Source organism: Arachis ipaensis, chromosome B10 (assembly GCF_059453495.1).
Source record: "Arachis ipaensis isolate K30076 ecotype BB chromosome B10, ASM5945349v1, whole genome shotgun sequence".
Taxonomy (NCBI): Eukaryota; Viridiplantae; Streptophyta; class Magnoliopsida; order Fabales; family Fabaceae; genus Arachis; species Arachis ipaensis.
The window spans coordinates 8390774-8462862 of record NC_142435.1 but is presented as its reverse complement, the minus strand read 5'-3'; the positions used below and the strand labels follow the sequence as shown (position 1 = coordinate 8462862).

At 37.0% G+C, this 72089-nt stretch overlaps 2 protein-coding genes and 1 pseudogene across 2 annotated transcripts; 2 read left to right on the top strand and 1 right to left on the bottom strand.

Annotated features, from left to right (window-relative positions):
- The first annotated feature begins 2299 nt into the window (after positions 1 to 2299).
- Positions 2300 to 3702, top strand: LOC148579097 (uncharacterized). The gene is made up of 2 exons (XM_088503602.1): positions 2300 to 3341; positions 3668 to 3702. Exons 1-2 carry the CDS (start codon positions 2861 to 2863, stop codon positions 3700 to 3702), a joined length of 516 nt encoding a protein of 171 aa, XP_088359728.1. The 5' UTR covers positions 2300 to 2860.
- Positions 2474 to 2791, top strand: LOC148579098 (uncharacterized). Its single transcript, XM_088488537.1, has one exon. The coding sequence runs from the start codon at positions 2474 to 2476 to the stop codon at positions 2789 to 2791; it is 318 nt and encodes a 105-aa protein (XP_088344663.1).
- Positions 3703 to 44901: 41199 nt separating the features above from the next.
- On the bottom strand, positions 44902 to 47578 carry LOC107620058 (uncharacterized; annotated as a pseudogene).
- Between the last annotated feature and the right edge of the window lie 24511 nt (positions 47579 to 72089).

The window sequence follows — 72089 nt, the reverse complement described above, 5'->3', positions numbered from 1 at the left end:
TCAGTCATCACAGACGAATTGGATGCAAATAATTTTATCCCATGGCACCATTCAGTCACCATTACAGTTGAATCTCAAAATCTTGAAGATCATTTTCACAAGGATAAAGTTCCTCAACAATTCACTGATCCTACTGATGTCTCTAACCAGGAAAGATTGAATCTGAAGATTATAAAGAATGGAAGTTGCAAGATATTTCTCTACAAACATGGCTTCTTGCTTCTATCAATACCAATTTCAAAAACAAAGTGGTAAAATGCAAAATCTTCTATGATATGTGGGAGAAGCTTCAAGAAGTCTTTACAACATCATCAAGGGCACGAATTCACAGTGTAAAATCTCAATTGAGATCTGTCAAATATGAAAAATCAGCAAAAGATTACATTGGTAAAATTCAGACTCTTGTTGATTCATTAATTGCAATTGATAGTCATTATCCAGATGATGATCATATTCAAGCAATCCTTGATGGATTAACTGAGGAGTACCAAGGATTCATCTCATCTGTCGTGTCTAAGATGGGACAAGTCACTGTCATAGAGACAGAATCATTTCTTATTGCTTATTAAGAAATGCTCCAAAGATTCAAGAAACTGCAACACTTGATTCCATTAGCTAATCTGTCACAAGCATCAAGTTCTTTTGCTTCTAATTTCCAAAGAGGCATGAATACAAGAAGAGGAGGAAGGTTCTCTCAGAGAGGAGGAAGATTCAATTCCAATAATACAAGGCTCTTTTGTCAAATCTGCAATAGACCAGGTCATGCTGCTTGGAATTGTTATTTCAGATTTGACCAAAATTATGAATCTCCAAATGTTATCTCTTCCATCCAATCTACGAATCATCCTCCACCTGCACCTCCACCCTTATTCCATCAACCTAGACCTTATCTTGATGCACCAACTTTGTTGAATGAATCACCATGGTATGCTGATTCAGGAGCTTCTCATCATATCACTGCTGATCCCTCAAATCTTTTACAACCTTCAAAAACTCAAACAGGTTCAGACCAACTTTATATAGGTAATGGACAAGGTATAGCCATCTCTAAGTCAGGTTCATCTCTGTTACATGACTCTAAAACTAATCTCACATATAAATTGAATAATCTTTTGATAGTTTCTCAAATTTCACAGAATATTCTCAGTGTTTCTAAATTTGCAGTTGACAATTCAATTTTCTTTGAGTTTTGGCCTAATCACTACCTTGTTCATGATCAAGTTACCAAGAATTTTCTTCTACAAGGAATAACTAAAAATGGCATATATTTGTTTCCCCATTTGTTTTGTTCTATGGCCAAAATGCACAAATTGCCATTTGATGACTCTAACTCTGTTTACTTAACACCTTTAGAATTGGTTTATATAGATAATCAGGGACCAGCCCCATCTATTTCCAGAAATGGATACAAGTTTTACATATGTTTTGACAGTTTTGTTGATACTTGCACTAAGTATACATGTATTTCCTTATTTATTAATAAATCTGAGAGTCTTGTTACATTTCAAAATTACAAAAAACTACTTGAAAATCAAACTGGATGTACAACAAAATCTATACAAATTGATCATAGTTGAGTTTTTATTAAATGCTTTTAGATCTTTTCTCTTGGATTGTGGCATTTCACATAGACTAGCTTGTCCTTACACATACTAACAGCAGGGTAGTGTTAAAAGAAAACACAAGCATATCACATAAATTGAATTATCTCTTTTGGCCATAGCTGGTTTAACTTTAAAGTTTTGGGAAGATGCATTTATTACTACTGTACATCTTATTAATAGATTACCAACTCCTCTCTTGAACAATTCTTCACCATTTGAGGTTTTGCATCATAAAGAACCAGATTATACTACTCTCAAGGTATTTGGTTGTGCTTGTTATCCATGCCTCCAACCATATAACAAGCATAAATTGGATTATAGATCTCAGTTATGTTTATTTTTGGGTATGATAGTCAACATAGAGGGTATAAGTGTTTATCTTCAAATGGTAGATTATATAGGTGTTAACTAGATCAAATCAATATCAGATCCTTAATTTATTTCATGAATCTTTTCTGTAAATAGAATTAATTATAATATCCTTTCCAGTTTTAGTTTAGCTTATTTTTAGGGATTTTATGATTAGAAATCTTTCCTTATTTTAGGCTAGTATATTTCCCATTTTCTAGTTATTTCTATTTCTGTAAATCCTCTATAAAGAGATGATTTCCTGTACATTTGAATATACATAATATTCAGACACTTCAAGTGGGTATCAGAGCAGAATCTCTGCACTGTGCCTCTGATTTGTAGATATGGCTGATAGTTTCTCAGTCATTAATCATGAACAAAAGGAGAACACCACTCCTACTCCATCAGATTTAAAATCTGAGTAGTGGGTACTAGTTAGTGGTGACTCCCATTCATTTCAGATCACCACATTTCAACTCAATGGGTCAAACTACCTTAGGTGGTCTCAATCAGTTTAGATGTACATTCGTGGAAGAGGAAAAATTGGATATCTCACCGGTGAGCGAAGCCAGCCTAACGTCACTGACACACAATATAATGTGTGGGATACCGAAAATTCCATGGTGATGACATGGCTGGTGAACTCAATGGAGGAGGATATCAGTAGTAACTATATGTACTATACCACTGCCAAAGAATTGTGGGATAGTGTCAAGGAGATGTACTCTGATCTTGGGAATAAATCCCAGATTTATGAACTTACTCTAAAAGCTAGAGAAATTCAACAAGGGAGTGACAACGTCACCAAATATTTCCACACATTGAAGCAGGTGTGACAGGACCTTGACCACTTCAATAACTACAAGTGGATTTCAGCCGCTGATGCCAAACACCACCAACAAACAATGGAAGAAGGGAGGATATTTCAATTTCTTGCAGGCCTCAATGTGGAGCTAGATGAAGTTCGTGGCAGAATTATTAGAAGAGCAATCCTACCCTCAATTGGAGAAGTTTTTGCTGACGTTAGAAGAGAGGAAACTCGTAGAGCTGTGATGATGGGAAAAGGCAAGACTGAACAGACTTTGGAGTCTAATGCACTCTTAGTGGCACCTGCTACACTTAAAAGTTCATCAAATCAGAAGCATCCCTCCAATCTTTGGTGTGACCACTGCAATAAACCTCGTCACACCCGAGAAACCTGCTGGAAGATTCATGGGAAACCAGCACATCTTAAAGGCAGCAAATTTGGTCCCAAAATACGTGCTACCCCAAGTGCTCATGAGGCTGAAAAATCATCCTTGAGTAAGGAACAGGTTGAGCAGCTCATAAGGCTGTTAAATTCCAGTTCTTTATCTAGTACTCCTAGTGGTTCTTTGGCTCAAACAGGTAATTTTAATATTCCTATGTCCCTTAACTGCACCTCAAACTTGAATGCACCATGGATTGTCGATTCAGGTACATCTGACCATATGACCAGTCTCTCTCCTTTATTTAAAACTTATTCTCCTTCTTTTGAAAATGAGAAAATTAGAGTTGCTGATGGTAGTTTTTCATCCATTGCTGGAAAAGGTACCATTAAGTTGTCCAAAAACATTGACCTAAGAAATGTCCTACATGTACCAAAGCTTTCCTGTAATCTTCTCTCTATTAGTAAAATCTGCAAGGATTTCAATTGTGCTGTGACATTCTTTGACACTCATGGTATTTTTCAGGACCGGACCTCGGGGAAGATGATTGGCAGTGCTAAGATGATGGACGGGCTCTATCATTTTGAGGATATTTCGGAAGATAAAGTAGGTCAAGGATTTAGTGGTATTAGTTCTATGCCTATAAAGGACCAAATAATGCTCTGGCACAATAGACTAGGACACCCTAATTTTCCATATCTCAAACATTTGTTTCCAAGTTTGTTTAAGAATATTGCTTCTTCCTTACTTAAATGTGAAAGTTGTATTCGTGCAAAGAGTCATAGAGTTCCTTTTTACTCTCAACCTTATCATGCATCTAAACCTTTCCAATTGATTCATAGTGATGTATGGGGTCCATCGAAAATAACAACTCAATTTGGTAAGAAATGGTTTGTGACTTTTATCGATGACCACACACGACTATGTTGGATCTATCTCATGCATGAAAAATCTGAGGTTTCTAAAATTTTTCAGTATTTTTCAAAAATGGTAGAAACTCAATTTGACACAAAAATTTCAATATTAAGAAGTGATAATGGTACTGAATTCTTTAACAAAAATCTTGATGAATTTTTTCAAAAAAAAAAGGTATTCAACATCAATCTACATGCCCCAATACACCCCAACAAAATGGCATTGCTGAAAGGAAGAATAAATATCTTCTTGAAGTAGCACGTGCCATTATGTTTGAGGGTAATGTTCCAAAGTATTTATGGGGAGATGCTGTCCTAACAGCAGCCTATCTCATAAATCGAATGCCTACGCGTGTGTTAAATTACTGCACACCGTTGGATATTTTCAAAAAGAATTTTCCAGCATGTAGGTTGCATTCTGATTTACCTTTAAAAGTATTTGGTTGTACTGTTTTTTTGTATACACCTTTCTCCCAAAGTAAACTTGATCCAAGGGCAGAAAAATGTATTTTTATTGGCTATTCTCCAAGTCAAAAGGGTTATAAATGTTTCAATCCACACACAAAGAAATGTCATGTAAGCATGGATGTTACTTTTTTGGAACATGAAACATTTTTTCAGAAAAAATTTCTTCAGGGGGAGAGTTTAAGTGAAGGAAATTTTTTGCATGAACCTTTACCCACTCCTATCTTACATATTGAGGATACAACTTTCACTGATCAAACAAATTCTAAAATAATTACCAAAAAAGATGTGGAAATCAATTCTGAAATTGTGCCAAAATTAGTTGGAACACAAACAGAAAAAGAAATACCACAATCAGAAAAGGAGCTTCGATGTTATATTCGGAAATATCCCAAGAAGAATAGAGACCAGCCCATCATCTCTGCACCAACCCAATCTGAAAACCCGGAAGACGGCCCAACTATAGTACTTGAGGATCTTCCAGGTAAATCTGATATTGCTACTTCTAATAATAATTTGCCAATAGCCCTTAGGAAAGAAACCAGAACCTGCACCAAAAAGGTACTCAAAACCAGCACCAACCATCCTATTTCCAATTATGACTCTTACCAAAATCTCTCTCAAAAACATCGAGCTTTTACTTCTAAAATTACAAATCTGTTTGAGCCTAGGAATATGGAGGAAGTACTAGATGATCCTAATTGGAAATTAGCAGTGATGGAAGAGTGGCATGCACTCAAGAAGAATGAAACTTGGGAGATTGTAGATCTTCCACAGAATACAAAATTGGTTGGCTGCAGGTGGGTTTTCAACATCAAGTGCAATGCTGATGGAAGCATAGAGAGGTATAAGGCTAGGTTAGTAGCTAGGGGATTTACACAAACCTATGGAGTAGATTATCGAGAGACATTTGCTCCAGTTTCTAAACTCAACTCTGTGCGGATTCTCTTATCTCTTGCTGCGAATTACAATTGGCCTTTACATTAATTGGATGTAAAGAATGCTTTCTTGAATGGAGAGCTAGAGGAAGAGGTGTTCATGAAACTTCCACCTGGATTTGAGACTGAACTAGGGAGGAATAAAGTGTGCAAACTAAAGAAATCTCTCTATGGATTGAAACAATCCCCAAGAGCTTGGTTTGAACGACTTGGAATAGTGGTGAAGGGACTTGGTTATACTCAAAGCCAAGCTGACCATACACTTTTCTATAAAAATTCAGCAGTTAATAAAATTGCCATCTTAATTGTATATGTGGATGACATTATTCTGACAGGTGATGGTAGCTTGGAGCTAAAAGACTTAAAAGAAAAGCTTGCCAAAGCTTTTGAAATCAAAGAACTTGGCTCATTAAAATACTTCCTTGGAATTGAATTTGCAAGGTCTAAGGAAGGCATTTTTATGAACTAACGAAAGTACATCCTAGATCTTTTAAAAGAGACAGGATTACTTGGTTGTAAAGCTGCTGAAACACCTATAGAGCCTAACTTAAAATTGAAGCCAGCTGAACCAGAAAATGTAATGGACAAAGAGAGATATCAGCGCTTAGTGGAGAGGCTAATCTATTTATCCCATACACGCCTGGATATAGCCTTTGCTGTGAGCATGGTAAGCCAGTTTATGCATTCATCTGGCTGAGAACACATGGATGCTGTCTTTAGAATCCTAAGGTACTTGAAGGGGTCGCCTGGGAAAGGGTTACTCTACAAAAACTATGGACATCTTCAAGTAGAAACCTATACAGATATAGATTGGGCTGGGAATGTCATGGATAGAAGGTTAACATCTGGGTATTGCACCTTTGTTGGAGGAAACCTGGTTAGTTGGAGGAGTAAAAAGTAGAGTGTTGTGGCACGAAGTAGTGCAGAAGCTGAGTTTAGAGCAGTGGCTCATGGAATATGTGAAACACTATGGGTAGAGAAAATCCTATAAGAACTAAAGGTTCCCATTTCTCCACTAATAAGGTTGTATTGTGACAACAAATCTGCAATTTCTATTGCCCATAATCCAGTTCTGCATGATAGAACTAAACATGTTGAAGTTGACAAGCATTTTATAAAGGAAAAGATTGAGAGAGGACAGATTTGTATCCCATATATTCCGACCACGGAACAATTGGCAGATGTTCTAACTAAAGGATTACCCAAGAAGACCTTTGATAGCATAATAAGCAAGCTGTCAATGAAGGATATCTTCAAGCCAGCTTGAGGGGGAGTGTTAACTAGATCAAATCAATATCAGATCCCTAATTTATTTCATGAATCTTTTCTATAAATAGAATTAATTATAATATCCTTTCCAGTTTTAGTTTAGCTTATTTTAGGGATTTTATGATTAGAAATCTTTCCTTATTTTAGGCTAGTATATTTCCCATTTTCTAGTTATTTCTATTTCTGTAAATCCTCTATAAAGAGATGATTTCCTTTACATTTGAATATACATAATATTCAGACACTTCAAGTATAGGTGTTAGGCATGTTCTCTTTGATGAAAGGAAATTTTCATATTCTATCATGTTCCCTACTAATCAAAATACTTCTCAAACAAAGGCTACTAACAATGATTTTGTGCAGGTCATAAATATTCCTTTTTAACACTAATTCTATTGATCACCTCCATATTACACAACCTCAACTCCCATCTTCTGACTCTCATATATTGTCCTCATCCACACACATGACACAAGCCTCATCCTTAACATTAACACCTATAGTACACACTACATCAGAAACAATACCTATCAATTCTTCAAAATAGCAGCATATTACTCAAAATCTCCCTCATGGCCATATTCCTATTTCCAAATTATACCAACTCAACCTTCCAGTGTCACTACCTTCCCAAATTATACCAACTCAACTTCTCCCACTCCCACCCCTACCCCCTTCTCCAACTAATACACATAAAATAATTATTAGATCTAAATCAATTAAACCTATAAAATCTACACTAACTGTGATTATTAATGTTGATGATGATACTGAATTTCTATATCATATACCTAAGAATGCTACTGAAGCTCTCAAGCATCCCCACTGGGCTCATGCTATAGAACAAGAATACAAGGCTCTTTAAAGATATCAAATTTGGACTCTCACAACTCCACCACCTAATTTTACTATAATAGAAAGTAACTGGGTGTTTGCACTCAAAAAGAACCCTCAAGGACAAATAATTGGATATAAGGCCAGATTTGTGGCAAAGAAACTTCACCAAAGAGAAGATTTTGATTTTGATCAAATTTATTTAGTCCTGTAGTTGAGCCATAAACTATTCATATTGTTATCACTTTAGCTCTTAATAAAGGTTGGCAAGTGAGACAATTTGATTTTGATAATGCATTTCTTAATGGTATTTTACATGAAATAGTTTTTATGAAGTAGCCACAGGGGTTTATTCAACAAGATTCCACACATGTTTACAAGCTTAACAAGGCTATATATGGTCTTAAACAGACACCCAAGGCCTGGTTCCTAACTCTAGCTTTTACTCTCTCTCATTTTGGATTTAAAAATACTAAATCAGATCCATCTCTTTTCATTAGAAAAACTGCAACTTCTATTACTCTTCTTCTAGCATATGTAGATGATATTTTATTCACAGGAGATAATTCACATGAATTGAAGACTTTGATTCAATAGCTCAATACAATTTTTTCTCATAAAGATTTAGGAAAATTTAACTATTTTCTTGGACTGGAAGCTACATACCAAGGTGACAATTAGATTTTCTTCATCAAATGAAGTATATCAAGGATTTGTTAGATAAAACAAAGATGTCAACATCGAAAACTGTACCACTTCGATGGTTACATCTACAAAATTACATATTAATGATTCAGAACAGTTTGATGACCCAAAATTGTATCGGTCTATTGCGGCTCTGACCAAACCAGATATCGCCTATTCAGTACACAAAATTTGTCAATTTATGCATTCTCCAACTGTCAATCAATAGAAAGTAATCAAGAGAATTCTGAGATACATTATTATTTTCTAAAAACACTGGCTTGAGGTTACTTTCCTTTTCAGATGCAGATTGGGGAGCTAATGTTGATGATAGAAAGTCTATCACAGGGTGTTGTGTCTATTTTGGATCAAATCTTATAGCTTGAAAAAGTAATAAACAACAAGCAGCCTCAAAGTCTAGCACAGAAGCAGAATATAAAACCCTGACAGCAGCTCAAGTTGAATTAGTATGGGTGCAGAATTTACTTTTTGAGCTAAATGTGACATTGAAGACCTGACTAGTCATCTACCCAATTCTGCACAGCAAGTCTAGGTATTTTGAACTTGATCTATACTTCGTGAAGGATCATGTCAGCAGAGGCAAATTGTTTGTAACTAATATTTCAACTCAAGAACAAGTTGCTGATATACTTACGAAACCTCTTACATTGCCTCTCTTTGTGAAGTTTAAGCACAAACTTCGGATTTACTCAAGTTTTCCCTTCAATTTGAGGGGGAATGTAAAGAGAGAATGTCAAGAAAATAAACAAGAGAATAAAAAATCAGTAAAAATTATGGAACGTACAACAAGCAAATAGGAGAGAGTTTCATTAGTTAGTGTTCTGTTTCAATAACAAAAAGTAGTTAGTCTTATAGCTATATATATAGAAGGTCTATGGTGCTATCAATTTTAGTCATAAAACATTACTCAATCACTTCTTACTTCTCTGCCCTTATATCTCAGCAAGCCTAACATCTTGTTGCAGAATTCATCTTAATTTTTTGTCGCATCAATCTGTTAAGTATCTAAGAAAAGTGAAAAACCACACCTTAAAAGTAGCTGATAAGCAACCATGCTCTGATACCAAAAAAATTGGGAAACTACACCTTAAAAGCTAACTGAAAAAAGGAAAGAATCACTCTCCTTATATACAACATCAAGCATCCCATACTACTCGATGTGGGACTTTGAGCACTACCCCATAATACCAAGTCCCTAACATAATCTAATCAACTCATTAGGTAAACTTCACAGGGATAATATTTTTAGTGAAAAATAGAGTTAATTTGTGTCAAATGCAAAGATTTGGTCACCTACAAATTTTCAACTAATTTCTATATGTTTATAGAATATATTTAATGAATAGTTTATAAATATTTATAATTAATTTTTTATTTTTTAAATAATTTTTAAGCATTAAATGAAAATGAATATAATGAATATATAAATTAGAATTAGCTAATAAGTATCTTAAAGGAACTCGTTAATTAGATAAAATTAGTAATTTTTAAATCTTAAATGCATTTAACATATAAAAATGTATTTAAAAATTTAAATTTTTAATATGCTTTTATCACAAATATTACAACCTAAACATTTTTTCTTACATTTGTTTTATATTTGAATCAAATCAGTCAAATGTTTTTTTTCCCTCTAACTTCTAACATTGTCTTATTATAGCATTTGTTAACCAAACCATTTCAATAATTAAAGAGGAGTACTAGGAGTGAGTATTTTTGTTAAATTTTGGCCAACACTTAACCATAAAAAAAAATTGAATGATTCTACACCATTAAATGCAATCTCACACCATTAAAAATATTATTGATGACTAATTAATGGCTAAAAACCACAAAATATGCTGTCCTCCTAGACTTTCTCATAATTAAACTAGTACGATGCATGTAAGTAGTTCTAAATATGGGAACTTCAAACAAAATTATTTTCTAACTATTAAAAATAAATAAAATAAGTTGGCTAAATGATTGAATTGAATTACGGTTTAGTTACTCTGTTGGTCCTATAATTTCGCAAAATTTTTAGTTAGATCCCTATTCTTCTTTTTTCTTTTAATTGAGTTCTTGTACCAATTTTTTTTAATTGAGTCCCTACACTTTTTTTTCTTTTATTTGAGTCTCTGCACTAATTTTTTTTTTAGTTGGGTTCCTATACAATTAAGCCAATTACTACCAAGAAAGATCTAATTGAAAAAAACAAAAATTGGTGCAGGGACCCAATTAAAAGGAAAAAAAAGTATAAGGACCTAATTGAAAATTTTGCAAAACTATAAGGACTAACAGAGTAATTAAACCTTGCATTACTAATAATCTAACAATGTAAGACAATAATTTCTATTTTCTCTTTCTTTTTCATTTCCAAACTAACTGTTTCCTTTTAGTTTTTAATTCATTAAAAATTTAGCATATATATATCGACAAAGTGTGTTTGGATATATCAATTCTTTTTAAACGTGAAAAAAAAAATAATTTGATAAAAAAAAAGGTGATATAATTCATATATATACATAAATAGATTACAGTTTTGATTGGTGACTTTAGGTCAGCAGGTATGTATATATTAACCTCCTCGATCTTTCGATAACCGATAAGTTGGACCTTTGAGTCTTGGAAGCCCTTCTATCTTATATCCATCCCTACGATGATTCCAAAAGCCTAAACATTCGGTGCCACACAAGAAAGATCTAAAAGCAAAAAAAAAAAAAAAAAAGTAGTGTTTTCCCGGAGAAAAATAAATAATTTATTTAAATTGTTAATTTCTTTTATTTGGTAATAAATAACAAGGAGCATCCAACAAATAAAAAAGAGGACATTGTTGTAAGGTTGGCTTTTGTATCATTCACATCTTGATGGCAATATCGAATAGTTATGTATGATGTTAAGTAATTAAAGTATATGAGTATGCTTATTCTTCTTACTACTCTATAGATGAAGTTGTAAGCAAAAGTTTTCGAAAAAAGAAAAAGCGTGGAAGCAAGGATAATTACCTACATGCGTTCATTGTTAGCTATTAAATTCCAACACTACTATACATATGCTTTAACAAACGATCAAAGTAATAATGTTAATGATAAAGATTCCATGCTACTTGATATACAAGCCAAACATTATTAATTACATTAAGTGCCAATGCAAATCTAGTAGTATTATACATATCTAATAACTAAGCTTACACTTTCACTTTTAAGTGGCCCAACCTTGCAGTGTTGGCACGCTCCAACAACATTAACAACCTGGCTTCTGTGTGTCCCAATCAAACGTGTATGCTGAGTTGTATGAATTGGTGTACGTGGACGCAGAAACCAAGCAGCATGCAGCATTGGAATTAGGGAGATGCTCAGGTCCGAACCCTAAATCCACATGCCTGGCTCGTGGCTAGCTAGTGGCCAAAATGATTGAGTCCTTCCACTTTCTATCTCCTTTATATAGAGAATAGAGTGGTCTCTCTTCCCACCAATTCACGCTAACCTCTTACAGAGAGATATAATAGTAACACTTTCTTGTTCATCAACTACTTACTCTAGAAATGTGTTCCACTTGCAAGGTTAATGTTGCCCCTTGCTGCAACAAGCCTGATTAAGTATATGCATATGTATGTTAATCACCGATTAATGTACTAGCTAGTTGATTAATTGATATCATCCAATTTGACTTTTTCCCTCTTATTGGGAACAGTGACGTAACTGCTTCACTTTGTATTAAAATGCAACTAATTAACATGATGTCACAAACTATTTTACTTGATGAGCCTTTGCTTGTTTCTCCTGAATTAAATACAACCATAGATGTTTTCGTCCTAACTAATAATGCAAGATGTTGATTTTGGACAACCTCAAACTTCTGCACATTTTTTTAAAAGTAACGCTGCATAACTACTAGTAAATATTATTATTTTTTATTAATATTTAATTATTATTAATAATTTGTATTTATATTTATAGAATTTTATATATAAAAAATATATAATTTGTATTTATATTTATTAAAATTTATATATATAAATTAATATAGTTTATATTCATATTTTTTAAAATTTACACACATAAATCAATAAAATTTATTTATTAAAAATAATTTAGTATTTATATTAGTTAAATAATGATCAAAACTACTAAAAATTACTGCCTTAAAAAATTTCTCTTTTTTTATTTAAAAGCCTACAAATAAGAGAACTCAACACAATGCAAATACACATCTATAGAAAGTTTTAGAGATTTCATTATTTTATTTGATAAAACTAAATATTTAAATATTATGATAAAGAAATTTAAAAAAAATAAACTAACAATATCTAGTAAAACAATATCTAAAAGTATCTAAGACAATATTTAAGAAGTATTATCTAAAAATTAATTAAATAATAATGATCTATCTAGTTATTTTAAGTTGGTTGTATTGCACCAATTCGTAAAACTTATATATAAGCCACTATAGAGTTTATTATATCAAGCTAAGAGAGATACATCAAGTTTTAAAATGCAAACTTTCATAAAGATATAGTAAAAATGTATTTGTAATTTTTACTTAATCTATAAATAATATAATTATTAATTTTTTCTATCATTTATTTAAATTATTTTTTCATTAAAACTATCTCTTTTACTTTACTTGTTATAAAATTCAAGTTCAAACTATACTAAACTAACTGCAAACTACTATTTCATAAAACTAACAGCGATACCATAAATATATTTGATCTATTGGGTTTGAAATTTTTTTTTTTAACCTATCAACTATACATGTATATGTGCACTACATTATAATTCACTCAAACAAATTCATAATTATATGGCTATCTAAATTATAAAATATTTTGGTTCTATATTATTGTCTAAAAGACAATTATACGAATTGGCATTGATAGTTGAAAATTTTTCTATACAAGTACAAGATTAGCTAATGGGAGCTTGTCCACGAATGATTCACCATTTCAGATAATCAAGCAATCTTTTTCATTGCAAAAAAGAAGAAATTAAAAGAAGCTTAATAAAAAAATATATATATTACTCTATGTTTTTTAACTCCAACAAACTAAGACCACCAAGACAATTTTCTCAAAGTTAAAAAGAATATCATTAGCTAAAGAAGTATAGAAAACTTAGAGTAAAAATTCAAAGATAACATGAAGGTAAGAATAATTTTCCTCCAATTTCTAAGAAATCAATATGCAAATATAAAAATGAAAGATTTTGAGAAAATAAAAAAATAACTATACAAGATTAATAAGCTTAGTAATTAAAATAAAAACTTATAAAAATTATTTGTCAGATAAAAAGAGTAGTAAAGAAAAGAATAATGGTAGGTAATAATTTTTTTTAATTAACATTAGCCAATTTTTTTTAAAATTATTTTGTTTATTTTAAATTTTACATCTTAAATCATAAACACTTAATCTTACACCCTAAATTATAAAGTTTAAAACCCTGACTAATCTTGACTAACTAAAAATTAGTTCTCTATATATTTTTTTAAAGAAAGTACTAATTAATTTGCATCCAAATTTGATACTAAAATTAAGGATTTATCAAATAAAGCTAACATTAATCGATTTAATAAGCTCATTATATGCTTTTAATTTGAACAAAAATTGATAAATCTTTATCTCTCATAGAGTTTCCCAAGTTTTGTGGAATCCAGTTGCGGTTTCTAGGAATGGACCACGACTCTCTCATTTGATGTTTGCAGATGATCTTTTGCTTTTCTGTAAGGCATCAAAAGCTCAAGTAATAGAGGTCATGCATTGTTTGGACTTGTTTTCTAAAGCGTCAGGTTTAAAGGTAAATCTTCATAAGTCAAAGGCCCAGTGTTCCAAGAGGGTGTCGAAGAGGAGAAAAGGGGTTCTCTCAGGGGTCTCTAACATCCGGTTCTGCAATGATTTGGGTAAATACCTGGGAATTAACATCGGTCATGCCAGAGCTTCCAGGAAGACGGCTCAAGAGATTATTGAAAAAATTTTGAGGAAGCTCTCCAGTTGGAAAGGACGTCTACTGAATAAGGCAGGGAGGCTTTGTCTTGTTAAATCGGTTATGGCCTCTATCCCAGTTTATGAAATGCAAATTTCTCTTCTCCCGAAGTATGCATGTAATAAAATTGATTCCTTGATGAGACAATTCTTGTGGAAAGGCCAAGCGACTGGAAAAGGGCTGCCTCTGGTCAGGTGGGAGGTCGCCATAACTCCTAAAAAGGCAGGAGGATTGGGTATTAGGGATACTTCCTGTGCTAACATGGCGCTTCTGGGAAAGTTGGTATGGGATTGTCTAAATAATAGTGAGAAGTTATGGGTGCAGGTTCTGAAGCATAAATATCTCAGGAATCAATCTAGTATGAACGGAAACAGTAGAAATTCTTCATCGACTACCTGGAAGAACATTGTTAGTGCCTATGAGCATCTCAAGGAAGGGCTTCATTGGAATATTGGAGATGTCCACAAATCAGTTTGGTATGATGAGTGGACTCCTTTTGAAAAGCTTTGCAACCTTGTTCCTTATGTACATATTTCTGAATCAGATTTCATGGTGGCTGACTTGTGGAAAGGGGTGTCTTGGGAGGTTGATAGTCTTACCACGCCTATTCCGCATGAGATTAAGCAGTTTATTTGTGGTCTGAGATATCCTAGTTTAACTGAGTTGGAGCCACAGTGGGAGTGGTGGCCTGCAGCAACAAAAAAGTATAGTGTAAGGAGGGTTACAGATGGTTATTAAAGAAAACATTAAATTGGAATGCCAACAGTAATTGGAACTGGTTGTGGAACACAAACATTCCAGAGAAGTTCAAATTTACTATGTGGCTTTGCTTACATGATGCTCTACCAACTGAGACCTTTCGATTCAAGCGGCATTTAGCTTCTTCAAATATGTGTGATGAGCGGATATTTTATACGCTTTTTGGGGATAATTTCATATAGTTTTGAGTATGTTTTTGTTAGTTTTTAGTCTATTTTTATTAGTTTTTAGGAAAAATTCATATTTCTGGACTTTACTATGAGTTGTGTGCTTTTCTGTAATTTCAGGTATTTTTCTGGCTGAAATTGAAGGAGCTGAGCAAAAATCTGATTCAGGCTGAAAAAGGACTGCTGATGCTGTTGGATTCTGACCTCCCTGCACTCAAAGTGGATTTTCTGGAGCTACAGAACTCAAAATGGCATGCTTCCAATTGCTTTGGAAAGTAGACATCCAGGGCTTTCCAGCAATATATAATAGTCCATACTTTGCACAAGGATAGACGACGTAAACTGGCGTTCAACGCCAGTTTTCTGCCCAATTTTGGTGTCCAGCGCCAGAAAAGGATCAAAAGCTGGAGTTGAACGCCCAAACTGGCATAAAAACTGGCGTTCAACTCCACAAATGGCCTCTGCACGTGAATTGCTTAAAGTATCAGCCCAGTACACACCAAGTGGGCCCCAGAAGTGGATCTCTGCATCATCCATCATAGTCCACTCATATTTTGTAACCCTAGGCTACTAGTTTAGTATTTAAACAACTTTTAGAGACTTATTTTGCATCTCATGACATTTTAGATCTAAACTTTGTATTCTCTGACGGCATGAGTCTCTAAACCCCATTGTTGGGGGTGAGGAGCTCTGCTGTGTCTCGATGAATTAATGTAAGTATTTCTGTTTTCCATTCAAACACGCTTGTTCCTATCTAAGATGTTCATTCGCGCTTAACTGTGATGGAGGTGATGATCTGTGACACTCATCACCTTCCTCAAATCATGAACGTGTGCCTGACAACCACCTCCGTTCTATATACGATTGAATGAGTATCTCTTAGATTCCTTAATCAGAATCTCCGTGGTATAAGCTAGAACTGATGGCGGCATTCATGAGAATCCGGAAAGTCTAAACCTTGTCTGTGGTATTCCGAGTAGGATTCAAGGATTGAACGACTGTGACGAGCTTCAAACTCCTGAAGGCTGGGCGTTAGTGACAGACGCAAAAGGATAGTAAATCCTATTCCAACCGGATCAAGAACCAACCGGTGATTAGCCGTGCTGTGACAGAGCGCGTGAGCGTAGTTTTCACTGGAAGGATGGAAGGTAGCCATTGACAACGGTGATCCACTAACACACAGCTTGCCATAGGAGGATGTGCGTGCGTGAATCAGAAGACAGAGGAAAGCAGAGATTCAGAAGACAAAGCATCTCCAAAACTCCAACATATTCTCCATTACTGCACAACAAGTAACCTTTAATTTATGCTCTCTTGGTTATTCGCAATTCAACTGATAAACATAATTGACTTCCTGACTAAGATTTACAAGATAACCATAAATTGCTTCAAACCAACAATCTCTGTGGGATTCGACCCTTACTCACGTAAGGTATTACTTGGACGACCCAGTGCACTTGCTGGTTAGTGGTACGCGTTGTGAAAAGTGTGATTCACAATTCGTGCACCAAGTTTTTGGCGCCGTTGCCGGGGATTGTTCGTGTTTGAACAACTGACGAACTATTTTGTTGCTTAGATTAGGAAAATTTTTCTTTTTGGTTTAGAGTCTCTTATTATTGTTCTTGGTTAAAAATATCCTTCTTTAAAACAAGTGTTACATTTACTGCCCAATTGGCTAGAGTGTTAGTCTAAGCCCGTGGCAGTTTGGTACACTCTTTTCAAAACCTTTTTCATAAATAATATTTTCTCTATTAAATTTTGCGCCAAACTTTAAGTTTGGTGTTTTCTTGTTGATTTCCCTTTGATTTTCGAAAATTTTGGTTTGGTTTTCTAAAAATTTTAAGTTTGGTGTTCTTTCTTCGTGTTCTTGAGTTTTCTTTGTGACTTGATCTTAAAATTTTTAAGTTTGGTGTTCCTTGGTGTTTTCCCTCCAAAATTTTCGAAAATAGGGAGCATTAGATCTAAAAATTTTAAATCTTGTGCTATTTCATTGTTTTTTCCCTTCCCTCTTAAAAATAAAAAAAAATATCTTTTCTCTCTATTTTAAAAACAAATTTTCGAAATATATTTCTAAAATTTAGAATTTTATTTCAAAATTTAAAACTTTTTTTTTCAAAATCATCATATCCTTTTCAAAACTTCCCAACCACTTTCTCTCTCCTCAATTTTTTGAAAATCTTCACTCAATTTTTATTTATTTTATTTCAATTTATTTCATTTTCGAAATAAATATATAAATAAATAAATAAAAATAATTTTTCTATTTTACATCATCTCCCTTTCTCCATCATGGACCTAAGCGGAAACGAACAGTCCAGGAGGACTCTAGGGTCATATTCTAACCCCTCTACTGCTTCATATGGGAGTAGTATCTGCATACCCTCCATTGGAGTCAGTAGCTTTGAGTTGAATCCTCAGCTCATTATCATGGTGCAGCAAAGCTGCCAGTATTCCGGTCTTCCACAGGAAGAACCTACATAGTTTCTGGCACAATTTTTACAAATTGCTGACACAGTACATGATAAGAAAATAGATCAGGATGTCTACAGACTATTATTGTTTCCATTTGCTGTAAAAGATCAAGCTAAGAGGTGGTTAAATAACCAACCTAAGGCCAGCATAAAGACATGGAAACAGCTGACAGAAAAATTCCTGAATCAATATTTCCCTCCAAAAAGGATGACACAGCTAAGGCTGGACATCCAAGGCTTCAAGCAAGGAGATAATGAATCTCTTTATGATGCTTGGGAGAGATACAGAGAGATGCTACGAAAATGCCCCTCTGAAATGTTTTCAGAGTGGGTTCAGTTAGACATCTTCTACTATGAGCTTGCAGAAGGAGCTCAGATGTCTCTAGATTACTCAGCTGGTGGATCTATCCATATGAGAAAGACAATTGAAGAGGCTCAAGAGCTCATTGATACAGTTGCCAAGAATCAGCATCTGTACCTAAGCAGCAACCCTTCCATGAATGAAGAGGTTAAAACAGTAACTGCTGAATTCAGTACTGTAAAATAAGCTGCTGAATTCAATCAGCAATTGGATTTTCTAACAAAGCAGCTAGCTGAATTCAAGGACAGGCTACAAGAGACAAGGATAGCTAATATACATATGGACGAACAGTTTAAGCAAACAAAGCAGCAGCTATCAAGGCAAATAGCAGAAGAATGCCAAGCAGTTCAATTAAGAAGTGGGAAAACATTAAATACCCCACCTCAAGGCATCAAAAAGTCAAGAAATGAGCAACCCACCAAAGATTCACCTAAGGACAGTAAGAGCCCAGGAAAAAATAATTCTGGCGCTAAAACGCCAGAGAATTGGTGGAAGGCTGGCGCTGAACGCCCAGACCATGCCCAAAACTGGCGTTCAACGCCAGAAACAAGGCAGGGTTGGCGTTCAATGCCAGAAATGGGCAAGAATCTGGCGTTGAACGCCCAAATTGGGCAAAATCCAGCGTTGAACGCCCAAAATGGGCACAGTTCTGGCGTTCAGACGCCAGAAGCAGACAAGGAGCTGGCGTCCAGTTTCACTCCAGCTTCTGACTCTGGCACTCAATTGCCAGTGAGGGATCAGACACACACAAGTGCTGATAACAACCCCTCTAAAAAGGCTTCTCTAACCACTAAGGTTGAGGAATATAAAGCCAAGATACCTTATCCTCAAAAACTCCAGAAAGAGGAGCAGGATAAGCAATTTGCTCGCTTTGCAGATTATCTAAGGACTCTTGAAATAAAGATTCCATTTGCAGAGGCACTTGAGCAAATACCTTCTTATGCCAAGTTCATGAAAGAGATCTTGAGTCATAAAAAGGAGTGGAGAGAAACAGAAAGAGTTCTCCTCACTGAAGAATGCAGTGCAGTCATTCTGAAAAGCTTTCCTGAAAAGCTTAAAGACCCTGGGAGTTTTCTGATACCATGCATATTAGAAGGTGATTGCACCAAGACAGCTTTATGCGATCTTGGGGCAAGCATCAACCTAATACCTGCATCCACTATCAGAAAGCTTGGTTTAACTGAAGAAGTTAAACCAACCCGGATATGTCTTCAACTTGCTGATGGCTCCACTAAATACCCATCAGGCGTGATTGAAGACATGATTGTCAGGGTTGGGCCATTCGCCTTTCCCACTGACTTTGTTGTGCTGGAAATGGAGGAGCACAAGAGTGCTACTCTCATTCTAGGAAGACCCTTCCTAGCAACTGGACGATCCCTTATTGACGTCCAACAGGGGGAAATAACCCTGAGAGTCAATGATGATGAGTTCAAGTTGAACGCTGTCAAAGCCATGCAGCATCCAGACACATCAACTGACTGCATGAAAGTTGATCTTATTGATTCCTTGGTAGAAGAGATCAACATGGCTGAGAGTCTCGAATCAGAGTTGGAAGACATCTTTAAAGATGTTCAGCCTGATTTGGAGGATTCAGAGGACATGAAAGAGCCTCTGAAATTTCTTCTAAAAGAGGAAAAACCTCCTAAACCCGAGCTCAAGCCATTACCACCATCCTTGAAATATGCATTTCTAGGAGAAGGTGATACTTTTCCAGTGATCATAAGCTCTGCTCTAAGTTCACAGGAAGAGGAAGCACCTATTCAAGTGCTAAGGACACACAAGACAGCTCTTGGGTGGTCCATAGGTGACCTTAAGGGTATAAGCCCAGCTAGATGCATGCACAAAATCCTATTGGAGGATAATGCCAAACCAGTGGTTCAACCACAGAGGCGGCTAAATCCAGCCATGAAGGAAGTGGTGCAGAAAGAGGTCACCAAATTACTAGAGGCTGGGATTATTTATCCCATTTCTGATAGCCCCTGGGTGAGCCCTGTTCAAGTCGTCCCAAAAAAGGGAGGCATGACAGTGATTCATAATGAAAAAAATGAACTGGTTCCTACAAGAACAGTTACAGGGTGGCGCATGTGTATTGACTACAGAAGGCTCAATACAGCCACCAGAAAGGATCATTTTCCTTTACCATTCATAGACCAGATGCTAGAAAGACTAGCAGGTCATGATTATTACTACTTTTTGGATGGCTATTCAGGCTATAACCAGATTGCAGTGGATCCCCAGGATCAAGAGAAAACAGCATTCACATGTCCATCCGGAGTATTTGCTTATAGAAGGATGCCCTTTGGGCTATGTAATGCGCCTGCAACCTTCCAGAGATGCATGCTCTCTATTTTCTCTGACATGGTGGAAAAATTTCTGGAAGTCTTCATGGATGACTTCTCAGTATATGGAGACTCATTCAGCTCCTGTCTTGATCACCTGAAACTTGTTCTGAAAAGATGCCAAGAAACCAACCTAGTTTTGAACTGGGAAAAGTGTCACTTCATGGTGACTGAAGGAATTGTTCTTGGGCATAAAATCTCAAACAAGGAAATAGAGGTGGATCAAGCAAAAATAGAGGTAATTGAAAAATTACCACCACCTGCCAATGTTAAGGCAATCAGAAGCTTTCTGGGGCACGCAGGATTCTATAGGAGGTTTATAAAGGATTTTTCAAAAATCGCAAAACCTCTAAGCAATCTGCTAGCTACTGACACGCCATTTGTGTTTGACACAAAGTGCCTGCAGGCGTTTGAAACGCTGAAAGCTAAGCTGGTCACAGCACCAGTCATTTCTGCACCAGACTGGACATTACCATTTGAGCTAATGTGTGATGCCAGTGATCATGCCATTGGTGCAGTATTGGGACAGAGGCATGACAAGCTTCTGCATGTCATTTATTATGCCAGTCGTGTTCTAAATGATGCCCAGAAAAATTACACAACCACAGAAAAAGAACTACTTGCAGTGGTTTACGCCATTGACAAGTTCAGATCATACTTAGTAGGATCAAAAGTGATTGTGTATACTAACCATGCTGCTCTTAAATATCTACTCACAAAGCAGGATTCAAAACCCAGGCTCATCAGATGGGTATTGCTTCTACAAGAGTTTGATATAGAAATAAGAGACAGAAAAGGGACAGAGAACCAAGTGGCTGATCATCTGTCCCGGATAGAGCCAGTGGAAGGGACGTCCCTCCCTTCTCTTGAGATCTCTGAGATGTTTCCTGATGAGCATTTATTCGCCATTCAGTAAGCACCATGGTTTGCCGATATTGCAAACTATAAAGCTGCAAGGTTCATACCCAAGGAGTACAACAGGATACAAAAGAAGAAATTAATTACTGATGCAAAGTACTACTTGTGGGATGAACCTTATCTCTTTAAGAGATGTGCAGACGGAATTATTCGTAGGTGTGTGCCTAGAGAAGAAGCACAGAGGATCCTGTGGCATTGCCACGGATCTCAATATGGAGGCCATTTCGGAGGTGAGCGAACAGCCACCAAGGTCCTCCAATGTGGCTTCTATTGGCCCACACTCTATAAAGATTCCCGAGAGTTTGTACGTAATTGTGACAGTTGCCAAAGAGTGGTAACCTGCCTCATGGTTACGCCATGCCTCAACAAGGAATCTTAGAAATTGAGTTGTTTGACGTATGGGGAATTGACTTCATGGGACCTTTCCCACCATCATACTCAAACACTTATATTCTGGTGGCAGTTGACTATGTATCAAAATGGGTTGAGGCTATTGCCACACCCACCAATGATACTAAAACAGTGCTGAAGTTCCTCCAGAAACATATCTTTAGCAGGTTTGGTGTCCCTAGAGTACTAATCAGTGATGGGGGCACTCACTTCTGCAATAAACAGCTTTACTCTGCCATGGTTCGGTATGGAATTCGCCACAAAGTGGCCACTCCATATCATCCACAAACCAATGGGCAAGCTGAAGTCTCTAACAGAGAATTAAAGAGAATCCTGGAACGGACAGTAAATACCCGTAGAAAGGATTGGGCACGGAGCCTGGATGATGCTCTGTGGGCTTACAGGACAGCATTCAAGACCCCCATAGGGACATCTCCATACCAACTCGTGTATGGTAAGGCATGTCACCTGCCCGTGGAACTGGAACATAAGGCCTACTGGGCAACCAGATTCCTAAACTTTGATGCCAAATTAGCAGGAGAAAAATGATTGCTCCAGCTAAATGAGCTAGAGGAATTCAGATTCACAGCTTTCGAAAATGCCAAGCTTTATAAAGAAAAATAAAAAAAATGGCATGACAGAAAGCTATCATCTAGAATCTTTGAACCAGAACAGAAGGTCCTGTTGTTTAACTCTAGACTCAGGCTATTCCCCGGGAAACTGAAATCCCGGTGGAGGGGACCATACGTGATTACAAGTGTGTCACCATATGGTTATGTGGAGCTTCAAGATATTGATTATGATAAGAAGTTCATTGTCAATGGACAGAGAATCAAGCATTATCTTGAAGGCAACATTGAGCAAGAATGCTCAAGGCTGAAGCTAGATTAAAAGCTCAGCAAGGTCCAGCTAAAGACAATAAAGAAGCGCTTGCTGGGAGGCAACCCAGCCATGGGGCAACAATCCTCTAAGCTTTTTTTCCCTATTTCTATTTTTATTTTTATTTGTTTATATAGAGTTCATTGATAACAAGGTAAATAATCATTTACAGAAGACCTCGGCACACAAAACAGAGAAAAAGATCTCACTGGCAAGAAAACGCCAGTAAAAGTACATTTTGGGCGTTCAACGCCCAAAATGGGCATCCACTGGGCGCTGAACGCCAGTGATGGTAGCAGTTGGGCGTTCAACGCCAGAAAGGGGCACCCACTGGGCGTTGAACGCCAGTAATGGCAGCAGCTGGGCGTTGAACGCCCAGGAGAGCAGCAATTGGGCGCTGAACGCCCAAAACAGGCAGTGTTTGGGCGTTCAAACTCCAGGAAGGCAGGGAGGAGCCAAATTCATTTTTTCCACACGTATTTCCATTTTAATTTCAAATTTTATGCTTCAATGCATGATTTTTACATGAACATGTCAAGAACCCTGATTTCTAAAACCCTTAATTTCTAAAAATCCATCTTTCCAAATTCAATCCAACTCTTTTCAAATCTTTTCTGAAAACAAATCTATCTTTTTCACTCTAAAATCTTTTCAACTAATCCATATCTTTTTCAAATCTCCATATTATCTTTTTCAAAATTAAGATTTATCTTTTTCAAAAATCTATCATATCTTTTCAAAATTAAACTATATCTTCTATCTTATCTTTTTCAACTCAATCTTTTTATCTTATCTTTTCCAATTTTTCGAAAACCCACCCCCCCATCCCTTTAAATTTGGGTTCAGCCTCCCTCCTCCTCCATCACCAATTGCACCTAGCTCTCCTTCTATCCCTCTCCTTTCTTTTCTTTTGCTTGAGGACAAGCAAACCTCTAAGTTTGGTGTGTTTATCCGAGATCACTAAGATCATGGCTCCTAAAGGAAAATAACCCACTCCAAGAGGCAAGAAAGAGAGCGTTCCAAAACCACTTTGGAATCAAGGGAAGTTCTTATCTAAAGAACATTCAGACCATTATCTTAAAGTAATGGGTCTGAGATCAGTGATCCCGGAAGTTAGATTCGATCTGAAAGAAGATGAATATCCGGAGATCCAGGAGCAAATTCGAATCAGGAACTGGGAAGTCCTAGCTAATCCTGAAACGAAAGTAGGAAGGAACATGGTCCAGGAGTTCTATGCTAATATGTGGCAGACTGACAAGAAAAAACTATCTGGAACTGCCTTCTATGAATTTCGGACCATGGTCAGAGGGAAGATTGTTCATACCACCCCTGACAAGATCAGGGAGATCTTAAAGCTACCTCAGCTAAAGGATGATCCAGACTCCTTCAACAGGAGGATGATGAGAGCAGACATTGACCTGGATAAGATTCTAGAGGACATATGTATCCCTGGAGCCAGGTGGACCACCAACACAAAGGGTGTCCCAAATCAACTCAAGAGGGAGGATCTCAAACCAGTCGCCAGAGGATGGCTGGACTTCATTGGGTGTTCTCTGTTGCCTACTAGCAACCATTCTGAAGTCACAGTCAAAAGAGCAGTGATGATCCATTGTATCATGATGGGAAAGGAAGTGGAGGTTCATCAGCTGATTTCAACTGAACTCTACAAGATTGCTAACAAAAATTCAAAAGAGGCCAGGTTGGCTTATCCAAGCGTGATTTCTCTGCTCTACAAGGACGCTGGAGTAAGGATGGGAATAACTGAATATATCCTAATTGAAAAGCCAATCACCAAAGCATCAATGGAAAAACAACAAGCACAGGAGGATCCCATCAAGAAGAGAGCACAGGAATTCCTCCCAGAGATCCCTCAAGCTGAATACTGGGAGTATCTTGAGACGTCCGTTACCAAGATACGGGAAGCTATGGAGCAAATAATAAAAGAACAGAAGGAACACAGTCAAATGCTGACCTATATGTTTAAAGAACAAGAGGAGCAGGGGCGTGACTTAAGGGAACTGAAGCGCCAAAAGTCTTCTCTTGTAGGACCAAGCACCCCAAGGATCAGAGGAACCCCCGTACCCCCAGAATAAAGGTTGTTAATTTCCAATTTCTGCCTTAACTCTGTGATAGTGTCCTTATAAAAGTTTACCTTAGAAGTCATGTAGTAGTAAGTAGTATCTATTTTGATTTTATCTCCAATTAAGCTATAGTTTATTTTTCTCATCATCAGCAAACATGAATAAAGTAGTAGATCTTTTGAATAAGAGGCAATAAAATTTCGAGTTTAATAAGAGAAATTCTAATTAGTTAAATGTGGTGGCAATGCTTTCTGTCTTCTGAATGAATGCTTGAACAGTGCATATGTCTTTTGAATTTGTTGTTTAAGACTGTTAAATATGTTGGCTCTTGAAAGAATGATGAACATGAGACATGTTATTGATAATCTGAAAAATCATAAAAATGATTCTTGAAGCAAGAAAAAGCAGCAAAGAACAAAGCTTGCAAAAAAAAAAAAAAAGAGAGAGAGAAAAAGCAAGCAGAAAAAGCCAATGACCCTTAAAACCAAAAGGCAAGGGCAAATGAAAAGGATCCCAAGACTTTGAGCATCAGTGGATAGGAGGGCCTAAAGGACTAAAATCCTGGTCTAAGCGGCTAAACCAAACTGTCCCTAACCATGTGCTTGTGGCGTGAAGGTGTCAAGTGAAAACTTGAGACTGAGCGGTTAAAGTCAAGGTCCAAAGCAAAAAGAAGAGTGTGCTTAAGAACTCTGGACACCTCTAATTGTGGACTTTAGCAAAGCTGAGTCACAATCTGAAAAGGTTCACCCAGTTATGTGTCTGTGGCATTTATGTATCCGGTGGTAATACTGGAAAACAAAGTGCTTAGGGCCACAGCCAAGACTCATAAAGAAGCTGTGTTCAAGAATCATCACACTGAACTAAGAGAATCAATAACACTATCTGAATTCTAAGTTCCTATAGATGCCAATCACTCTGAGCTTCAATGGATAAAGTGAGATGCCAAAACTGTTCAGAAGCAAAAAGCTACTAGTCCCGCTCATCTAATTAGAATCTGAGCTTCAATTAAAAACTCTGGGATATTATTGCTTCTCAACCTATTAGTCTTCTATTTTATTTATCTAGTTGCTTGAGGACAAGCAACAGTTTAAGTTTGGTGTTGTGATGAGCGGATATTTTATACGCTTTTTGGGGATAATTTCATATAGTTTTGAGTATGTTTTTGTTAGTTTTTAGTCTATTTTTATTAGTTTTTAGGAAAAATTCATATTTCTGGACTTTACTATGAGTTGTGTGCTTTTCTGTAATTTCAGGTATTTTTCTGGCTGAAATTGAAGGAGCTGAGCAAAAATCTGATTCAGGCTGAAAAAGGACTGCTGATGCTGTTGGATTCTGACCTCCCTGCACTCAAAGTGGATTTTCTGGAGCTACAAAACTCAAAATGGCATGCTTCCAATTGCGTTGGAAAGTAGACATCCAGGGCTTTCCAGCAATATATAATAGTCCATACTTTGCACAAGGATAGACGACGTAAAATGGCGTTCAACGCCAGTTCTCTGCCCAATTCTGGCGTCCAGCGCCAGAAAAGGATCAAAAGCTGGAGTTGAACGCCCAAACTGGCATAAAAACTGGCGTTCAACTCCACAAATGGCCTCTGCACGTGAATTGCTTAAAGTCTCAGCCCAGTACACACCAAGTGGGCCCCAGAAGTGGATCTCTACATCCTCCATCATAGTCCACTCATATTTTGTAACCCTAGGCTACTAGTTTAGTATTTAAACAACTTTTAGAGACTTATTTTGCATCTCATGACATTTTAGATCTAAAATTTGTATTCTCTGACGGCATGAGTCTCTAAACCCCATTGTTGGGGGTGAGGAGCTCTGCTGTGTCTCGATGAATTAATGCAAGTATTTCTGTTTTCCATTCAAACACGCTTGTTCCTATCTAAGATGTTCATTCGCGCTTAACTGTGATGGAGGTGATGATCTGTGACACTCATCACCTTCCTCAAATCATGAACGTGTGCCTGACAACCACCTCCGTTCTATATACGATTGAATGAGTATCTCTTAGATTCCTTAATCAGAATCTCCGTGGTATAAGCTAGAACTGATGGCGGCATTCATGAGAATCCGGAAAGTCTAAACCTTGTCTGTGGTATTCCGAGTAGGATTCAAGGATTGAACGACTGTGACGAGCTTCAAACTCCTGAAGGCTGGGCGTTAGTGACAGACGCAAAAGGATAGTAAATCCTATTCCAACCGGATCGAGAACCAACCGGTGATTAGCCGTGCTGTGACAGAGCGCGTGAGCGTAGTTTTCACTGGAAGGATGGAAGGTAGCCATTGACAACGGTGATCCACTAACACACAGCTTTCCATAGGAGGACGTGCGTGCGTGAATCAGAAGATAGAGGAAAGCAGAGATTCAGAAGACAAAGCATCTCCAAAACTCCAACATATTCTCCATTACTGCACAACAAGTAACCTTTAATTTATTCTCTCTTGGTTATTCGCAATTCAACTGATAAATATAATTGACTTCCTGACTAAGATTTACAAGATAACCATAGATTGCTTCAAACTAACAATCTCCGTGGGATTCGACCCTTACTCACGTAAGGTATTACTTGGACGACCCAGTGCACTTGCTGGTTAGTGGTACGCGTTGTGAAAAGTGTGATTCACAATTCGTGCACCAATGTGTAAGAGATGTAACAAGGCGCAGGAGACTATGGAGCATTGCCTTAGAGACTGTGAATGATCAAAGGCAATCTAGTATATGTTGGATCCTAGTATTCTGGACTCGACGGCTGGTACTGCTCTTGAAGAGTGGTTTCGGAAGGCCCTGACTAACAATGAGGCGTCCTTTGGTGCAGGGCTTTGGTGGGTATGGAGACATAGGTGCAATGACATATTCAACACTGACAACCCTTGGACAGACCATAAGGTTGTTGCCTTGGCCAGAATTACCGCCAAGGACTTACAGGTTAACAGGAATCGAAGCAATGCCTTTAGGTCTCTCCGAAATTGCCTGTGTTGGGAACCACCGATAGGCAATAGTTTTAAAGTTAATTGTGATGCAAGCTTGCATATGGATTCAAATTTAGCGGGATTTGGGTGTATTATTAAAGATTCTAAGGGAAATTGGATCTCGGGCTACTTTGGAAGTATTCCCCCTTGGTCTATAATCAGATGTGAATTATTTGTTGCTTGGAGGGGGCTGGTTTTAGCTTGGGATTGCGGTTTGAGGGATATTATATGTGAAACGGATTGCCTTGACATTCTGCCCATCATGCATGAGCTTACAAATGGGTATTCATCTGAAGTAACAGATTTGGTTCACAAGATTCAGGAGCTTTTATCTCGTCCTTGGCTTGTTCACGTTGAATGGGTGTCCCGAGAAGCAAATAGAGCTGCGGATTGGATGGCTAAATATGGTGCCAAGAGTAACTCTAATCATGTTATTTGGTCTGAGCCTGGTGTTGATCTCCAACGAATCATCCGCTCGGATTTAGGATAGTTTTTGCTTTGTTTCTTTCCTTGTTTAGACACCAAAAAAAATTGATAAATCAAGACTATGAAAATTCTTTAGAATATGCATTTCAATCTAAACTAAATATAAAGTCTCAAATCCAAATAACAAATAAAAAAAATAAAATTCTCGAAGACAAGAAACTTCTAGAAAAATAAAAAAAGAACTGAAAATTTGGGAAATATATCCTCCATATGACATATACAAGAAAATCAACTTCTTGGAGAAGAATTGTTGGTTCGTGAAAATTTTATAATGCTGTAATTGCAAAAGATACAAACAAACTGAAAAAGACTGCGGGATAAAAATCAATTATAATATTTTGTTAGTTCCTAAACTTGTTCATAATATACTTCGTTTTGGTCAAATAATGAAGAAAGGCTACGCAATATGTTACGGTCTGGCCCAAACTGAATGCGGGCCGGCCCGACACGAGCACCACTCAATCCGGACAGCTGGGATCAGGGCGCCCGATTGCCGACCCGGACACGCGTCTCTGACAGCTTCGCTACAGCTGTGCAAGGGAGGTCTCGAAGAAGGTGGGCCTATCCTTGCAGGGTCCACCTCTGACACAGTATAAATGGGGAAGGACCTGCCCTTTCCCCAAGGTACGTCACATACCACTCAATCTTTACTCACCTGCACACTTCACTGACTTGAGCGTCGGAGTGTCTTTGCAGGTGACACCCCTCTCTATATCCGAAGAGCTCGGGACCTCGCCTACCCTCATCCCAGAGATGTGCGACCAGACGACTTCCCCTTCTTTGATCAGGATATCAACCCAACCCATCCGGTATCTGACCTATCGAATATTGGCGCCGTCTGTGGGGAGGACGTCTGAATGGAAGTAGTACAAGGCCCTGGAGGAGCAGGGCGAGAAGCCGGGCAAAGAGGGGAACCCATCGTGGCGTCCTCAGAAGAGCGCACAAGATCCCCCCACGACGAACCACACGATCCCTAGAAAGACGCCCCTTCGGGGGAACCGGCGACAACCACGGCAGAATAATGTAGGAACTACGTCACAGGATGCAAGACTTGGAACGCCGGCTAGCGGACCGGGGACACGACCAGCACACCCCAGAGCAAAGCCACTCTCGTTCTTACTCAAGGAGCCATTCCAGACGCACAGCCAGCCCTCAGGCTGAATTCGAGAGCGCTGGGAAAAGAGGTCGCGCGAGAAGGCACCACGACCCCCTCATCTACGCCAGGCACGAGAGGTGGCGTACGACGGACCACCACCACGAGGACACTCGTCAGGAGGACGACGGAGGGAGAACAACGAGAACGCGGGGACCCGTGATAATGGGAGTGACCCCATTTCACCGTTCCATCCTCGAAGTCTGGCTGCCAAAACACTTTGACAAGCCAACGGACATGAGGTATGATGGAACGCAAGACCCGCTGGAACACCTCACGGCCTTTGAGGCCATGATGAACCTGGAAGGAGTGGGAGATGAGGTAAGGTGCCGCGCTTTTCCGGTCACCCTGGCGGGACCTGCAATACGGTGGTTCAATAACCTCCCGCAAGGCTCAGTGACCAGTTTTGCGGACATCAGCCATACCTTCCTAGCCCAATTCACAACTAGGATTGCAAAAGCAAAGCACCCAATCAACCTGCTTGGAGTGACCCAACAGCTCGGAGAGCCGACCAGGAAATACCTTGACCGATTCAACGACGAATGCCTGGAGATAGACGGGCTGACGGACTCAGTTGCGAGCTTGTTCCTGACAAACGGACTCATGAACGAGGACTTCAGAAAGCACCTCACCTCGAAGCCAGTGTGGACCATGCAGGAGATTCAATGTGTAGCCAAGGAGTACATCAACGACGAAGAAGTCAGCCAAGTCGTGGCCGCCAACAAACGGCAGCCCTCTTACAACCAAAACCGGCACCGCGGGAGCAGAGAAGGACAAAAGGAACACGCCAGGGACGGCGGTCCGAGCAAGGCACCCAGACCGTTTCCTTGTGTCGGGAAGTTCACCAATTACACTCCCCTCACCGCACCAATCATGGAAGTTTATCAACAAATCGCCGAAAAGGGGATCTTGTCAAAGCCCCGACCACTAAAGGAACGAATAGGAGGAAACCGAAGCCTCTACTGTGACTATCACAAGGGCTATGGGCACAAGACACAGGATTGCTTCGACTTGAAGGACGCATTAGAACAAGCGATCAGGGGTGGAAAGCTAGCTGAATTCTCCCACCTCATTAGAGAGCCGAGACAACGGAATCGCGACCACGACGGCGAAGATAGGACGCAAGCAGCAAAGCGACGCCAAGGACCGGAGGACGACGACCGAGGCCTCACGATAGTGAACGTGGTAACAGCTAGGAATGCGGCACCTAGGTCCAGGTTGGCACACAGGAAAGACGCCAAAGTTCTGGTGGTCTCCTCATCCTCTGCACGAAGCACGAGGAAACACCCATCCATTTCATTCGGCCTGGAAGACCAATGGTTCGACGAAGTCAGAGAAAGCCCTCCCATGGTCATAACGGCCAGAGTGGGAACCGGTCTCATCAAGCGAATCCTTGTAGATACGGGGCAGACTCGAACATCATGTTCCGCAATGTGTTCGACGCTTTAGGCCTAAAGGACACCGACCTACAGACTCACCAGCACGACGTCGTAGGGCTCGGCGACCACTTCATCAAGCCGGATGGCATAATCACCCTACCGACCTCATTGGGACAAAGCCAGGGGAGAAGAACGATAATGGCGGAGTTCGTGATCCTACGAGACTCCACCGCCTACAATATCATTCTGGGGAGAAAGACCATCAACGACCTAGGAGGAGTCATCAGCACAAGGATGTTGGTAATGAAATTCATAATTGAAGAAGGGTCGGTAGGATCTATGAGGGGAGACCTGGAAACGACAGTCGCTTGCGACAACGCCAGTCTCTCGTTAAGAAAGAAATTTAGGGAAGCATTGGGGGTATTCCTCGCCGACTTGGATGCCAGAATTGACGATAAGCCCAGGCCCGAACCAGAAGGAGACCTGGAAAAGTTTAGGGTCGGAAACACGGAGGACAAGTTCACTTTCGTGAATAGGAACCTCCCCCATGAATAAAAGAGCCCTTGATGGAAATGATCAGAGTCAATGGCGATTTGTTTGCCTGGACACCTGTCGATATGCCGGGGATAGACTCCGGACTCATGTCACACCACCTAGCCATCAGGCCAGAAGCCAAACCAGTGGCTCAAAGGAGAAGAAAAATGTCTCAGGAAAGGACAGAGGAAGTGGCCAGACAAACGGCCAGCCTCCTTGAAGCAGGGTTTATCCGGGAATTGGACTACTCTACCTGGTTGTCAAATGTGGTCCTGGTAAAAAAGCACAATGGAAGATGGAGGATGTGTGTAGACTACTCTGATCTCAACAAGGCATGTCCCAAGGACTGTTATCCCCTCCCCAACATTGATGCACTCGTCGACGCGGCCGCGGGGTACCGGTATCTAAGTTTCATGGACGCCTACTCCGGCTACAATCAGATACCGATGCACCGGCCAGATGAGGATAAAACAGCGTTCATAACGCCAGGACGGACCTACTGCTACAAGGTGATGCCTTTTGGCCTGAAAAACGCGGGGGCGACGTACCAGAGACTGATGAACAAAATATTCAGCGATCTCATGGTAAAACGGTGGAAGTCTACGTGGACGATATCCTTGCGAAGACCGCCCAACCCGATGACCTCCTAAGCGACCTGGAGAATGTGTTCACGTCCCTCCAACAACACGGTATGAGGCTCAACCCGCTTAAGTACGCCTTTGCCATGGAGGCCGGAAAGTTCCTGGGGTTCATGATAACCCAAAGGGGAGTGGAAGCCAACCCCGAAAAGTGCAAGCGATACTCCAGATGAGGAGTCCGGGTTGCATCAAAGACGTTCAGCGGCTGGCGGGAAGGCTCACCACGTTGTCCCGATTCCTCGGTGCATCGGCAGCAAAGGCCCTACCCTTCTTCAACTTGATGAATAAGGGAATAGCGTTTGAATGGACTCCTGCGTGCGAGGAGGCATTCAACCACTTCAAAGAAATCCTAGCAGCACCCCCTGTGCTCGGGAAGCCCAGAGCCGGAGAGCCACTCTACCTATACCTAGCCATAACAGAAGCAGCGCTTGCAGCGGTGCTAGTGTGAGAAGAAGGGAAGGCCCAGCAACCGATCTACTTTGTGAGTAAAGTGCTGCAAGGGGCAGAACTTAGGTACAGCAAGCTGGAGAAACTGGCACTAGCACTCTTGATCTCTTCCCGCAGACTACGACAATACTTCCAGGGTCACCAGGTGGTCGTGAGAACGGACCAGGGGATCCGTCAGGTGCTCCAAAAACCTGATTTGGTGGGGAGGATGATGACCTAGGCCATCGAGCTATCCCAATACGATCTGAGCTACGAACCCCGACACGCAATTAAGGCACAAGCAATGACGGACTTCCTAGTAGAAGTAACTGGAACCGAGGACACGGGCACACGGTGGAAGCTCCATGTAGACGGAGCTTCCAACCATATGTCCGGGGGCGCCGGGATCATCCTATAAAGCCCGACCAGAGTTATTTACCAATCGGTTAAGTTTGAGTTTCTCATATCAAACAACCAAGCAGGATACGAAGCCCTTCTGGGGGGTTTGATTCTAGCTCGGGAAGTCGGGGCCACAAGGCTGGAAGTATGTAGCGACTCGCAGGTCATCACCGCGCAAGCAAATGGAAGCTACCAAGCCAGAGACTCGCTGCTACAAAAATAATTGGAAAGGGTCAAAGAGCTAAGCAAACAATTTGAGGAGGTCACGGTCCAACACGTCCCAAGGGAAAGGAACACACGAGCAAACCTCCTATCCAAGCTGACGAGCACGAAACCTGGAACCGACAACCGCTCCCTTATCCAAGGCATCACGAAAGAATCCGCAGTTGCTCCACACCTGACCAAGACGAGCCCCTCTTGGATGGACCACATCACCAATTTCTTGAAAAACGGCAAACTCCCTGGGGACGGGAAGGAAGCCAAAACGTTGAGAAGGGAGGCTGCCAAGTACACGGTCATACAGGACCAGCTATTCAAAAAAGGACTCAGCCAACCTTTGCTGAAGTGCTTACATCCCGACCAGACGGACTACGTGCTCAGAGAAGTCCATGAGGGATGCTGCGGCCACCATATCGGGGGCAAAGCCCTAGCAAGGAAGCTCATCCGGGCTGGATATTACTGGCCGTCAATGATGAATGACTCCAAAGAATTCGTGAAAAAATGCGCCAAGTATCAACAGAACGCCAACTTCCATAGGGCGCCAGCTTCCGAGTTGAGCCTACTGACGTCTTCCCGACCTTTTACACAATGGGGAATCGACCTCTTGGGGCCCTTCCCGGTTGGCCCAGGGCAAGTTAAGTACCTCATAGTTGCCGTCCACTACTACACCAAATGGATAGAGGCTGAACCGCTGGCCAGCATATCCTCATCCAATTGTAGAAAGTTCATGTGGAGGCAGGTGATAACCCGTTTCGGCATTCTGGAAATCGTCATTTCGGATAACGGGACGCAATTCACCGACAAGAAGTTTGCAGAGTTTCTCACCGGCCTGGGGATAAAACAAAAGTTCTCCTCGGTCGAACACCCTCAGACAAATGGACAAGTGGAATCCGCAAATAAAGTCATCCTGCTAGGCCTCAAGAAGCGTTTAGATAGCAAAAAAGGCCCATGGGCCGACGAGCTCACCTCGGTCCTCTGGTCCTACCGAACAACCGAGCAAAGCTCTACACGGGAAACCCCCTTTCGCCTAACATACGGGGTCGACACGGTGATACCTGTGGAGATTGGCGAACCAAGCCCGCGACTACTTCTGACGGGAGTAGAAGAAGCGGTGGAAAAAGACCTGGTGGACGAGACCAGAAAGATGGCCCACTTGTCGGAGGTAGCACTGAAATAATGAATAGCCCTACGCTACAATACCAAGGTCCTCAAAAGGGAGTTTGAGGAAAGAGACCTCGTCCTGCGATGAAACGACGTCGGGCTACCGACCCCAGGGGAAGGAAAGCTGGCGGCAAACTGGGAAGGTCCCTATAGAATCAGAGAAGTGCTTGGAAAAGGCACCTACAAACTGGAGAGACTTGACGACAAAGAAATCTCGAGGACATGGAATGCAAGTAACCTGAGGAGATTCTATTCGTAGCGTAGGTACACCGGTTAAGTGGCCTGACGAGCTAGATAACCTTTTAATTTCTAGTAATTTACTTCCATTAAGTGCCTACTGTGTTCATAAACTTGTTTAGCTGACGATTAATGTTTACTTGTTTGAATTCTCCCATCTACTATTCCCCAATATGTATCCCACACCATCGCACTCTTCAACGGCAACCCAGGACTGATCACCCCGAGAGCCAATCGAATCATAGCCATCAAAAACGGCCGCAATAATAAGACTAAGACGGTTTCAACCAAAGTTACCAACGCAAACGGCAAAACGGACACAAACAATAAGTCCACACCGAAAAAATGGTAACAAAACAAAAAATGCTACTAAACAGCAAGATAAAGGCGATAATTATAAGCCGACCAGGTGACCACTAAAGTATAACAAAAAGTTAACAGTCTCAACAAGTGTTCTACGAATCCACATAAAAAGCGAGTTACAAGAGTTCACTTTCGGGGCATGTCAACAATCTTGCCGTCCTGAATTGTTTTGAAGACTCCGATAGCCGACGTGTCGAAGTCAGGGACCACGATCTTCACCTGGGCCTTGAGAGCCTCTTCGGTCATAAAGATCGCGTTCTTTCCGTGTTCCCTGACCGCCCTATACTTCCTTTTCAGCTCTTCCACCTCAGCTCGCGCAGCCTCAGCCGACGAGACGGCCGCGTCACGCTCCTTCTCCATAGCGACCACCCGACCTTGCGCGGTGTTAAGCTGGCTCTCTAGAGTCATCTCCCGCTCGGTTAAATGGGAGACGGTGGCATCAGAGACCTTCATTTTTTTCTCAAAGGACGCAACCTTCTCCTCGGCATCCTTGTGCCCCTTCTCTGCCGCGGCTAGTTATTCCTGAAGCTTTTCAACCTGGACCTTGAATTCGTTGTTGGCCTGGGAAGCAGTATCAAGCTTCCTTCACAATGCCTGCATGCCCGACAACTCGAACTCGGCCTTCCGAGATATCACCGCTCCACGGAGAAGGGTGCGGTACATCCACCTCGCCTGCCCCGCGAGTTCGGTACTAAGAAAGTGATCATCAGTACCAGGAATCAGCTGATTATCAATAAAGGCCCCAGCATCGAAGTTCCTCTCCATCACGGTGAGAGTTCCTTCCGGGCTGGAGGATGCCCTCTGCCTCTTGGGAGTAGGGACAAGCTTCAGATCGTCATACTCCCGATGGGTAGAGGACGACTGCCCAATGCCAGCCGTCTCATCGGGAATAGGAGAAGCCTGCGTCTCGGCAGAATTCTTGTCGGACGCCTCGGCGTCCCGAGGCGAAGGCACAGCTTGATCCTCCTTCTCTTCGGTAGGGTCTTCCGGCTTCCCGGCAACCTTCTCGTCAGCCTTCTCCTGGTCGCTATCCTCTAAGAAGGTCTTAACTAAACCTTCAAGCCCGGTAACCGAAGCAGACATCTCCACTACAACAGACAAACAAATACGTCAGTCGTGAAGTCGGCAATGACAGATTAAAGGATAAACAACACAAAAGTATAAGACAAAACAGCTCACAAATATAACTCCTGGTGACCTCCCATTCGCCCATAAAGAGGTGGGGTTCACGTGGTTCTTTCCAAAGACCGCCCACAACACGTCGGCAATTCTCTTTTTTACGGGGGACATCCCCTTATAGGTCACCTTAATGAAAGTGTTGGACCCCACCCCGAAGCTCCAATAAGTCGGGATGAGGCGTTCCCCCTCCAATGACAACCAAAAGGGATGGTGACCTTTGACGGGACGGACCTTGAAATACTTGTCCTTGAACCCATGATAAGAGTCCTCGAACAAGCCAAATATCCTCCGACCTTGGGCAGATCAGAAAAACAGGAACCCTTTCCTCGCTTTCCCCTCCTTAGAAGGGTTAGTAAGATTGAAGAAGAAAAGAAAGACGTCCACAGACATCGGCAGCTCGAGATATTCACACACCATCTCGAAACAGCGGATAAAAGCCCAACTGTTTGGATGAAGCTGCGACGGCGACACGGATATCCGACTAAGAAGCACCATCTGGAAGTCAGAAAATGGTATGCAAACGCCTACCTGGGTGAACATGGCTTTGTAAAACCAAATCCAGTCGGCAACCCGAGGGGAGTGGAAATTAATCTCGTACAGCCGTTCGTGGGGGGTGGGAACAAAGACGTCATACTCCCCCTCGTCCATCTGATTTGGCGAGTCCTTCACATCCTTAGTCACCCAGGCGTAGGGGTCGTAATTCGCGACAGAAGGAGAAGCCCGGGAAACGATGCGAGGCATACCTACAGTGGGGGTACCACTCCATTTGTCTATGAGGTCGGGAGTCCAGAAAAAACCCAGAAACTATGTTCGTCCTATTCAACAGTTAAGATCAAGCATGGCTAAAAGTCATCCATCATGCAAACTACCTAAAAGCCTACCCTGGAATGGTCCCCTCCCCTAACGGATCTACTTGGCACTAAAAAGTCATCTACCAACAAAAATCAAATGAAACAACTAGAACACGGAGCAAATACAAGCAACAGACGCACAACAATGAAGCAGAAAAGAGAAAGGATCAAAGATTACCTGAATTGGTTGCAAAAACTGAGAAGGAAGAAGGAAGGATGTACGGGGATGCTATAACGACGCTCTGAGATTTTTTGAGTGAAGAAGAGGAAGACAGTGGGGAAATAGCAGAAGTAAGAGTGGGAAAGGAAAAAATCGAAGCAAAACTGTTTAAAACTGCCACCCAGGAAGCGCGAAAGACCTGGGGGCAAAATAGTCTTTGCATACAGAGTTTTCCAACAACGAACGGACACGTACGCAAGGGGCATGTCCCCTCCACGGACAGCCGACCTGGTGACAACACACGAAAGGAGATGACACGCCACCAACGATCCCTACGGTCGTTGCCGGCGCGTCGGGGGCACTGTTACGGCCTGGCCCAAACTGAATGCGGGCCGGCCCGACACGAGCACCACCCGACCCGGACGGCTGGGATCAGGGCGCCTGGTCGCCGACCCGGACACGCGTCCCTGACAGCTTCGCTACAGCTGTGCAAGGGAGGTCTCGAAGAAGGTGAGCCTATCCTTGCAGGGCCCACCTCTGACACGGTATAAATGGGGAAGGACCTGCCCTTCCCCCAAGGTACGTCACATACCACTCAATCTTTACTCGCCTGCACACTTCACTGACTTGAGCATCGGAGTGTCTTTGCAGGTGACACCCCCCTCTACATCCGAAGAGCTCGGGACCTCGCCTACCCTCAGCCCAGAGACGTGCGACCAGACGACTTCCCCTTCTTTAATCAGGATATCAACCCAACCCGTCCGGTATCCGACCTACCGAACACAATACATGCACTTAGGTTTGAATTGGAGATTCACAAATCATACATGATAGGAAAATTAAAACTCTTATGGAAATAGTAAAGACGAAGACTATAAATTTTTACTAAAATGGATTGATGTCATAGAAATTGCATTAAAAATACATGAAGATAATTTATAATTGTGGCAATGATCATTTTTATATTTATGAATTAAAGCTACTATATCAAAAACAGCTGATGAGATATTTACCAAGTATATTATAAAGTATATTATAGAGATGTATCAATCTTGTAAAAGCTTAGTTCTCACTTATATTTGTGATTTTTGATGAGACACTATAGCTGCATTTATTTTCAGAGACAGGACACTGAGACAGGGATACGGAGACACAAAATCGTGTTTGACAGATGAGACATGGATAAAGACATTGTGTCCAGAGATATTGAATTAGTGTATTTTGTGTCCATTCTGACAGGAAGGACATAGAGACACTAATAAGGGACACAATTTATTTTTATTTTTTTTATTTTTTTATTAATTTTTTATAATTATATTTTTTTAGTATTATATTTTTCTTCTCAAATTTTTTAAATAAAAAAAATGAGAATAAATTAGATTTTCATAATTTGTTCTAGTTTATCACCAAACAAAATACAAGAATACAAAATTTTGTTTCTCTGTCCTTTTTTATCTTATCATCTTCTCAAAAACAAACGCAGCCTATTATTCAATAACAAGAAGTAATTCATTTTTTTTACTGATAATTATACTAAAATGACATGAAAGATCAGAAGTTTTTGACATGTATGTCCAAAAAGTTACGTTCAACTAATATGTGGAGAAATAAAGTAATCGTGTACATCAAGGTATACATTGTAACTATAGAGAATCTGAATATAATTTCAAATAATTTAGTAAATTCTATAAAAAAAAAAAAAAGAAATTAAAAGGCATAGAACATCAATTTAAAATTAGATATACTCCTTAGTAAAATGGAGTATCTAAAAAAAAAAATAGAATTGTGATAAAAATGATTAACGATAAAGATTCTATATTCTACTTGATACACAAGCCAGACAGTTATTGATTAAATTAGGGGCCAACGCAAATCTAGTAGCATTATACATATCTAATAAGCTTACACTTTCACTGATGAAGAAGAATTGTGTGTGTGCTTTATTGACACGCACACTCCAGCAACATCAACAACCTGGCTTCTATATGTTCCCAATCAAACGTGTATATGCTGAGTTGTATGAATTGGTCTACGTGGACGCAGAAACCAAGCACCATGCATCATTGGAATTAGGGAGATGCACATGTCCCAAACCTAAATCCACAAGCTTGGCTCGTGGCTAGTCACCAAATTAAAGGGGTCCTCCCACTATCTATCTGCTCTATATAGAGTGGTCTCTCTTCCAAACCAATTCAAACTCAACACAACAATCCAAACACATACACCACTAGCCTCTTACACAGATATAATAGTGCACCAATTTAGTAACATTCATACACTTGCATTGTTCGTTCAACTACTTACTCTACAAAAATGTCTTCCACTTCCAAGGTTAATGTTGCCCCTTACTGCAACAAGCTTGAAAACGATGATCGTGATGGTGGCTATGCTCCTGCAACTACTAATTGCTTTCCACAAGAGGATAATAGTGAATATGATCATTCAAGTTTCATGGAAGGTGATGATGACGATGATGGCTATGACTACGCTCCTGCTGCCTAATATACTAAAGCGAAAAGTTCAAGGGCCAGCACAATTTAGTATATATATTTGACCAGCACTTATAGCCCTCTATAATTCCTCTTAACTAAAATGTTCGGTTTTAGTAGTGATTCTAACAAAATCCATCTTAGTTTGTACTTTGGTGCCTCTTAATTATATTATGCTGATGTAGGCATATCAACCATATGAGTTAGTGAGGAGAGCTTTTGTTGTGAAGAAAATGATCAACAATTAATTAATGAAAAGCATAGGGTACCAATATATTATCTGTCAATTTATTGTCAATAATAGTTAATTATTATATTTTAAACACATATATAAAGAGACACATTTACAAAATATATCTATAAAGACATAAAGACACTTCTATTAAACACAGTCATAAAAAAGACATTTTTATTAGACACATCTACAAAGACACTTCCATTAAACACAATTATAAATAAGAGTTGACAGAAGTTGACAGAAATGCTGTTAGTAACGTAGCGTATTTGATTAATTAATTAAGCATATGCATATGTATGTTAATCATCAATTAATTAATGATTAGTTGTTGATTAAAATGCAACTGACAAGATGTCACAAACTAGTTTACTTGATTAGTCTTTAGTTGTTTCTTCTGAATTAAATACAATCTTAAATGTTGTCGTCTTTGTTAAGAGTAGTTAGTTGGATGGCTTCTAATAGGTTTTCTTTGAATTAAAGTTTTGTTTTTATTTTTTTTTCTTCTTTGTATGCTATATATTTGGGGATTATTCATTGTAAACATGTGACACACTATTAATCAATTATATCAGTTTTCTCTACAAGTTTAGGGTTCCATCTCTTTCTGATTTGGTTCTGCATAGTCTAATCATGATCTTGTTCTGTTTATACAAAACTCAATACAAAGCTTTTATGGTATCTAGAGCCTCTCACTTGCGTGAATCAGGTTATCGATCCTTATTTTTTGCACAAGTTCTTGAATAATTCTCTATTCTTTCTCTTTTTTTTCTCCTTTTTTTTCTTTTTTCTTTTTTCTTTCCTTTTCTTCTACCATGTCAATCATCTTATCAGATTCATCTGTCACTAAACGCTCAATTTCACCAATTTCTGATAAATTGATGGATAATAACTTCAATACCTGGAGACACCAGGTTCTTCTCACAATTCAAAGTCTCAACCTTGAAGATCATTTGTACTAATCCAAGATTCCAAAGCAATTTGAAAAAGATGCTGCTGAGAAAATAAAGGTTGAAAATGCTTTATTCAAGAATTAGAGACTTGATGATTTCATACTGTCTACTTGGATTCTTGCCTCAGTTACAACACCATTCAAGAATAAGATCCTTCACTGTTAAAATTTTTATGAGGTATGGAATACACTTAATGACTACTTTGAAGATTCATCAGCGACTAGAATACAAAGCTTGAAGGCATAGCTGAAGTCTGTAAAGAAAACTGGCACCATTCCTGAATATCTTAACAAAATTAAGCAATTAGTAGATTCTTTATATGCTATTGGGTACAAGATTCAAGAACATGATCATATCTCAGCTATTCTTGATAGTCTGCCAGAAGAGTATATAGTTTTTAATACATCGATCATGTCTAAATCTTCCTCATACAAGGTTTCAGAGGTTGAATCATTTCTCAAAACTTTTGATGATATGATTGGAAGGAATAAGAAACTTCAAGGAATCCTTCTTATGGCTAATCTTGCTCAAGCTCCAACATCATAGGGTTTTCAACAAGATGGAGGCAGTAATTTTAGAAGAGGTTGTGGTGGAAGAAATGGTTGTGGACGTGGAAGATTCAATTACTCTTCTCCCAGACCACAATGCCAACTATGTGGAAGGCAGGGCCATGTTGTTTAAAATTGCTTTCATCGTTTTGATCCAAAATTTCAAAATGTGGATTCGACTTCTACACAAGCATCACATCAAGTTCCTTACTCAACCATGTACCCACCACCACCTCCATCTTCCTTCCATCAACCCCGTGCTTACCTTTTAATACCGTCCACTACAAGTGTGTCATCCTAATACCCCGATTTAAGAGTAAGGCACCATGTAACCCTAGATTCGTCTAATCTACTTACTATGACACCAACAATGCAAGATTCTGATACTCTATATGTAGGTAATGGACAAGGTACTTCTATCTCTGCTTCAGGTTCTTCTTCCTTGATAGATAAAAATAGCAAAATTCATTTTTTATTGACTAGTTTATTACATGTACCTGCTATAATAGAGAATCTTCTTAGTGTTTCCAAGTTTGCAGCTGACAATCACGTATTTTTTTAGTTTTGGCCTCATTTTTGTTTGGTGCGTGACCAGAATTCTCGGGAGCTACTTCTCCAAGGCATTGCTAAAAATGGAATCTATAGCTTTGATAATCTACAAGTTCATAGATCAGATTTAAATTCTTGCAATATTACTAGGAATCCTTTGTGTAAATCTGATTCTAGCACATAGACTCAATTGTATTCTCCTACTGCATTTCTTGCTCAACACAATAATAATAAAATGGTTGAATTGTGGCATAAAAGACTTGGACATACTGCTATTTCTAATATGCTTACTGTTTTAAAATAATGTTCTTTACCTGTTCATTTTGATCCTGAATCTATGCATATATCACTACTAGAAATAGGGTTTTTTCGGACGAAAATTTCAAATGAAATTTATTCCGTCTGAATGACTTTTTCATTTCGGACAAATTTAAGACAAATGTTGAACAATTTTTAGTGGAGATATTGAAATAATATATTCTGTCCTAAATTTGTCTAAATTTTGTCCCAAATTTTGGCGCCAAAATATTTTTAGATGGCGCCAAAATTTTCATACAGATTAGCAACACATTTTGGACAAAAATTATAATTCGTCCATATTCTATCTGAATATGCGCAATAACTTCAGACAGATTTGGGACGCATTTTGAAAAATATTAATTATATCCCAAATTTGTCTATAATAGGCTTAAATGCTTTTACTATAACTAACCATTCGAAGTAAACAAAATTTTTTCCCACAAATTTGAGACAAAAATAGCATCATTTGTAAATTCCGTTTGAAAGCTCATCAATTTTCAAACAGATTTCAAATATTTATTGAAAATTTTTAAAATTTAGTATAAAAATATTATTTATATTTTAAATTAGTCTATGATTTGTCCCAAATATTTTTACTATTCCAAAATAAATTTTTTTTTTCTTAAAATAACCTTAATTATATATAACTTATAAAAAAGTAGATTTTTTGTTTGCACCTTTCAATTCAAAACCTCTTTATCAAAATATGAAATAACGATCATACCAATTAACATCTTATTTATTATTATACATATTTTTAAAAATTGGATTAATAGGTACATTAGTACTTATTTATGTAGGCTTTTTTATATAAATAAGTAAATAAAATATATTAATTCCCATAATACGCATGCAGAGAAAGTTTACAAAAATACGCAGGGCCATTGTTTGCAAAGCACCCGCGAAATGGATTTAGTCATCATCTCAAGAGGGGCGCACACGAATTGGAACTTCTAGTGGGGGAAGCCATTTTGTGTCTGGGGCCAACGAAATGGGTACTTTTGGTGGGACTACCATAAAATTTAGTTGGTTTATTTTTAAAATAAATTTTTTAATATTTAAAAAATAAAAAATTATTTAATTTTTTATTAAATTAATAATTTATTTTTATATAATATCAAATATGAAATAAATTACAATATTAAAATAATTAATTGAATCATTATAGATCAACCATTAAAATATAAGACTAGTAAATTAATCTATTATTTACCATAACTCTTTTAATTCAGGTAGTACATACTCTCAGTACTAAATAAAAAAATTTAACAAATATACTTATTCAATCCTAAATTTTAGAACTAAATTGACTATATTTTTATTGGTTATTTTTTTCTATCATTGTATATTATATTTGACTTTTTTTTAGTTAAACTTAGGAGATTCTATCTTTTTATTTTTTTTATATACTTTATCTTCTTTTTTTTATTCTTTTATTTTTATTATATTTAATATTAAATTTCTTATACAAATTTTTATATACTATCTTATATTTAATTTTGATTTTTTTTAGTTACCTCATATTATTTTTTAATTTATTCTTTTAATTATTTACGTTATAATAATTCAAAATTTAATTTTTTAATAAATTTAAGATAAAGTGTATCTAAAAGAATTACATATATAAAAATCTTAAAAATAAATTAGAGAAGTGCTAGGGGGCCAACAGATTTTGTGATTTGTAGCCATCAATTAGCCATCAGTAGTATTTTTAATGGTGTGAGATTACATCTAATAGTGGAGAATTACTCATTTTTCTTTTGATGGTTAAATGCTGGCTAAATTTTAATAAAAATGCTGGCTCGGAGACTTTCTCAATAAATTATATCCAATATTCTAAAAAAAATAGTAAAAATAAAATATAATAAAAAAATCACGTAAAATAAAAAAGTCATATACTTTTTCATAAGATTAAGGTATATTAAAAATTGAAAAAAATACAAATAAATACATTTTTTAGTGGACTTTTTCATACTATTCATTTTGATCTTCATCCTCATTGTTCTCGTCGTCGTCCTCGTCCTCGTTCTCATCCTCATTCATATCTTCGTCTTCATCCCCAAGTGGCTCATCATCATCATCATCATCATCATCATCATCATCATCATCATCATCATCATCATCATCATCATCATCTTCTTCTTCTTAATAATAATATTATTATTATTATTATTATTATTATTATTATTATTATCTTGTACTATTGGTATCCAGTAAATCAACAATATTGTCAATATCATTTGAGATATGATTGTTAGATTGATTTGTGTCATCTTCTTGATATGCAAAATCCTCTGTTGTTTCAATCTCAATTTCACCCCTTGCTTTAGTCTTGAATACAAACCACCATCCTGCTTTTTCCTTAGTGTTGCTCATTGGATGAGGTGCAAAATATACTTGAATTGCTTTATGTGCAATGATAAACGGATCATATTTACCATATCGTCGATTCTTTTGAATCTGTATGATTCCATACTCTTTGTTTACCTTTGTTCCTTTGCCAATCGTGGGATCAAACCATTCACATTTAAATAGTACAACTCTTTTTAGTGGTAGCCCAATATACTCAACTTGAATAATTTCATCAAGATGGCATAGAAATCATTTTCATATTCACCATAACCTGTGCTTTTGACACATATTCCATAATTCTGAGTTGACTTTTCACTTGAGTGAGATCTTGTGTGAAACTTGAAGCTATTGACTTTGTAGATGGGCCAACATTTAACAATTCTCAAATGACCCATGCCAAGGAATGAATATTCGAATCTGTCACATTATTTAAAGGATCATGAACCTGTTTTAAATAAGAACCAATAAGTTAGAATATAATATGTCATCTACCAAAAAATGTGTGTATAATAAGACTATCATATCATGTTGACTTACATAATTTTAAACCATTTTGTAAAATCCGCTTCAATAAATTGATCAATTTGTTCATCACTTAAAGTAATATGATCTTGTCGTATGAAGTTCACAAAGATCCTATAGTACATGAATTTCAAATAAATTAAAATTATTAATATAAGAAAATATTATTAATAGTAAGAATACATATAGGAAGATAAATACTCATTCAATATATGGCTTAATTTCATCACAGTTTATTAGTATATGATTCATGGCTGCACTGAATTCTTTGTCATCTAAATAACGAGTTTTACATTCACCAGCCAAACAACCAGGTAAATTAAAAATAGACAAAGTTGGTTGCAATGAATCATCACCCTCATCATTTTGCTTTGTGTCGATGCTAGTTTGGCTAAAATAGTACTCGCAAAAGTGAGAAATCTCCTCAATTAGATATGATTCAATGATAGATCCTTCAACATGTGCTTTGTTCTTGACCTTTTTCTTAAGATGATGAAGAAATCTGTCATAAAAAAATTTATAACAAAAATCAAATAACAAATAATTGGCTTAATAAAACAGTAAAAAGAAATTTATGAATAAATATAGAGGTGTGACTAAGGTACCTCTCAAAAGGATACATCCATCTATATTGCTCAGGACCACCGAGCAATGCTTCAAATGGCAAATGAATAGCTAGATGTTCCATTGAGTCAAAAAATCCAGGAGGAAAAATACGTTCTAACTTGCATAGCACAATTGGAATATTTTCTTCAAGCTTATTGAGAACATCTTCTCGTAACGATGTTGAGCATAAATCTCGAAAAAATTGACTTAACTCTGTTATTGGCTTCCATATCTGCTATGGCAATGAACTAAAAGCGATTGGGAGTAAACGTTCCATAAATATATGACAATCATAACTTTTCATTCCATATAACTTGCCCTCTTTTATGTCAACACATCTCCCTAAATTTGAAACATATCCATCAGGCATCCTTAACTCTTTCACTCATTCACATATTGCCCTCTTTTGCTGGAAGGTAAATGTGTAATTTGCTTTGGGTTTTATAATTTTACCTCCACTTTGTTCTGACAGTTCTAAACTTTTTCGCTTGCAGTATAATGACAGATCCATTCTAGCCTTTGCATTATCTTTAGTCTTCTCTTTGATGTCCATGACAGTATTAAATATATTATCAAATACATTCTTCTCAATATGCATTACATCAAGGTTATGACGGATTAAATTATGACGCCAATAAGGCAAATCCCAAAATATGCTTCTTTTGGTCCAATTATGCATACTTCCATATCCTTCTATCTCAAGTTGCTCAACATCACTTATCTTATCATAATTCTGAACTATATCCCATATTTTCTCTCCAGTCAATCTTGGCGGAGGTTCTGATCTCTCAATTCTATTCTTATAGAATGCATCCTTGTTTCTTCTAAACATGTGATTATCTGGCAAGAATTGTCTGTGGCAATCAAACCATGATGGCTTTTCCCCATTTTTTAATTGGAATGCCTTTCTTCGTTCCATACAGTATGGGCATGCTAGCCTGGCTGTTGTCATCCATCCAGACAACATTTCATATGCAGGAAAATCATTAATAGTCCACAACAATGCAGTTCGCATTACAAAATTTGACTTGGAATGAATATCATAAGTTAAAACTCCATCTTCCCATAGTAGTTTTAGCTCATCAATCAAGGGCTGCAGGTATACATCAATTCTAGTTTTGGGATTACGAGGACCAGGGATAATCATGGATAAAAACATGTAAGGAGTTTTCATGCACATAGAAGGATGCAGGTTATAAGGAGTGATAATTATTGGCCAACATGAATATTGTTTACCAGATTGACCAAAAGGGGTGAATCCATCAGCAGATAATCCTAGTCTGACATTGCGTGGTTCTTGAGAAAATTGTGGATGTTTTCTATCAAAATAATTCCATGCTTTTGAATCCGATGGATGCTCAAAAACTCCTTTAAACTCGTGATCAAAATGCCATCGCATGTGAGGTGCTGTGCTCATTGAAGCATAAAGTCTTCTTAAACGAGGTATAAGCGGTAAATAGTGCATTCGTTTCAAAGGGACTTGTTTACCCTTTTTACCTATCTTATACCTTGGAGAATGACAAAATTTACATTCCTTTCTTGGTATATCATCCTCATTGTAATACAGCATACAACCATTAATGCAACAATCAATTTTATTGCTTTCCATGCCAAGTTTCGATACTAGCTTCTTTGCTTCATAAAAATTGGAAACAAGTAAGTTATCCTTCGGCATCACTTCTTTCATAGCTTTCACGAAATCATCAAAGATTTGTTGAGATACATTTCCTTTAGCTTTTATACTCAACATTTTAACTGCCATTGATAATTCTGAATGATCAATACATCCCTCAAATAATGGGCGCTGAGCAGACTGTAATAAATCATAAAATATTTTAGCTTCTGTATTCGGAGGCTCTTCCATGTGTTCTTCAAATTGACTCATAAATTCTGATCCAACAGCATCAACCACCATAGATTCATACGAATTTTTTATTGGCACATTAGCATGCGAAAAAGAACATGTACCTTCTTGATTATCTTGATCTACATTCAAATGCAAAGGACTCTCTCCATGTGAATCCCAACACCAGTATCTTGGCATGAAACCATATTTATATAAATCTAGTGAAACCTCATCCGGAGTTGAGAAAATCGTATTTTTATGTTTGTTGCACGGACATCTAATAACACTGCCTTCAAGTACAAATTGAGGTTGTTTTGTAACTGTATCAATAAAATGTCGAACACCATTGACAAATTCTTGTCGTAATCCTCCTCGGTTTGGGAAATTTCTATTGTACATCCACTTTCGATGTTCTAGAATTTCCATATCTACATATAAAGTATATTAAAAATTAGATTAATTAAATTATATTTTTATGAGATAACCAACTATGAGTATAATTAATTTAATGTTACAAAATTATAATATTATATTTTGATAAATATACATCAGTGAACATAAAAAAAACTCTTAAAAAAATATTTATATTATAAACAAGAAAATTAATTAAAAATTGATAAAAAATCAAAACTTAACAAAGAATATTGACAATGATATTAGCAAAACCAATTTATAATTTAGTGTTTCGATCCGGTTAATAAATTGATTTATTCCCTAAAATTAATTTTTAACATATAAAAAAATTAATTTTAGCCTCTCTTTAATTTTTTTCATCTAACTGTAAAGTAGTGCATAAATCGAGTACTAAAAAAAAGCTGCATTTTTTTAAAACTTAATTATATTTATTTATTTTTCATAAATTTGATATAATTAAAAATGTGACAAAAAATTTATACTAAAATTAGAATAAAAATAAGCTTGTAAAATATATTATCTATTCAAGGACTAATATTTTTTAAATTAAATAGAAAAACTGACAAATTTTGGTATCCTAATAAAATAATTTATACATATAATCTCTCAATCACATTCTCTTTTTACAATCATTTACAAAATAAATATAAAAAATAGTTATTAAATATTTTCAGTAAAATAATGACATAATTAAATATACGTATAGAATTATTGCTATTAACGATGTGCAAATGTTATTTTTTGGGAAAAAAATTACATAGTAAGAACAAAAAATATAAAGATATAAACAATGTTTTCTTTTTTTTTTTTTTCAGTAAAAAGTTATCTCAATAATATTCTTAATATTAGATTAAATGAAATATGAATAGTTTTTGACGGTAACAAAAAGGCATGATATATACAATTATAGCCTTCACTAACTGCAATTAATTAGTTGGGGACTTGCTAGTTGCTACACTTAGTTGATTGAATTCCTAAATCCAATATATTCATTCCATCGTAGCTGCTTTGTACTGATTTTAGATCTTAGAAGATTATTTTGTCCTTACTTCTTTTTATGCGCCTTATTGCTTTCATTTTTCCACGATGGCCAAACAGCATGATAATAGCAATGTATATATTCCACTTTATGCACTTGCGGAAATTAAGTACAAACTTATTGATAAGGAAGTGCCAATAATTATTTATCACAAAAAATTGGGCAACTGAACTATTATTCCGTGCGTTTTAGAATAAACAAATAAATAAAATAAAGAATTAATCTTAAAGTAATAATAGAATTTTTAATAATAAAAAATCATAGTAATGAATCTTAAATCACATAATGATAATTATTAAAAAAAAATTATTTTTGTATAATTTTTTCAAGAGAACTCTTTAGCACATTAATATAAAATTATATAAACACTGTAAAAAAAATTGGATAAAAAATTACTTATCTAGAAGTCTCTGGTACGAGTTGTGAAATGGATTGGAGATTTGTGAGTCGAAATAGTTGTTATATTGTCTGACTGGAGTGATGAGGTGGTACGTACCTAACAAGGATACTCCGACGCTCAAATTAGAATAGATTTATAAAGTATATGTGTGAAATGAAGAATGTAACTGACTGACTCCTGTTTATATAATTCGAGACAGATATCTTATCTTCTCTATCTTATCTATTAATATAAAAAGAATTTTTAATTTCAAATATTAATTTTACTAAATATTTATCTTTTCACATTATTATATAACAAAGATTTAAGAGCATAATTTAATTTATATATTTTAAATTTAATATTAGATATAATTTTTTTAAAATATCTATCTTTTAGATATCAATATTCTATAACTTATTGAATATATTTTTGTTATAATTTTATCTTTTTTAATTTGATATTAAAAATTAGATATAATTTTAATTTTAAAAAATTTGCTATACCTCGTTATTTCAATGTCACTTATTATTTACTTTGCGCTAAAAATCAAAACTTTATCAAAACCGCCAAAAATCAAAATTTTGTCAAAACCGCCTTTTAATTTTAGGGGATTTTAGTTTATGAATGCCTTCCCTCTCATATCCTTCCCATAACTCAAGCCTTTTCTCATAACTATCTTTTGATGTTTCATGGTCAGTTCTTCATCTCCTTCTCCCTCCTTCTGCGTGCTCTGCCTCCGGTCTGAATTTGCCGCTCGTGCTTTGCTCTCCTTCTGCGTGCTCTGCCTCTGTCTGTGCATTGCCGCTCGTGCTAGGCCGCTCGTGCTCTGCCTCCTGGTCTTAGACATCCACCACTCCAACCTCCAATCTCGCACCTCAGATCATCTCCACCATCGTCAATCGCACTCCCAGGTACCAGCCTTCACTTGCGAACAACCGCTCTGCCTCCTGCATGTGTTCGCCTCCACGGTCTCAGAACTCGCGCCCCTGCCAGCCTCAAACACCGCCCCTTCGCTAGATTGTTCGTGCCTCCTCTTCTCTTTGTGCGTCCGTTGCAACTAGGAGCTCAGCCCAGCTCCTCCTTTTTGGCGTCATTGTCACCGCACCTCCAGCAGTGGCAATAACATAGTACCACTGCGTTCTTTTTCCCTGTCTTTGCTTCAAGAACCCTAGTCATCACCTCAGGTTCTTTCTTTGCTCTGCTTTTCAGTCTATTTTCTTTAATTAGTTAGTTAGTTAGAATGTGCATGTTGTTAGAGGATTTAAGTGGTTAAGATAGGTTAGGATTAGTTTATTAGATCTTTGTGAAGTTTCAAGTGTTGGATTATGGCTGTTATGGGTTGAATGCTGTTGAAAATTGCTTGATTATGCTGAATTTCTGAATTGCACACCACATTTTTTATTGAATGCCTATGTGATGCTTTGCATTCGATTTATATGTTGTAGCATTGTTCATTGTTAATTTGGTTGCTAATTTTTGTGCGTCCTCTACCAGCTTGATTTGTGCTTTTTTTTTCTTTTTATTTATGCATGATTTTTCTGTTTTTAATGTCAATTTCAATAATTTGTCAATCTTTGTTTGCGAGTAACCAAGCAATTCAATGTGTGTATATGCTGAGACTGAGATTGAGAAGATGCATATATGTAGATTGTGTGTCATTCATCAAATTGTGTTTAAATGATTATATAAAATAGTGATTTACTTAGTTTGTGGCTTGCAAGTAATAACTTTAACAGAGACAACCTTAATTACTTCTATTGGCTATTGACTGTGATGAGTGTTCTTAACTTTGTGTTTTACTTAGTTTGTGCTTCTTGGTATTAAGTACAAAGCAGTAGAAGACAAGCACCGTGATTCAAAAGATAATGCTCTTGAAATGGTTAATGCGTAGGCTTGCACGCTCTTCACTGTAATTTATAAATTATATGCTGTTGTTAATTCTTACAAGAAGCTAGTTAAACTGTATAACAAAGAAATTGTTATTATTAATAACTGAAAATAATGATTGTAGTTGGCTTTTGTATGTGCTATGGTTCCTATTAAGATAGCAATGACTATTGGTTCCCAAATTCATTCCTGGATCATCATTAAGCAATCATACTGCAAGTTGAACAAAGTAATATAAGAAAAAGTCCTTGTATATAAGCAATCTTAATGCATCCTTGTTTCTTAAACATTCTTCTAAATAACAAGTTTAAAAATTCATATAATGTTAACATGTTAGAGTAGTCTTAAAATTGTACCTTCTTTCTTTGAAACAATTAAGATTGTTAAAAAGTTTAGCATGATAAATCTTGTATCCATTAAGATTTTATGATTTTGAAAAAGGATAAAGGAACTAATTAGCGACTTTAATTTGCTGTTTTCTTTATAGTAATGATTCAGTGTGGTCTTTACTTGTAGAAGCTTTTATAGGCAATAAATAATAAATAATAAATAATTAGTAGGATTGCCCTTGTTTTCTTCTTCTCTCTGTGCGTGCTCTGCCACTGCCAGGTTCTAATTTTTGTGAGTAGTGATTGTTACTCAGCTTTGTTTATCAAAAATTTCCTTTCTTCATTGTTAATTTTCTTTCTTCATTGTTTATTGTTAATTTCCTTTCTTCATTGCTAATTTAAGAGAAGAGAGGGAAGAAGACTTATACTTCCCCCAACAATTTCCATCTAATTACTTTTTGATTGTATCCTTTGTATGGCTTCTTTTAGAAAAGCGGGAGTCAGTAACAAACTACACGCACACATATTTTAGTGAAGACTGCGGCATAATCATGTATTCTTATGAAGAAATGAGTAAAAAGATATTTATGACTAAAATTTTGATGCTAAAACACCCAACGTTGTATTATGTGATTATTTGATGTAATTGACTTTGGGTTTTGACTATGAATTATAATTGTCGGTGATATTATTGTGATTATAGTTTATTGGTTGGATTTAGTTTGATTATGTCTGTGTTGCAATTATGACTATGAACTTCTTAAAATGCTCATGTGTACATATATATTAGTAGTTTATTACTAAAGCATAGTAGCACTTTATCTTACCTCCTAATTGATTATTTTGGCAGTTAAGTATTATTTTACATTGTTATTATTTTAATTCTTTTGATGATGTACGTGTTACTAAAATTTAACTGCAATGTCTTACTAATCTTATAAATCTTTGTTGTTTTAGATGTCAGGTTCTAAAAAAAATAAAAAATACTTGTCAATTAAAGTACAAAAGTTTGGTAATAAGGAGGTGAATAGTGCACACAAAACTAAGCTTTCACACCCTAAACCTACAAAATCACGAGCTCCAGTTCCTTCACATGTATCTAAAAAGCCTTCAGCATTACCACTCTCTTCTTCACATCCACCACAAAAATTCAAGAGAAATTTACTATCTTCCCATGCCGATCATACACCATCACCATCACCATCACCAGCTGAATCACCATACTATTCACCTATCCAACCTCAGTCATTTGATAATACTCCTAATAATGAACGAAATTTATATCATGCTCACTCATCGGATGAAAATCATCAAGATGAATCTCTTGCTCAAGAAGGTGAACTTGTCACTCAAGAAGGGCTCTTGAAAATAGTGCCTTTTGGCAATGAGTAAGTACAACAATCACTTTTGTGTTTTAACGTTCTCTCTATATTGTTTTTATTGTGAATACATGTGTAATTACTCATTATTTAAACTTCTTATAGGTTTAATCCATGTACTGCTGTTCGTCATGTAACAAGTGCCATTAAAAGCAAATTTTCAGAATTCTGCCCTTCCTGGAGACATGCCAGTGAGTAAATGCGAGATTTGTGGTTTACTGAATTTAAGGTAAACATTTATTATCATTTTTTTTTTGTTATTTTGATATTATACATAGTGGATAATTCAATGTATATGTTTGTTTTCTTTTATAGAAAAAATGTATGTGGGAACCTCAACACAATGCAAGAATTTGTCAAATTTTTTAGATTAAAGGGAGTGCTCGATTAAGAGGGTTGATGAATCTGGAGAGACTCAATTATTCAAAAGACCCTAACCATGTACCAAAATATATTCCTGAACCCGTTTGGCGTCAACTATTACATTATTTTGCTACAGATTTGAAATTTAAGAACTGGTCAGTAGCAAATACTGTTAATCGAGCATCAAATGCTGGAAGTTCCATGCATACTGGTGGTTCCATATCTATGGGTGAACATGCACGCAGAATGGTAAGATAAAAATAGTTTATTTTTAGTCTTGTTTTTATTATGTGCAATGTTTTCTTATTCTTTTTTCTTTCCTATCGATTAAAACTGTTATATTATATGAGAAAGCTACGGGAGTAAAACCTTCTCTAGAGGAGGTTTATACTAAATGCCACACCAAAAAAGATAAAAGTTGGATTGATGAAAGATCTGAGAAAGTCATTGTATGTGATACTAATTTGTTCTTCTTTTTGTTTTTTTCAATTGCTAATTTTCACTATATGTTAGTATTTGTTCATGGCATATTTAGTTGCGATTAACATGAATTGATTTTGTAGGGTGAATTCAAAAAGCGAAAGACAGAACTTTCTTAAGTAGCTTTATCCTTGGATAATGAGGGAGATGTTGAGGCATCTAAGGAAGGCCTAGATATACCAGATGATTATACTGTTTGGAACGAAGTTGTGACAAAGGGAAAAAAGAAAGCTGCTTTTGGTTTAGGTTCTTTTGGTTTAGATCTCTCTTCAAAGTTGGATTCCAGAAATTGTTCAGAGACATCCAAAGACAATTTAAATATTGAGCAAGAACTTCACATGTGGAAAGAAAAGGCAAAGGAGCAAGAAATGATCAATGAAGAGCAAAAGGTTAAGTTGAAAGATGCTGAGCACAAGTTAAAAGATCTAGGACGTCAACTAAAAGTTCAACAGAAAAGAATTGGTTCTACTGAAAAGACAATTCATGCTTTGTATAAAAATTTGAATCTCCCACTTCCTTCAACCTTGTCTGGTCCTACGGAAGATGAGCTTGGGACAGGCTCTAGTGATGATAACATGAGTGATTGATATTTGGAGTATATATTTTTTCTGATTTAGATTAAGAAATTTTTAGGTGAATTAGTTAGTACATTTTATTTTATTCATGATATTTGACCTTTTTAAAGGCTTTCTTTGTTTTAGTTTAAGTATTTTTTTTCTTATTTTAGTTTGATTACATTACGGACAAAAGTATTTTAATAATAAATATTTTTTTAACTCTTTTATGGTAATTAACTTTTTCATGATTTTATTATGTGTTTATAATTTGGATGATGTAATATGAAAAAAATGATTATGATGGTCTTAATATAGAAAGCAGATCGAATATAATTTATTTTCTAAAATATTTATGTATTAAATAGCAAATTATTTTGTATGAAATTTGTTTCAAATACGTAAATTCTTTTAAATTAAATTTGTCTAAAATTTATTAAAAAAAATATTTGATTTTTCTAAAATTTGTTTGAAAAAAATTTGTTATATTTGACTAAATTCGTTAGAAATTTGTCTGAAATAAAGTATATTTTTTGTTTGAAATTTGTCTAAAAATTAATATTTTTATGTTTGAAATTTGTCTGAAATACGTTATTTTTATGTTGACTAATCTGTCTGAAATTTGTCTAAAATACATCATAATAGTTAGAAATCTAGCAGATAAATGCCTATTCGAAATCTGTCACAAAATCGTCTGAAAAAAATTTCGGACAAAATTTCAGACAATTTAAATTAGCAACAAGGCTTTTTGGGACAAAAAAAATTCGTCCCAATTTTATTTGAAAGAAAAGATTTGTCTCTAATTTATTCAAAATTTATTTCAATTTTGTCTCAAAATTCATCCGAAAAAGCCCTATTCTAGAATGCCTATTTCTAAAATACATCATAATAGTTAGTACATTGCAGCATGGCCAAGATGCATCAGATTCCCTTTCATAAGGCTACTACAACTTATAATACTCCTTTAGAATTGGTGTTTGCTAATATATGGGGCCCAGCCCCAATAATATCTCGAAGTGGATATAAATACTATATAAACTTTGTTGATGCATATTCTAGGTTCACATTTATTTACTTTCTCACCAACAAGTCTCAGGCATTACTTGCTTTTCAAACCTTTAAAAATCTTATGGAAAATCAAACAAATAGCAAAATTAAAGCTCTTCAAATAAATCAAGGTAAAGAATTTTTATCAACAACTTTTCTTAAATTTCTTTCTGAACATGGTATAAGACACAGACTGTCTTGTGCTTACACACATCAACAACAAGGGATTGTTGAAAACACAGACATATCACGGAGGTAGGCCTCTCTTTGCTAGCTACTGCATCTTTGCCTCTAAAATTTTGGGAAGATGCATTTAGTACAGCTGTGTTTATTATAAATAGAGTTCCTACTAATGTTCTTCATAACATATCGCCTTATGAAGCATTATGCAGTAAACCTCCTGATTACTCTACTTTTAAAATTTTTTGTTGTGGTTGTTATCCTTATTTGCGACATTTTAACAAAATTAAATTTGATTATAAGTCAGAACTATGTCTTTTTCTGGGATATGATTCACAGTTTAAAGGATACATGTGCATGAATAAAGAAGGCAGAGTTTACGTGTCTAGGCATATTCAGTTTGATGAAAAATTATTTCCTTATTCACAATTGTTTGAAGCAAAGGTAAATTCTGGCATAGCTCCAGGTAATTCTCCTACTTCTAATCCTCCTGTCTTTACTTTTGATGTTCCCACTACTATGAATAATTCTATTCATATTTCTCATAATAATTCTCCTCTTGCTGCTCCTACACAAGACACTAATCCATCTTCAGATATTTCTATTTTTGAAACTATCAACAATGCTTTGCCTAATAATTCTCCACCTACTACCAATACTCCATTTCCTATTCTGGTATTGAAATTTTCCTGCCCTTTGATTCTGCTACAAATACTACTGTTAATACCACTACAACAATATAGACTATTTTTAAAGATTATTATGTGTCAAAAAAAATTAAAATTCGTCAAAAAAATAAAATTTGACACTATTTTAACTATGAAAATATGTTAATAAAAGTTTTGTTAAAAATAGTATTTTTAATATATAAGTAATTGTAAAAAAAGTTTAAATCTTATTTTGATAAATATTGGCCATCAAAAATAATTTGTTAGAAAATTTTGAGAATATATTTTTTGTGATACTTATTAACCGTCAAAAATACTATTTATTTTGACATTTATTAACCATAAAAAATTCTCAACAAAAAGTTTTTAACAAAGAATGAGATGAGATTTTGAAACTGAAGAATAAACTGAGATTTTGAAGATGAAGAATGAGTAGTATGATCTCAAACTGAGAGCAGTATGATGCCAAAATTGACGGAGCTCAACGAAAAAAAGGAATAATGGAATATGTTAAAAACAAATGAGTGTCAAAATTGAGGAATAATTTTCTACAATCAAATTATAAATCAAAAAAGCAAAGAAAATTTGATATTTGTGATATTTGTTAAAAATATATATTAATTTTTACACTTAATTATGACTGTTAAAAAAATCATGTTAAAATAACTCTCTTTTCTTGCAGTGTACTCATAGTATGACTATTAGATCAAAATCAAAATTGCTTAACCCGACTGCTCTTACCACCAAAACTCAAACCAAATAAGACCTTGTTCATAATATCCCAACACATATTCATCAAGCTCTTCAGTGTCCTCACTGGAAACAAGCGATGGACACTAAATATAGAACCTTATTGAGATGCCAAACATGGGACTTAGCTATCCCTCCTCCCAATTCCACTATAGTTAGATCTCGTTGGGTTTTTGCAATCAAAAGAGATCCCCAGGGCAATATCCTTCGATATATAGTTCGCTTAATAGCCAGGGCTACCATCAAAAAGAGGGAATTAATTATGGGCATGTTTTCAGTCCTGTAATTCGTCCTAGTACAGTCAGAATTGTTATTAGCATTGCTTTGTCTCTTGGTTGGTCACTGAGGCATTTTGACTTTGACAATGCTTTCCTTAATGGAAAGCTAGAAGAACAAGTTTACATGTCTTAGCCTCAGGGTTACTCCAATGGAAATGCTAATCTTGTGTGCAAACTGCACAAGGCAATTTATGGCCTCAAACAGGCCCCACGAGCCTGGTTCAATACTCTTAATCGTACCTTAATGGAGTTTGGATTTCAAGCACACCACATCTGATAATTCACTGTTTGTTAAATAAAATAATAATTCTGTTATCTTTCTCCTTGTTTACGTTGATGACATTATTGTAACAGGCAGTAATAGTGTTGAAATTGGCAAATTAATCGTAGATCTTAACAATATTTTTCCTCTCAAAGACTTGGGTCATTTTTACTATTTTCTGGGACTTGAAGCTCATTATATTTCTAGTACATGTCTGTCATTAAATCAACATAAATATGCTACTGATGTTCTAAATCGTGCTAACATGTCTGATTGTCATGCTATGCCTACACCCATGGTATCTGATCTGAAATTGAGTGCTCATGAGTATGACCATTTTAAAAACTCAAAACTGTATAGGTCTATTGTAGGTGCACTTCAATATCTTACAATAACTAGACCTGATCTAGCATATTCTGTGAATAAGGTATCCCAATTCATGCATGATCCAAGATTGCACCACTAGAAGGTAGTCAAATGGATACTCAGATACTTGAAGGGAACCTTAGATCATGGAGTTATTTTTCATAAGAGCTCTAACTATCGTTTAATGGCCTTTTCTGGTGCAGATTGGGCAGGTGATATTAATGATAGGCGGTCCATCACAGGCTACTGCATCTACCTTGGAGACAATCTTATTTCTTAGAAGAGCAATAAGCAATCCAAATTTAGTAGAAGTAGCACTGAAGCAGAATACCGCTCGCTGGCTGCTGCTCAAAGTGAGCTTGTGTCGATTCAACAATTACTACAAGAACTACACATTGTTCAAATCATAGCCCATACTATCTTTTGCGACAATCAGAGTGCTTGCCTCCTTGCTGCCAATCCTGTTTTACACAGTAGATGCAAGCATCTAGAAATCGATTTGCATCGCATCAGAGATATGGTTAACAGCAAAGAACTTCATGTTGTTCACATACCCGTATTAAACCAAATAGCTGATGTTTTGACCAAACCTCTGTCTTTACACTTGTTCAGCAAGTTCAAAGACAAACTTAGGGTGATTTCAAAACCCCACCTAAGTTTGAGGAGGGTGTTAAGAGTAGTTAGTTGAATGGCTTCTAATGGGTACTCTTTGGTACTCTTTGGATTAGAGTTTTGTTTTTGTTTTTGTTTTTCTTTTTCTCTGTATGCTATATACTTGGAGGTTACTCATTGTAAATGTGTGACACACTATTAATCAATGATATCAGTTTTCTCTACAAGTTTAGGGTTCCATGCATCTCTCTCTGTTTTAGATCTGCAAGTCTAATTCATGATCTTCCTCTGTTCATACAAAGCTCAATACAAAGCTTTCAGTCCTAACTAATAATTAATGCAAGAAGTTGCTTCAGGAGAAACTGAAACTTCCACACATTTTTAAATTTAAAAGCCTACAAATAAGAGAATGCAACACAATGCAAAATTTAATTAAAATAAAGGTTTATCTATTTTGGACTTTAAGGGCACATATTAAATTTATAAATTAATTTTTTTTATTAAAAATATAAAAAATTTAAGTTTTTGATGCATTTATTTCGTATTTAATAAAACATTTAAAATTTTATATTAATAATAAATTTATCATGTATTTTTTGAATACATATTAACTAAATTCTTAAAATAATAATTTAGTTACTCTAGATTTGTTGTATTATATCAACTTAATGCAAAGCATATGAATAGGTCATTCTAGAGTTTACTGTATTAAAAGAGATACATGAAGTCCCAAAATATAAACTTTCTTAAACATATAATAAAAAGTCTTTATATTTTCTTTTGATCTTAACTTATTAATAATATAGTTATTAATTTTTTTTTTCACCATTCATCTGAATTATTCCTTTATCAAAACTATTTGTTTTATTTTCGCTATAAAATTTAAGTTCATAATATACTAAATCAACGTTAAATTATGTCATATAACTAATAGTGGTACTAAAACTATATTTGATATTTTGCTAGACGTAAAAACTTTTTTACAATCATGACTATCTCAACTATAAACATTCTCATTCTCATATTATCAAAAGACAATTATGCGAATCGTCATTGTCAGATAAAAACTTTTCTATATAAGTATAAGTTTTATGAAAAATTGTCTATAAAATACTCAACATTCTAAAAAATCAAGCAACACATTTCGTTGCTAAAAGAAGGAATTAAAAGAAGATCAACAATAAAAAGAAATTATATAGGTCTGTATTTTCTCTAATAAATCATACTAAGACAATTTTCTCAATGATAATAGGAATATCATTAGCTAAAGAATTATTGCAAAACATGAAGTAAGAGTTTAGAGATGAAAATAAAAGCTTATGGAAAGAATTTGTCAAATAAAAAGATAGTAGAGAAAATATTAATTAGTTTATGATCCAAATTTGATCTTAAAATGTCTACCATTAAAGACACTAATGATATATCAAATAAAACTAACACAAACAGAGTTAATAAACTCATTATATGCTCTTGAACAAAGGCAGACAAGTTGACACGATAAAAATTCTTTAAAAAATACATTTCAATCTAAACTCATCGATATAAAGATTCAGAATCTAAATAAAAGACGATGAGAAAAAAGACAAGAAAATTTTATAAGGCCAAAATTTTTAGAAAAAATAGAAATAAAACTAAAAATGAAAAATAAGATTCTCCATGTGGCATATGTAAAAAAATTAACCACCTAAAGAACGACTGTTGGCATTGTGAAAAAATCACAATGTTGTAATTATAAAAGAATTGACCATATTGAAAAGGACTATAGGAAGAACGATTATTATGCAAACTTCTCTGAGAAAAATGAAAGAGAAGAATATCTCTTTTATGCATCGTCACAAGAAGGAGCACAAGAAAAAAGACGACATATGATATCTTGACAATGAATGTAGTAATCACATGATAGGTGATCAAGTCCTATTTAGTAATATTAATAAATATATTTGATCTAACATCAAACTTGGAGACCAAACCATCACGAATGACAAATTAAAATATAATCACAGTCAAGATCAAGATAGAAACAAATAATATCCATGATCTTTTGTTAGTTCTTAACATGATTGCTTAGAATCTACTTAGTATATATTGATCAAACAATGGAAAAAGATTATGCATTACACTTTGAAGGAGATTCATGCGGCATACATGATAGAAAAACTAAAATTCTTCTCCCAATAATAAAGATGAAGAATATAAATTTGTCATTAAAATGAAATTATGTCATAAAACTACATTAAAAACATATGAAGATAATTCTTAACTATGACATTGAAGATTTTACGATTTTCACTTTCATAAATTAATAAAGCTACTATACAAAAAGCATTTAATGAGAGATTTGTCTAGCATTATAGAGATTAATCAATCTTGTGAAGAGTTTTTACTAGGCAAATAACATCATCAATTATTTCTTTTTGAAAGAGCTTAACGAGTTAAAGAGATGTTTGAATTAGTTTTCATTGACGTTTATGGTCTATTGAAGACGGTATCACTTAATAATAACAAATATTTCGTTCTTTTCATTGATATAATTATACTGAAATAACGTTGATATATTTTCTATGTGAAAGATAAAAATATTTGGCATCTTTAAGAAGTTCAAGCAATATGTGGAGAAATAAAATAATCGTGTAGTATTAAGGTATATTTTGTAGCAACATAAAAACTAAATACATTGCCAAAAAATTTAACAAATTTTGTAAGAAATGGGGTGTAGAATATCAACTCATAATTAAATAGAGAAAAATATCAATTTGATATTCGAAAGATTTAAACGCTGACAAAATGGTATTTAACAGATGTTATCAACAAAATGGTCTCTGAACAATTTTTAAATTTAACAAAAGTGACCACACATCGTTTAACTTCGTTTTCATTGACAAAAAACGTTGAGTTGGCAAAAAAATTTGATAAAATTCTTAATTTATCTTTGCATGGTTCTACTATCACTCTCTCTCTTTCTCTCTCTTTTGTTTGTATTCCTCCTCCTTCTTCTTCTTCTTCTTCACATATGAAAATGGAGGATCATCATCAGCTCCACAACATCACTATCAACAGGCCAAACTACTCATTCATTTTTTGGGGGGAAGATTAAAACTTTAGCAACTAAACGATAATCAAAATTTATGAAGGAACCAATTTTTTTATCCATAATCACTCACAAAAATCCCGAGAACAAGGAGGTGGGGAAGAAGAAAAATGAAAGCCGCAACAATGTAACCATAAAGAAAAATAGAAACAACACGATCAAGTATAATAAAAATAAAACACATTAAAGCAACAATCAAAAAGAAGAAGAAAAATGAAAACAGCACCGCAGATAAGAAGAACATCACTACCACCACCACCACAACAAAGACCATAAGAAGAACATAAATACCAAATCCTAACCTCAGAGAACGTGCTACGATAGAAATAAAGAAAACCCCCAAAAGAAGCACGGAGTTACAACCCTTCCATGGCGCTGCTCTGAACCTCGCCATCAGTGGTGTCCACATCTACTTCCGAGTATCATGATGGCGATAGAGAATTTTTCGAGGATTCCTCCAGTTGGGTCCTTCGCAACGAATCGAGTTTCACCGTTATAGGGTTCGATTTGTTGGCGAAGTCTCTGAAAAATTTCACAGAGAATTATTTAACTAAGAGTTTGAATTCAAAATGTAGCCACATCCAGAGCCTCAGTCTTTTTTATTTCTTGTATATAAAAAATTCATTCTTATTATTGTTGATAAAGAACAAGATGATGATAATGATGAAGTTGTGTGGTGAGAAGTTATATTAGAGTGATGACATAATTGAGATAGGATGAGAAGTTGGTGACAGCGGGAGTTGGGGGTGAGAGAGGATGGGATTAGAGTTTGCGACTAAGGGGTAAATTAGGAATTTTATCAAAAAATTTTGCCAACTCAGCGTTTTTCGTCAATGAAAGCAGAGTTAAACGACGAAGGTCACTTTTGTTAAATTTAAAAATCGTTCAAGGTCTATTTTATCGATAATATCTATTAAGTACTATTTTGTCTGTAATACCCAGTCTAACCGAAATTTAGTAAATAATAAATTAAATAGGAGCGAATATGGTTGGAAGATTTGGCAATTGGAATTTGATAATTTAAATATGATATTTGGATTCAGTGAATTTTTCCGAGTCGGAAAATATAGTTTTCTGCGTAAAAGTGCGCAGTGGAATTTTGACCGGCAGTACCGGCTGAGATCTGTCTGGTACTACAACTGAGGAAATTGATTATGGGTAAATAAGATTAAGAAATGAGGAATTATAATTAGGGAAGGTAGAAATATTTAAAGTGCGATTTAGAGCGCTAATCTTAAAGGTTTTGGCCCAAAATTGGGCCAATGGGCAAAAATAAGTGAACCGAGCCTAAGTGGGCCCAAGACCCAACATATATAAACATTAGTTGTGAGCATTTCAGCTCATTTTACCCTAAAAAGAAGGGTTGGGGCGCTGATTTGAGAAGAGAGAAGAGAAGAGAGAAAACCTAACTCTCTTTGATCTTCAAACCACCATAACTTGAGCTACGGAGCTCCGATTGACGAGTCGTTTGCGGCCACGCGTTGCTCTTCTCATCCTCTACAATTCTATCTAAGTTTGGTGGTGAGTATTTCATTCATCTCTGCCCAGTTTTCGAAATTCCCCACTGTTACACGTTTTTGGGTAGTTAGTGTTGAAATCTTGTGATTTTGGGTGTTTAGGGATACTCCAACATGGATTCTAAGTGGGTTCTACCCCTACTTCATATGGGCTGAGGTAAGAAGTGCTCAAACCCTTGTGATTTGTCATTTTTATGAGCCCTAGGTTGATGTATGTATGTGACATTGGTTATGTTAGTGTATTTGGTGATGTTGGTGCACAATTGGGAGATTGGTATTGCTTGAGGAGCTTTGGTAAGGCTTGGAGCTAAGGTTGGTGAAGAATTCCACAGAAGAGGCTCAATTGGTTTGGCTACAAGAGGTACGGTTTAAGTTTCATTTAAGTACCGTGTGTTGTGATGAGAATTCCTAGGCTAGATGCCCCTAGGATTAAGTTTGGATTGTGTAAATGGTTGGTGCTAATATACATAGTTGATATGTAATGTGAATTAATGATTGGGTTGAGAATTGTGTGACCTTGTATGCTTGGTGTATTGAGAATTTGATGTACTGGGTAATGAGTATTGATTTGTGGTTTATGCATTTAAATTGTGAAAAATGGGCCGAAGGCCGTGAATTTTGGGCCGGAGGCCGGAAAGAGGTAAGAAAGGTAAGTCGATGTGTGCATTGTATGATGGCACAAGTGATTGGATGAATTTCAGATATTGAATATATGAATGATTAGGTTGGTTATTGAATAATAAGGTTTGAGAAGTTGAAGTGTGGAATTTGGTAATTTTGGGTGAAATTATCTAGACGAGGTATGTTTAGTTCGGTTGAGATATATTATGTGATCATATATGTGATTATGATTATTGATGCCTTGATGGTATGATGATGCATTAGAGATATGTATGTTGTGATATATGCTTGGGGAATGATTAAGGTTGATTTGTGGGTGAAATCACGTGATAGTGAGTATGATATTGATTACGTATAATGATGGTTGATTGGAAATGATATTATTGGAAATTGGGATGAGGAAGGATGTATGACATGATATTGTATTTGTCCTTTAGCCATTTGATTGAGAAGTGTTAAAATGGTTAGATGTGATTTTGGGAATTTTTGGTAAAGTGTCAATGTGTGAGTTGAGGATGGCTTGATGTGGATTTTGGTACATTTTGATTGATTTCAAAAAGGGTTGAAATTGGCATGTTTTGGTTGATTTTGAAAAGAGTTGAAAATGGCTTGTTTTGAAAATGGCACCTAGTGGTTTTGTATGAAAACATGGTTTTTGGGCATACTTTGACGGGACATAACTTGGACTACGGATCTCTGTTTTGTGCCAAATTTGTTTAGAAATGAAATTGGATCCGGGATGTCCATGCCGTTTGAAGAACGGGTGAAAAATGATTTAAAATGAGAAAGTTATGTCCGTCGGAAGATTGGGGGTTGAATCTGTAAATTCTGCAGCTTTTAATTTAGAAAATTTTTAGCAGAATGACCCTCCACGCGTAGGCGCACTTGGCGCGTACGCGTCGTTCTTCAAGAAGGCACTATCCACGCGTGCGCGTGGTGTGCGCGGGTGCGTCGATGCGCTGCACCAAATGCCCAGCTATTTTCTCGAGAGTTGTGCCAGAGTTGTGCCAGTTTTGTGCCTGGGGCGCAAGAGCACCCACGCGTACGCGTGGCTAACGCTTGCGCATCGTTTGGCTATTTTTCAACCCGCGCGTTCGCGCGTATGACGCTTGCGCGTCGATGAGTTTTGTGGCCATCCACGCGTGCGCGTGGAGTGCACGTATGCGTGGTCCTGTTTTCATGCCAAAGTTGATTTTTGAGTTTTAAAAGCCAAATCTCATACTTCTAAGCCTCCGATCTCACCTCTTATGTATTAAATCATTCTGATATGCCTAGCAATGAGCTAGGGGATGTGGTAACTTGCGAGTGAAGCAAGGGGAAAAGTTATGATCAATGATGATCAAAGATGATTATATGAGATATGGAGGATGACGGTGGAAGTACCGTGTCTGCCATGAGCCGGAGGGCTATATTTATTGATAAATGGCCCGTTCTTGATTGGACCATGAGCCGGATGGCTGAATTATTGCCGGGTTACGGCAAAGCCATTATTGTTTATGGCTGAGTATAAATGCATATATGATTAATGAATGAATATGTTAAATGGATAATAATAAAAAAAATATTGAAATGTGATGTGCGACCCCGGGTAGTAGGCAGTGGCGTTGTCCACCTGCTCCAGGTATGAGACGGAAAAGGAGGATTATGATAAACGAGTTTAATCGTGGGGTTTTGAATAAATGTGTATTTGTGATACCTGGGTAGTAGCAAGGGTCATGGTTCGTCCCGCTTGCTCCGGGTCATTGTCTGAGGATTGATAATAATGAAGGGTGATTATGAATAAATATTTATTTGTGATACTTGGGTAGTAGCAAGGGTTGTGGTTCGTCCCACTTGCTCCAAGTTAATGTTTGAGATTTGGTAACAATGAATGTTGATAATATGAATTGAGATTGAATGAATATATGTTTGAGATGCCTGGGCAGTAGCAAGGGTTGTGGTTCGTCCCACTTGCTCCGGGCCAATGCTTGAGATACCTGGGTAGTAGCAAGGGTTGTGGTTCGTCCCACTTGCTCCAGGTCAGAGATTGCGACGCCTGGGTAGTAGCGGCAGTAGTGATTATTTCACTGGCTCTGGGTTGAGCGGGCAGTAGCAAGGGGGTTGTAGCTCAAACCTACTTGCTCCGCAAGGGGTGTTTCTGTCCAATGGTTAGCTACCAGGACATGTCGGGTTGGCTATATAACCGACAGATGATATCATCAGCCATAGGGCAGGCATTCATCATTTGCATATGTTTGAATTGTTTGGGTTTGCCATTTGTCTTGGATTTCTACATCATATATGCCATGTTACCTGACTATATGCTACTTGTTATATTTGTATCACGTTTGTGTATTACTTGCTTGTATTGCTTGTGTTTGTACAACTGAGAGGCCCCTCATGCTGGTGTCGGTGGGTGTGAGTGTTGTTCTTGATGGGATGAATTGATGATGCGATTGCATGATGATGTATTGATATAGAACTGCTGAGGCAGAACAGCTGGTGATGGTTTTGCTTATGATTCTGAGTCTGATTCGTGGAAGAGTCAGCGAGTTGGGAAACATGTGAAACATGAATTGAATTTAGCACTCCCTTATGACAGTTGCCTATTCATGGATTAGCGAGAACCTAGGATGAATAATTGGTGAAGAAGTTTAGGATGCTTAGTGAGTTTTTGTTGCAGTACATTGAATTTATTTGGCACTTTTACCGTACTGGGAACCCATGGGCCCGGGGTTCTCATTTCGTATATATCTCTTGTTTTTCAGATACAGGTCCAGGTGCTCAGAAGTGAGTTGTGGGTCGTCTGAGAGACGACGAAGATCTTTATTTCCTCTACTTTGTGTTTTGATTAGAATCTCTCCACCTTTGTTTTGGAAAGTTTATATTATGTATTGAACTCTTTGAATTTGCCTATAGAGACTCTCATGTTTCCTTCGGGAGAGATTAGGATATACTGTTGTCAACTAATTTCATAATGTACTCTAGCCGACCTAAACTTCGCGGGTCACGACTAGTAGCTATTTACTTATGTTATATATATCTATCTGTTATCTATCTCTTTATCTCCTCTACGCCTTGTCCGTATATCGTTTTCGGCTTCACGGTTTATCTTTTGTTGTCGAAACGTGAGAGATACATCTTCGCGATTTTATTTCTACTCTTTTCAGGCTTCTCGATTAATACTCCTTTCGAAATTACCTATATTTATTTATTAAAAATCCACCTGAGAGTCGTACCACCGTAATATCATTGACTTATGACTCGAGCATAAGGATTTGAATATTAGGGTGTTACATTATAGTATCAGAGCAGTTCGTCCTCGTGAGCCTGAGGGATGGAACTGCTTATGCTTCAATGCATACTCTGAGTCTGTGCCTGTGCTAGTTAGGGTATCCAATCGATACATCTAGCATGAAGTCCATGAGTGTACCTTTGGTACTTTGAAGCACTATACTTCTGATATTGAGACTGATCAACTTGATATCGATTGTTTGGTGTGTATAGGAACCAGATGGCACCTCGTGGACCCGGTCGGGGACGTGAAAAAGATCGTACTAATACGCAGGAACCGGAAATCAACCCGAATAACCCGGTAAACCTTATGGCGGCGTTGGAGAATATGGCTGCTGCTATGCAGGCCACTACGGAGGCTCTTGGGCAACAGATGAACAATAATGGCAATGGCGGAAGGGAAGCTCAGGGCCCGATGACACTGGCAACCTTCTTAAAGGTTAATCCACCTAAGTTCAAGGGAACCACCAATCCGACTGAAGCTGATACTTGGTTTCAGGTCATGGAGCGAGCACTGCAAGCGCAGTTGGTGCCTGAAGAGCAGCGTGTTGAATTCGCTACCTATCTACTCACGGGGGAAGCATCGCATTGGTGGCAAGGGGCTCGACGTCTCCTGCAACAGGGGAATGATCATATCACTTGGGATGCCTTCCAGGTGGAATTCTATAAGAAGTACTTTCCGAATTCCGCCAGGACAGCCAAGGAATTGGAGTTACTGCAGCTAAAGCAAGGTGCTATGTCCATATCTGAGTATACAGACAAATTTGAGGAGCTATTCAGGTTTTCCCGCATGTGTCAAGGAGCTCCGGGAGACTTCGAGGAATGGAAATGTATTAAGTATGAAGGAGGGCTCCGGAGCGACATCTTAAGTTCAGTGGGACCAATGGAGATCCGAACTTTTTCAGAGTTAGTGAATAAGAGCAGAATTGCTGAAGAGTGTGTGAAAAGGAGGGTTGCAGAGAAGGGAAGTCATAGAGAGCACAACCAAGGATTCGAACCAAGGGGTCGAGAGTTTAAGGAGAGAGGATACGTACAACACTTTCCCCAAGGACAGAATAACTTTGCGACGAGTAAGGAGTCCCAAAGGAATGGTAAGGGAAAACGAGCAGCGGCTGCTTCTGATGTTTCAAGCTGTCAGAGATGTGGAAGTCATCACCCAAATAGGCCGTGCCGATTGGGGTTAGGTGTATGTTACAAGTGCGGGTTACCAGGGCATGTATCAAGAAATTGCCAACAAGGAGAGAGTCAGGATGCGGGCCGATTGCGACAGTAAGATTGAGGTAATTGCCTTAATACAAATGGATAAATGCCTGTGATGTAAATGACTTTCTGTTGAGAATGATGTGTTGTGTTTGTTATGTAGTTGGTTGATTTCTGGATTTTTGGTGAAATGGATTGAACTCGTGACTTTTAGTTCCTTTGATTTAAATAGATAAGGGATGGTCCTAAATGATGGATTTGGAAACGTTAATTCGAATTGTCGGTCAAGTTAAGTGGTGGTTTAGTACTTGAGGAAATAAGTGATGGAACTAATACTTGACGAGAAATCAAGGTGGCATAGCGGAAGCTTGCTAAAGCGTTAACATAGTATGGTAATAATAAGGAAAAGTAGAGCATGATTGGAAATGCTTTATGCTTTGAGTACTTAAAAGTTTAGTGAGCTTATGCAGATAATGATTCTAGGTAATTGGAATTAATTGCGGCTGTGAGCCTTGATGGTTCTGAAACGGATGAGGAAATTATCATTGATGCATAATTGGATTTAGATGATGAGAGAGTGCGAGTTGTCGTGTTTGAGAGATGAGTACCATGATGTTTGGTCATAGTGACCTTGGAATTAGATTGAGATTTATAATGATTGGTTTTGAAAGACGAATGTGAAAGCCACTAAATTGAAATATAGATGCAGTACTGAGATTGGTTTGAGGGAGCCCGTGACGGGTGGTAAACTCCAATTTTTGGGGAGGTACTGTTGAAAATTTTTCTCCAAAAAATTTGAAAGAGTGCTGGTTATCGTTTTGAGGATAATTTTTTATATGAGTAACTTTAACGAAAGAGATGTGTCTCGAATGCTTTTATAGATTATTAAAGGAAAGTGGATTCTCATGATTTTTGTTAAATTTTTATTTCAAACTCATTTGCTTTCTAGAAATGAAAGGGGTTTTTGATTGATGAGTCAGAGACTTTATAACAGCAAGTCATGTAGAAATTCGAAGGTTTGAGAATAAGAAAGTAAGTTTGGAGGTTATGCTTGGAGTTGAGCTGTGATTAGTGGTAATTGGCTTGGCAGAGGGAGAGGATAGTGATGGATGGAATTTTCGAGGGCGAAAATTTCTGTTAGAAGGGTAGAATGTAATACCCAGTCTAACCGAAATTTAGTAAATAATAAATTAAATAGGAGCGAATATGGTTGGAAGATTTGGCAATTGGAATTTGATAATTTAAATATGATATTTGGATTCAGTGAATTTTTCCGAGTCGGAAAATATAGTTTTCTGCGTAAAAGTGCGCAGTGGAATTTTGACCGGCAGTACCGGCTGAGATCTGTCTGGTACTACAACTGAGAAAATTGATTATGGGTAAATAAGATTAAGAAATGAGGAATTATAATTAGGGAAGGTAGAAATATTTAAAGTGCGATTTAGAGCGCTAATCTTAAAGGTTTTGGCCCAAAATTGGGCCAATGGGCAAAAATAAGTGAACCGGTCCTAAGTGGGCCCAAGACCCAACATATATAAATATTAGTTGTGAGCATTTCAGCTCATTTTACCCTAAAAAGAAGGGTTGGGGCGCTGATTTGAGAAGAGAGAAGAGAAGAGAGAAAACCTAACTCTCTTTGATCTTCAAACCACCATAACTTGAGCTACGGAGCTCCGATTAACGAGCCGTTTGTGGCCACGCGTTGCTCTTCTCATCCTCTACAATTCTATCTAAGTTTGGTGGTGAGTATTTCATTCATCTCTGCCCAGTTTTCGAAATTCCCCACTGTTACACGTTTTTGGGTAGTTAGTGTTGAAATCTTGTGATTTTGGGTGTTTAGGGATACTCCAAGATGGATTCTAAGTGGGTTCTACCCCTACTTCATATGGGCTGAGGTAAGAAGTGCTCAAACCCTTGTGATTTGTCATTTTTATGAGCCCTAGGTTGATGTATGTATCTGACATTGGTTATGTTAGTGTATTTGGTGATGTTGGTGCACAATTGGGAGATTGGTATTGCTTGAGGAGCTTTGGTAAAGCTTGGAGTTAAGGTTGGTGAAGAATTCCACAGAAGAGGCTCAATTGGTTTGGCTACAAGAGGTACGGTTTAAGTTTCATTTAAGTACCGTGTGTTGTGATGAGAATTCCTAGGCTAGATGCCCCTAGGATTAAGTTTGGATTGTGTAAATAGTTGGTGCTAATATACATAGTTGATATGTAATGTGAATTAATAATTGGGTTGAGAATTGTGTGACCTTGTATGCTTGGTGTATTGAGAATTTGATGTACTGGGTAATGAGTATTGATTTGTGGTTTATGCATTTAAATTGTGAAAAATGGGCCGAAGGCCGTGAATTTTGGGCCGGAGGCCAGAAAGAGGTAAGAAAGGTAAGTCGATGTGTGCATTGTATGATGGCACAAGTGATTGGATGAATTTCAGATAATGAATATATGAATGATTAGGTTGGTTATTGAATAATAAGGTTTGAGAAGTTGAAGTGTGGAATTTGGTAATTTTGGGTGAAATTATGTAGACGAGGTATGTTTAGTTCGGTTGAGATATATTATGTGATCATATATGTGATTATGATTATTGATGCCTTGATGGTATGATGATGCATTAGAGATATGTATGTTGTGATATATGCTTGGGGAATTATTAAGGTTGATTTGTGGGTGAAATCACGTGATAGTGAGTATGATATTGATTACGTATAATGATGGTTGATTGGAAATGGTATTATTGGAAATTGGGATGAGGAAGGATGTATGACATGATATTGTATTTGTCCTTTAGCCATTTGATTGAGAAGTGTTAAAATGGTTAGATGTGATTTTGGGAATTTTTGGTAAAGTGTCAATGTGTGAGTTGAGGATGGCTTGATGTGGATTTTGGTACATTTTGATTGATTTCAAAAAGGGTTGAAATTGGCATGTTTTGGTTGATTTTGAAAAGAGTTGAAAATGGCTTGTTTTGAAAATGGCACCTAGTGGTTTTGTATGAAAACATGGTTTTTGGGCATACTTTGACGGGACATAACTTGGACTATGGATCTCTGTTTTGTGCCAAATTTATTTAGAAATGAAATTGGATCCGGGATGTCCATGTCGTTTGAAGAACGGGTGAAAAATGATTTAAAATGAGAAAGTTATGTCCGTCGGAAGATTGGGGGTTGAATCTGTAAATTCTGCAGCTTTTAATTTAGAAAATTTTTAGCAGAATGACCCTCCACGCGTAGGCGCACTTGGCGCGTACGCGTCGTTCTTCAAGAAGGCACTATCCACGCGTGCGCGTGGTGTGCGCGGGTGCGTCGATGCGCTGCACCAAATGCCCAGCTATTTTCTCGAGAGTTGTGCCAGTTTTGTGCCTGGGGCGCAAAAGCACCCACGCGTACGCGTGGCTAACGCTTGCGCATCGTTTGGCTATTTTTCAACCCGCGCGTTCGCGCGTATGACGCTTGCGCGTCGATGAGTTTTGTGGCCATCCACGCGTGCGCGTGGAGTGCACGTATGCGTGGTCCTGTTTTCATGCCAAAGTTGATTTTTGAGTTTTAAAAGCCAAATCTCATACTTCTAAGCCTCCGATCTCACCTCTTATGTATTAAATCATTCTGATATGCCTAGCAATGAGCTAGGGGATGTGGTAACTTGCGAGTGAAGCAAGGGGAAAAGTTATGATCAATGATGATCAAAGATGATTATATGAGATATGGAGGATGACGGTGGAAGTACCGTGTATGCCATGAGCCGGAGGGCTATATTTATTGATAAATGGCCCGTTCTTGATTGGACCATGAGCCGGATGGCTGAATTATTGCCGGGTTACGGCAAAGCCATTATTGTTTATGGCTGAGTATAAATGCATATATGATTAATGAATGAATATGTTAAATGGATAATAATAAAAAAAATATTGAAATGTGATGTGCGACCCCGGGTAGTAGGCAGTGGCGTTGTCCACCTGCTCCAGGTATGAGACGGAAAAGGAGGATTATGATAAACGAGTTTAATCGTGGGGTTTTGAATAAATGTGTATTTGTGATACCTGGGTAGTAGCAAGGGTCATGGTTCGTCCCGCTTGCTCCGGGTCATTGTCTGAGGATTGATAATAATGAAGGGTGATTATGAATAAATGTTTATTTGTGATACTTGGGTAGTAGCAAGGGTTGTGGTTCGTCCCACTTGCTCCAAGTTAATGTTTGAGATTTGGTAACAATGAATGTTGATAATATAAATTGAGATTGAATGA

Excerpts from the sequence above, each read along its gene's own strand:
- LOC148579098 (XM_088488537.1), top strand. The coding sequence starts at position 2,474 with ATGTACATTCGTGGAAGAGGAAAAATTGGATATCTCACCGGTGAGCGA.
- LOC148579097 (XM_088503602.1), top strand. The coding sequence starts at position 2,861 with ATGGAAGAAGGGAGGATATTTCAATTTCTTGCAGGCCTCAATGTGGAG. Across the intron at positions 3,342-3,667 it reads TGGTTCTTTGGCTCAAACAG|GACCGGACCTCGGGGAAGAT; the intron begins GTAATTTTAATA and ends GGTATTTTTCAG.